At 36.7% G+C, this 60948-nt stretch overlaps 6 protein-coding genes, 2 long non-coding RNA genes and 1 pseudogene across 11 annotated transcripts; 4 read left to right on the top strand and 5 right to left on the bottom strand.

The window, feature by feature from the left end:
- Positions 1-9062: 9062 nt before the first annotated feature.
- On the top strand, positions 9063-10244 carry LOC112176756 (auxin-responsive protein SAUR36). Its single transcript, XM_024314818.2, has one exon. It carries the CDS (start codon positions 9503-9505, stop codon positions 10013-10015), a length of 513 nt encoding a protein of 170 aa, XP_024170586.1. The 5' UTR covers positions 9063-9502; the 3' UTR covers positions 10016-10244.
- A 3898-nt stretch (positions 10245-14142) lies between these two features.
- LOC112167162 (bidirectional sugar transporter SWEET6b) lies at positions 14143-14859 on the top strand. The gene has a single exon (XM_024304137.1). It carries the CDS (start codon positions 14143-14145, stop codon positions 14857-14859), a length of 717 nt encoding a protein of 238 aa, XP_024159905.1.
- A 3543-nt stretch (positions 14860-18402) lies between these two features.
- Positions 18403-18897, top strand: LOC112167171 (mavicyanin). Its single transcript, XM_024304148.1, has one exon. The coding sequence runs from the start codon at positions 18403-18405 to the stop codon at positions 18895-18897; it is 495 nt and encodes a 164-aa protein (XP_024159916.1).
- Positions 18898-20041: 1144 nt separating this feature from the next.
- Positions 20042-24299, bottom strand: LOC112176784. Of its 4 annotated transcripts, none has more exons than XM_024314878.2 (4): positions 24003-24299; positions 22445-22545; positions 20884-21452; positions 20042-20784 (listed from the first exon to the last, which is right to left on the bottom strand). In XM_024314878.2, exons 3-4 carry the CDS (start codon positions 21385-21387, stop codon positions 20308-20310), a joined length of 981 nt encoding a protein of 326 aa, XP_024170646.1. In that variant the 5' UTR covers positions 21388-21452; positions 22445-22545; positions 24003-24299; the 3' UTR covers positions 20042-20307. The 4 variants fall into 4 exon arrangements, with proteins under 4 accessions (XP_024170646.1, XP_024170634.1, XP_024170643.1 ...); XM_024314866.2 differs by having other exon boundaries at positions 22445-22595; XM_024314875.2 differs by lacking the exon at positions 22445-22545.
- A 6538-nt stretch (positions 24300-30837) lies between these two features.
- Positions 30838-32573, bottom strand: LOC112167180 (annotated as a pseudogene).
- A 1273-nt stretch (positions 32574-33846) lies between these two features.
- LOC112176798 lies at positions 33847-35408 on the bottom strand. The gene is made up of 3 exons (XR_002927113.2): positions 35338-35408; positions 35163-35216; positions 33847-34252 (listed from the first exon to the last, which is right to left on the bottom strand). It is a non-coding gene; the product is annotated as an uncharacterized LOC112176798 (long non-coding RNA).
- Positions 35409-44002: 8594 nt separating this feature from the next.
- Positions 44003-45440, bottom strand: LOC112182357. The gene is made up of 3 exons (XR_002929412.2): positions 44812-45440; positions 44343-44450; positions 44003-44252 (listed from the first exon to the last, which is right to left on the bottom strand). It is a non-coding gene; the product is annotated as an uncharacterized LOC112182357 (long non-coding RNA).
- Positions 45441-47083: 1643 nt separating this feature from the next.
- Positions 47084-49378, top strand: LOC112181631 (plasmodesmata-located protein 8). Its single transcript, XM_024320011.2, has 3 exons — positions 47084-47878; positions 48799-48906; positions 49077-49378. Exons 1-3 carry the CDS (start codon positions 47125-47127, stop codon positions 49085-49087), a joined length of 873 nt encoding a protein of 290 aa, XP_024175779.1. The 5' UTR covers positions 47084-47124; the 3' UTR covers positions 49088-49378.
- Positions 49379-55339: 5961 nt separating this feature from the next.
- LOC112176823 (pectinesterase 2) lies at positions 55340-57805 on the bottom strand. The gene is made up of 2 exons (XM_024314914.2): positions 56903-57805; positions 55340-56158 (listed from the first exon to the last, which is right to left on the bottom strand). Exons 1-2 carry the CDS (start codon positions 57750-57752, stop codon positions 55482-55484), a joined length of 1527 nt encoding a protein of 508 aa, XP_024170682.1. The 5' UTR covers positions 57753-57805; the 3' UTR covers positions 55340-55481.
- Between the last annotated feature and the right edge of the window lie 3143 nt (positions 57806-60948).

Below are 60948 nucleotides of genomic sequence, written 5' to 3' on the forward strand. Positions count from 1 at the left end.
AATTTAGTTCTTTGAATAAGTGAGCATGTCAAATTGTATTGAGTTCCATTTAGTGGGATGGTTTCTGGTCTAACCGGCTTGAGACTTCGACATTATGATGAAACTGTCTTGGTGATGTGGTTTCTCTAGCTTGACCTAGTACGGTCAATAGATTTTTCAATCAATGAATCCTTTTCCTTCCCCTAAAATAAATTTTCTTAAATCTATTTGCATATATAGGTTTATGAATTTGATTGTTCATCTATTTCTTGGAATATGGAATTAATTTTTCATGAATTTTAATTCTCAATTGATCTCTATAAACTAATTCATTTTTGGGAAAATTTTTAAGAACAATACATGAAATATCAGCCACTGCAAAGTTTGGTACATCAGGTTTCAAAGAATTAAGACCGGTACATGAAAGTTGCAATCTTGACCCAAAATTGGTACATGTCGTTACATCCTCCGTTAGTCAATGTGATTTTGGTCAAATTTGTAAGAGCAAATCCGTCTCTTCAAGGATTGACAAAAAAAAAATTACAAAAGAAGGAGGAGGAGGAGGAGAAGAAAATCGTATTTGGGTACCCAGATTTGGGTGTCCAAATCAAACCTTGATATTGGGGAGGGAGGGAGGAAGAAGAAGGAGGAGAAGGAGAAGAAAAAAAATTTGATTTGTGTGTCCAAATCAAACCTTGATATCGGGGAGGGGGGGAGAGGAAGAAGAAGAAGAATAAGGAGGAGGAGAAGAAAATCAAATTTAGGTGTCCAAATCAAACCTTGATATCGGAGAGGGAGGGAAGGAGGAAGAAAAAGGAAGAAGGGAGGGAGGAAGAAGAAGGAAGAAGAATAAGAAGAAGGAGAAGAAGGAGAATGGATACCCAGATTTGGGTGTCTGAATCAGAGAGAGAAATGAAAATCCAAAATTACCCTTTGAAAATTGAATCTCACGGGCATAATCGACTTACCTAGAATCCTCTACCCAAGCTTGTTGTAATTATTCTTATTTTTGTCATACTCTACAAATTGTTTTTATAAAGTTTGAATAATCAACAATCGTAATTTATATGATTTTTTTTCTATTCATGAGCTAAAAAGTGACATATACGTCCTAAGTCCTAACTGATCATCAAACGACATTGCATAATGATAGGACGTATCCAATGCACGTATTTCTCAAATTCACGCACCTTCTTCTAGATTTCATCCAAAGTAACAATAGTCTAAACAAGATGCCCGTACAAATCGTCTGAAAGCGAATGGGAGGAAGCTTGAATTTGAAATGTGGTATCCAAGATTTGTAATGTTTGGATTAATTTAAATTCTGTTCAGATTTGGATTAGTCGGTAGATTAACTTATATTTTAGCATAAATTGTATCATGTATGTATAGATACATGTAAGACAAACATTTCTCAGCCTATATTTACTATATGAATGTTGACCAAAGAAAAATAACAACTTGGTTAGGTTTTGTCTTCCGTAAGTCATTAACTAACCAAGTAACTACCTAGACGAAATATGAGACTGTTCAAAAAAATAAGTGGAATAAAATCTTGCTTTTAACCTAGTGGCTCATTAACAAACGATAATTCGTTGTATTTGGTTTTTAATGATTGAAGTGAATAGTATATACATCGATCAACACTTTCAATAATCAATTCTAGATAAGATTATGCATGTATGTACAGTTTGAAAAGTCTATCTTGGCAGACCACATACGATGGAGGCCTGGACTAATAAGTCGCAATTCTAGAGAGCTTGACGATTACCAAATCTGAAAATTATAAGTTATATCTTAACACTTGTTTTTTGGTAAACAAAACCATTAGTTAATTTCACTCTTAGGTTATGCATGGACCAATACAATGACGCAAACCAAACAAGTTTAGATGCATCTATTCTATGCGGAAAAATTTAATACCAAGTTGTTCATACTACAATTTGTTAGTTTGTTTACTAGGATTTCATCAACTCTTAACTAAGGTCTCTCACAGTTTCATTAAAAATTTAATTTACTTTTCATACGATCGATACATATTTACAGCGGTTAAATCATGTATTGATTCTAATACTCAAAAATTACGAACCTAAAATCTACCTCCTCCTTGTTTTGTTTGATGAGGCCAATTTGTACCTCAAGGTACGTACCATACAAGAGCATTGGTGTCTATTGTAATAGTCGTTTATTTCAAAGTTACATCCACGACAGATTCACTGATCCACCAAGAATAAAACTATGCAAAAGCCATTCAATCATCTTTCTTTAGCCAAATATTTGTTTATGCACTTCATGAAGACAAAGACACCCCTGCAAATTGTGCTTTGTTTTTTACGTACAATTTCAGATTTATCTGCTACAGACTTGTCTATTTGTCTCGTATCCAAGAGAAGCAATGGACACAAAAACCACCGTGGTCAGTACGAATCCAATTTTTTCTTACTTAAACTAATTAATTATGGTTATGAGCAGGCCAGGCCAGTCAGCATCGCAGCCCCAACCACATGCTATTCATGTAATCATACCCCTAAACATAATTAATTAATTAGTTGTTCAGTACTTATTGGGCGTGCAAGCAATCAACTAAAGTTTTGTATGAATAGGTGGCGATCAAAATCACGAGGCCGGCAGATTCATTAAACAATAGATAGTACTGTCCGTACGAACGGAGAACCAAACACGACACCGTAGTTTAGGGTTTACGTCGAGTTGATTTGCACAGATGCATGCAGCTCAGGACAGTATTGTCATACTCATCCAGAAAACAATTGCAGCAGCAAGCAACACACGTACACGAGAGTTTTCTTGTTGGCTAGTAACGAGAAAATCTCAGCAGGAAACTGCTTTGATGACTTTTTAGGTTAAGGTTGATCGCTTGGAGTTCAGGTTTTAGCAGACATGATTTTCCTCTTCTGGGGTTGTTGCCATGTTTTATGTTAGCATGATCCAAATATTGTAGGGGGTTGCTTTGGTGCTTTCCTTGCATGATCTCTCTTTGCTTATGGTGAGAGCGTCCAAATGGCTCAGAGGCTTCACGCATGTATGGTGTTACCTTGCAACCAGCTAGAGTTCTACATGCAAAGTGGGGTTTCTTGTTATGATCTTTTGGTTTGTTGCAATTTTGGTTTTAGGTTTGGATTTGGCTATTAACAGACTTCATGTAATACACTTTAGTTGCTCGTTTCGAACAGAGAACTCAGAAATGTAGTTTTAACCGTAATCACAATAAATTTTTCTGATTAACACAATAACAATCTTAATGCCACCAAAAAAAAAAAAAAGGATTGAAAGTGATATGCGTTAGCGTGGGAGAGAGGATAAGTATTCTGATCAGCACTTTGATCACCTTTAAAGTATTATCTTCAAAAATGTCCGACAATCATAACAGATAAGATGCATTGGTTTGCCAAAGATATAGAAGGGACCCCATATCGATCATGAAGCATAAGTTTTGTCGATAAGTTTTTCATTTTTTTGATCATTTTTTTAATGTAAAGTACTCTTATATATTGGAAAACAGTAAAAAGTGAAAATGATTTGGCACTAGCTATACTCATCTATGATCTTGGCTTTAGGGTCATAGGTGGTGTCCAGCTGATATATAAATTGTATTCCAATGTACCATGAGTATGGAAAATTATGTAAAGTGGGCAAAGATAACGTTGTATTTTGTTCTTTGAGTCCCATCTTAGAAAAAGTGGAAGCGAAGTGAGAATTGATTTATAATGATGCTACGCTTTATAATTGGGGATATTTAGTCACGAAATGTCAATTATGGTCATAAATAAGGATTATGACTACTTCAACTTCAATGATGTAAAGTAGTTAATTATGGCCATAAATAAGAATTATGACTTGATCAAGAGGTACATTTTTTCTAACAGAATGACATAAAATAAATTATAATGCAACAAGGATGTACAGGAGTTACGGTCTACATCAACATTAGGAATTATATAGGATGGCATCAGAAATTGTTTTTCTAATTTAATATCGATATGAACGGTGTATCAGATATACCTTATAATTACTTGATTTGTGAATAACGTGATCCTTGTGGTCTTCATTAAACAAAATACTTGGTGAGTGCTTAACTGAACAGTTTGCTAATTAATGCACAATTGTAGTGTATGTTCAAACACTTAGGACATGCTAAGAGCATCTTTAGCAATACTAGTCATTTTTGAGTCAAATTTTAACTAAAATAGCTAAAGAGTCATTTTAGCTAAAGTAGCTAAAGAGTCATTTTAGTTAAAGTAGCTAAAGAGTCATTTTAGTTAGCCACTTTAGAATTACGTCTGCATCAATGCGCTCTATTTTAACTAGAGCTGTCAATTCCGACATGACCCGATAACACGACTCGAAACCCGCACGAAAAAAAGCGGGTTGAACCCGCACGATTAAAAAGCGGATGGGTCAACCCGTCATGACCCATTTAATAAATGGGTAGGCGGTCAATCCGCCAACACCAAGTGAACCCGTTAACCCAATTGTGCTATGTTTCTTCTTGAAATTTTGGACGTTCAAGAGTATTTTATCATAGGATTAGACAATTTGAAATATTTCGTTTTTAATTATTAGATTTAATTATTTATGAATTATATATATTTATTTATATGGTTATTTATATTCTTCGTCTTGTGGAATTTTTAGTGAATTTAATCAATTTATGCATTTATTTAGTTAAATGAGTCTCATTGTTAACGCTTAAATGAGTCATTTTGTCTAACAAAACACGACCTATTTATTAAATTGGTTAAGCGGGTTGGAAACGGGTAACTCGTTTAATAAATGGGTTGGGTTTAAGTTTATATTTTGCGACACAGCAAATACCTTAACCTGACACGAACCCATTGACAGCCCTAATTTTAACTAGTTTTAAATTTATATTATTTTTTAAATGAATATTAAATAGTTTAAATGTATTTATAAATTATAAAAAATAACTTAAAAGAAATGTTTTAAATTATACAGAGCATCATCCCGCTCTGTATATTTAGGAGCGAGATAGCTAAAAGTTATAATAGAGGGCGACTTAGAAGTCTGGTGCAGCTGCTAAAATATATAAAACGCTAAACATGCTCTCCAAAATAGCTAAAGAGCCACAATAGAGAGTCTGCTAAAGATGCTCTAAGCTTCTCCTATACCAATAAGAAATCTCTTCTTATTTTTAATAACAAGAACCCTAGCTAGTGTACCTTGCTTCAAGGATGTAAACAATAAATCACTACATATATGCCGTGAAAGAAGGAATTTAGAAATGAAAGGGAGGACCCGAAGATCACCTCCAGCTGTCCGGACAATAACTTGCAACTAGATTCTCTAGAAGAAACGACCCAAAAACTCTGATTCGGCTTCTACCGAAAAGTCCAAAACCCTAGAAATTGAAAAGACAACGATGCCCCTGATTATAGAAAACCCCACGCCGCTGGCGCCCAGATTCACACACGTAGCAAGTAGGCCCCGCCCGCCGATTGATTGGACTCAGTAAGCGGCACACGCTTGTACGGTACCGACCGTACGGTCTGACAGTTGAATCTTCGTGCTTTGGGTTCGGGTTTTCACTAGAGAGTGGAACCATGCGTTGATTACTAAATTGTGTTTGAATTCGGCTCGTCATTTTTGGCCTTGGGAAAGGACACATATACAACAAACATGAGAAAAACTTCTTTCATTCCAGAGTGAAATAGCGCAAGATATTTTTTATTTTTTAATCCTCGAGGAATTAATATAATTGAATATAATCCGAATGTAGGGCTGTCTATAAGTCGTATAAGGTTGGGTTTATATAGAGTTAAGGTATTTGTCGTGTCACAAGATATAAATTTAAATCCAATCCATTTAATAATCGTGTCAGAAATTTAAACTCAAACCCAACTTATGTATTAAAGGGATTACCCATTTCCAACCCGCTTTACCCATTTAATAAATAGGTCGTGTCTTGTTAGACAAAATGACATATTTAAGCTTTAAAAATATGACCAATTGAACTAAAAAAAATACATAAATTGATTAAATTCACTAAAAACTCCACAAGAGGAAGAATATAAATAATTATATACTAGCCCCTTAACATGTGCTCCGCACATGTCAATTGGCTTTTATTTTTATTTTTTTAAATTAAAAAAACCCGCACATGTCAATTGGCTTTTATTTTTATTTTTTTAAATTAAAAAAAGTCACAGCAGTTTCTCTCCTCATTTTGAGGAAGTTTTTTTTTTTTCATGGGAGGAATTACAATCTTTTGAAATATAATATAGTCAATTGACTATCTTATCTTCATATAGAAATAATTTATAAATTTATTTATTAATATCTATATTATGTGAGGGCATACATGGTAGTTCAAAAATTTAACCATTCCCTCAAGAATTGGCTTAATTATATAAGATAATTCATGAATAATTAAATCCAATAATTAAAAAGCGAAATATTTCAAATTGTCTAATCCTATGATCAAATACGTCAAATGTCCAAATTTTCAAGAAGAAACATAGCACAATCGGGTTATACGAATTTACTTCCTGTTGGCGGGTTGACCCGTGGCCGACCCATTTATTAAATGGGTCATGGTGGGTTGACCCACTGCTGACTCGCTTTTTAATCATGCGGGTTCAACCCGCTTTATTTCTTGCCGGTTTCAAGTCATGTTATCAGGTCGTGTCGAAATTGATAGCCCTATCCAAAGGTGATGTTACAACATAGTAATTCTTAATTACTTGCTAGAATTTGAAAATAAGTCACTAAAAAAAATTAATAATTTCTCCACAGTTCTCACATAGCAAGATTTTAATGAGTTAGCACCGTGTGGTTGTCAAAAACAGGTGGCGTCACCGAAAATCAGTGGCAATGATGGTAATGTGGCAACAGATGTGGACGAGGGCAGAACTAGATTAGAGGTTTCTGTTATTGAGATATATATAAAGTCTGTTTTAGAGAGAACATCCTTGCTTTATTTTAACAATTTAAACTTTTATACTATTTTATACCAGTATATGACATAATTCAAAGATTTTAACCGTCGATCTTATAGATTTCTATGCAAGAATTATATCTACAAAAAAAAAAAAAAAATGAAAAGCATAATCATTTGGTCATTCAAAATTGTGTAAACAAAGGTAGTCTGATAGATAAAATTAAAATGAACATTGTGCTAGTCAAATGGTTAAATATTTTCTAATTTGACTAATCTTTTATAGGATTCATATCTAGCTATCTGCGTATGTAATCACATAATGAATGGTTTAAGTTATTAAACTGCATGAATATCCTCACATTTTAAGTTTAATGAGGTCATCTCTAAATTCTCCCATATATCTATACTATTATTAAGATAAGAGAACTCAATTAAAAAAAAAAAAAAAAGATAAGAGAGCTTGCTCTTCAAAACTGAATTTTTTTTATCAATTTAACCTTTATATATTAAAAAACTATGAAATATAATTAATCAATAGAGATATTATGATAAATTGTAAAATAAAATAATAAAAGAATAAAAAAAAAAACAAAAAATGTAATAGTTGTACGAATATTTAACTTCTCTCCATATATAGTGAGTGAGTCCTGCTAGTATATAGAATGACACGAATATTTATCTGTACTAAATTAGTAAGAAATTATATAAACCTTCGAGATATATAAAAACTCTTAGCCCAAACCAATTCTGATTTCTCTATATCGATTCATGCTTCGCAGTGAGAGAATCATACAAATACCTTTCCCACACACAACAACCAATATCCCATGAATAAATTCACATGAATACGTGACCAACTTCTTATAGCATTACAAACACGTTTCCGATTAGTACTCGAACTTTAAATGTTTTCCCCAGGGTAGTTATATTTCTTTTCTTTTTTCGTCCGAATATGGTAGTTATATTTCTAGAAACGTAGGTGACTAACTAAAAAAAAAAGATGGCGTAGGTAATGAGATGGCCTCTCTGACCTTATTTTAATGCCAGAAAATAAAAGAACCTGACAACATTAAAATCACATTGGTCAGTTGTGTACCCACAAGGTACGGGCAGTTGTCTCAGAAATCAAGTTTTTGTCGTTTTCCGAGGAAGGTAACATTTCCCCATGGTCGTGCGACACGTGTACACTTCAGTTCCTGCTTGGAACCTACGTGGTTCAATATCGGCAAGGCAAGTTAGGGTTTTGCTTTATTTTGTTCCAATCTGATTCAATAGTAAGAACAAACCCTTTGCCACGTTGACTATTAGAATATAGATCTTCTCCAACTCTGTTTGAATACAAAAATTGCACTTAAAGTCTTAAATGATTTTCAAGTTGGGAAATGGTTTATATGGATTTCTTGGTTTTGATTGACTTGGGGTTATGATCTAGAAGAGGGTTTAATGTATTAAGATCTAGGAAATGAATGGGAAATTTCTCTGCAAGATCGTCGAGTAAAATTAAATTCAGCGTGATGATTTTTAGGACAAAATTGAATGAGATCATTGAAAATTGATGACAAGAAAAATCGACCGACAACATAAAATATATGAACCAAATATTTTTCCAAGTTATGTAGTTATGCTTGACAATTGTCTGAAAAATAAGAAGATGAATTCTACCCCTCCCTAAGTTTTATGACATTTCTCTCTACTAGCAAATACAATATTTATCACTCTCTGATCAATTCAACTAGACAACCATCTAGGACGTGTTTTATTGGTTAAGACATCTATGTTCAACAAAAAATGGGTAAGAACTAAGAAGTTTTAAGTGGGAAACCCCCTTTTGATAAAAATAAAATAAAATAAATATTCATAATTAATAAGACCTCACCTTCTTAATAGTTGCAAGATTATGTCACACCATTGAACTTCACAATATTTTCTTCTCTATTTTAATTTTGTTTTTTATATGGTGAAGGTATTATTCCAAAAATTTAAGAGTAAATAAGGACTTTATTGCACCAGCATTGCATATACGGAATGTACCCCAACATAGCCGATCACTCAAATCAAGAACCTCCGTGTAGCTTTCCGACTATAGCCTTCTTCTCTAATCTTGACCCTTCCTTAATCTGACTTTTGACTCCCCCCATCTATTTAGACTCCCCACTCCACCGTTTTCTTCTTCCCATATTCGCGTGCCGACTCTTTCCAACTTGCCCACGCCTTTCCTTCTCTGCCCTTTCCTCCATTCTTGACCTTTAAAACCATTTCCCTTATAAACTCAACAGACACTTTCTCATTCTCATCTCTTCACCAAACCAATTCCACCACCAAAAGCCAAAACCAAAATCAAAGAGTCAAGAGCAAAGGAAATAGCAACCCATTGGGTATTTCTGATATTTTGATGAAATCCCATTTGAGTGCTATAAATCTTGATCATGTCCAACATACCTACTTCTCTCTCTGAAATCTGCTTAACTCTTTCCCGACTTACCATGTCCGAGGCAGACCCTTGGCCCTTTTCTTGAAACCTTACTTCAATCTAAGCAAAACCCATTATCTCTCACAAACCCGAAAACTCAAACACCCAATTCCTCAGTTTCCATTCTTTTGCCGAGTATGAGAAAGATCAGAGGAATCAAGCTCGGAAAACGACTCTGCCGGGTCACCCGATGGTTCTTCTTCCGAAAACCCACGACCCGACCCGGATACCACCGGCTGAGCCCGCCTTCATCTCCGCCGTGCAAGTACAAGCCGATTGCCAAGCTACTCACTTGGGGTCGCCAGCTGAGTACCGGAGCTAAATCTCTATGTTGCGGTAAACCCGGGTCGGGTTATATGCAGCTGGGTCAGAACCCGGTTGAGCAAACCAAGCCGGTGACGGTCCCCAAGGGACACCTGGCGGTCTACGTGGGTCAAAAAGACGGCGACTTTCACCGTGTTCTGGTGCCTGTGATTTACTTTAACCACCCACTCTTCGGTCAGCTTCTGAAAGAGGCCGAGCAAGAATACGGGTTCACCCACCCGGGTGGAATCACCATACCCTGTCCGATTTCGGACTTTGAGAGCGTCAAGACCCGGATCGCCGCCGGGTCGGGTCACCGCAGGCTGATCTGGAAACGCAACTCCTGAAAAATATGGTGGCTCTTATGATGATGACGAAATTATTCCCAATTGATAGTGATGTTCACGAAATTTTGTGTAGTTTTTAGTGGCCTTTAATTTTTTTTTTTTTTACTATGTAATAGCTTTTTTCTAGGTGTATATAAATATGGAAAGAATTTTTCTTTTATTGCTAGTGATTGAGTTATGTGGTTGATAATGATGAGAAGATGATAATGACATTGATTTATTTTGGGTATTTTGATGTGAAGGCATGCACAACATGATAAAAATGGTGAGGCTCGCAGGACCTTGACTTGTTCTGCGGGTCTATTCCTTTTGTTGATTCAATGGGCGGAATTTTTATCGATGTGTGACATACACTACGTTTTCTCACAGTTAAATTAGCTGGTACAAGGTGATTGGAAACGTAAGAGAGTTGGGGACTGGAGATAGTGATTGATTGTTGTGATCGGAAATGTGCTGTGGATGTAAATTGTGTGCAAGTCTTTGCAACCATTTTGAAACCTCATCAAGACGACAAGACTAGTTAAAATAGGTCTAGGTTTGGTAGCTTAAATGAAATTTGCAAATCTGAAAATTCTGGGGAAGAAGATGAAGTGAGTGCAGGCTATTTTGCAGGGTCTTGACTCTTCGTGTACGCTTGGCTTCTGCATGTTCATTTTGATTTTGGTGTAATTTTTATCTCTCTAAATTTTAGATTGTACATGACATGTATTAAACCATTAAGTTCTGATGCCTGTGGTAGTGTGCAAGTTTTCTGATTCCACTTCCACATGTCACAGATTCTATTAGAAGTGAAATTACGTACGTCTCTCCCCGTGGCCTGTGCTTTTATTTCATGGTTCAGCCCAACTGGGAGGTTGTTACTCAACCTCTTCCCTTCAAGGTTTTAACTTCCTTAGGTCAGTACAAGAGAACTTTTCTAAATTCATGTTGTTCTTCATTGGGCTTGTTATTTGTGTTATTTTCAGTATTTCATAGAAATATACTTCCTATGTGTGAGATATAAACCATACTTCATGAATGAATTAAGTTTTGGAAGGTTTGTAATAACTGGCAATGAATTCACAACATGCATAACTCGATAATCAAATCATAATGTTCATCATGTTTTGGTTAAAAACATTTTCTGAGCCTAATTAACGATAGTTTGCAACTTCACACGCTAATAATGCTATTCTTTGTACATTTGAAATGGTGTGAATGTCATTTGAGCATTCTTTCAAATATTTTTCCCATTCTACTCTTTGTATGTATGCCTATATTAGACTATATTAAAATATCGGAAGCTCTGTCACATCAACTTGTCCTTCATACAATTCAATACCAACACAAATATTGTATTCTCCACAGTTCCAAAGTTTCTGGCCAACTGACTTATGAGATTCCCATTTGATATATAGAATTTTAGTGAGAGATTTCAATACAATCAAAGTGTCAAGTACGAATTTGGTACCTCCATTTAGGTTGATTGGGAAAACAAGGTATAGAATCTAATTTTGCCTAAATATTTTCTTGTCCAGTTGCCCCTGCTTTTCTTAAGAAAAAGGATCTTGATCGATCTGGCACCATATAAGTGTCCTAGCTTTTGTTGTGGAGAATCTCATGTTAGAATCAATTGATTATTGATGTAACCAGATCTCCACCAGCTCCACCAGAAATTGGCCCTTTATTCCTTAGTGATAGTTAATGCGCTTATACTTTGCTTGACTTAAAAACTTATATGTCACATAAGATGGAAGGAACAGTACAGGTCAATTAATTACTTGAATGACCAGTCTTAGTCTTGCGCTTAATATGGTGTATTTTGCTTGAGGAAATGGTATTGATGCATGGTCTGTGGTGACGGTGTGATTGAGTTTGAGTTTGATTATGGCGTTGACAGATTTATAAAAAACCATGTTTGGGCAAATCGAGAACTTATCAAACTACACCGGAGGAGATGTTTGTCCCGGATTGCACACTCTGTGTGCCTTGTCTGGCCTAGCGAGGCGGCGAGCTGTTTGCTTGATCAAATGGACGCAACCTCCTAGTGGCAGGATGAAACGTAGTGTCGCCGGATTTATCTCCGTTGTGCGGCAACATAGTGGGAAAGCTGTGTTATTTGTAATGATGCATATTCATGATAGAGTTATCTTTCCGTTATGTCACCGCTGTGTCAAAGCAAATAGAGTAGCAATTCGTGCACTCTTTGCTAATGGTGCTTGTTAGAAACTTAGAATACATAGACTTTATGGAGACTCCTGATATTATTTCGGGATGTTCTCTTAATGCTTATTGTAATATGGAGTTTAGACTCTACATCCTCCCCATGCATACTGCAGTTTCATTAATCAAGGGAGGGCAGCTGCACCAGCCTCTTTCAAAAAAAAAAAAAAAAAAAGCGCTTAAACGGTATGGATATGAGTTTATACAACGTAAATTTGAAACTTTCATCTTAATAGCTTGAATAGGCAAAAATGAAGAGAAGCATATTGTTGTAGTCCCCGCGGCCCCGGGACAAAATTCAGAATTAGAAATATGTACATCTCATTTTTTGAAGTACATTAGTTATACCATGTCTCAATGTTTTGGGTTTAAACATGAAAACTGTTTTATCATTATGATTTAGAGAAGGGACAAGAATATTTAGTAAATCACGGTCCGTTAGTAAACATTACTTTGCACATGCCATAGAAGTCAAGACAGAAACATTATACGATTCACCTAAAGAAATTGAAATTATCTAGTCGAAAAAAAAAATTTGAAATTACAAAAATACAAACATTATTTGCTTAACCTACATAAATTGAATCACAAAAGAAACAACGCTGAAATAAGAGGGACGAATCCAAGCAGCAAGAGTATAGAGAGTTGGAGCAGTAAGCCAGTAACATTGCTTGGAGTCTTGGAGTTGACCTGGTGCAGGGCTGGGACTCGCAACCAAATGATGATCAGGTATCGGCAGTGACTTTGACGTGAAGTTTTTGTTCGGCTTGGCAGTGACCAGGTTCCTTAAGAGTCATAGCACACCACTCTGGTTCGAAATTCTTACCGCCGATAAAGTAATAGTCTAGGTTGATTCTTAACAGTGAACACTGATAGCATCAGATCCAGTATCGTAAGCAGCGATAGGGGGCCTAGTGTTGAATTATACTTCATCTGTGACTTGCATCAAATCGGAATATCTTATCATAAGCAAAAACTAATGTATCTCCAACATGAAACTTTTGTGGAAGTCCAATTATTATTTGTAATCAGCAAAGATACTCCACCCATTGGAGTAGCCTACATTGTAAATTAACAACCACAGCTCGATCTGTAAATGACCCTAGATGTAAAGGATCCGGAACAAGTGCCCAAAAGCGCCACTTTAACTAATAAGATCAGGATGGTATTTCTCATAGCCATGACCAAATACAAAGATAGAACGAGAAAAGAAGTGCGTAAGGAATCACAAATCGACTCTGAACATTACAATTGAAAGTTTGAGTGAAAGATATTATTTTATCCTAGTTGGGGACTGGAAAGGTTTCCAATTCTGAACTAATTAATGATGAAGTTCAAATTTGTAAATCCTACATTGTATAGGAGTTGCGCGCAGGAGTTTTTGGTCAAAGGACCTTGTAGGGTCGGAAGAGGAAGACTCGTGAGATTGCTTCGCAAATTATCGCAGTAAAATGTAAATTCCTCGTGAGGAATTATCGAACTACAGGAGGATGTGTTAAACAATTATGGCATCTCAAAAGCTTGAACCGTAAGAAAATGGAGTTAACAATGCAATTTGGATTACATATTTCTAACATCTAACGTGCTACATAATTGGAAACATTTTCAGTCCCCAACTAGGCCAACACACTAAAAAGAGAGAAAAAAATAAAATAAAATAAAATAAAAAATTTAAAAGTCCCTCCTACACAGGTCGTAGGATTTGCAAGTTTGGACTCAATCTGGTTTTACAAATCCTTCTAGGAAGAAATCTACTTCTCTAACATGGTAAAGAATTGGAAACCTTTTCAGTGCTCAACTAGGTTAACAAACACTTTATATAAATAGGGGAAGGGTGGCTACATTATCTTCATTCATTCAATACTCGATATCTTTCTCATATTTTCAGTCACATATATATTTTCTTTGTCATTTTCCTCGCAAAGATGGTGCACACAGATGCTAGGTTCGTTGTCGGTGTGGTTGGAAACGTGATCTCTGGTGGCCTTTTCCTCTCCCCAATTCCTACTTTCATACAAATATGGAGAAAAAAAGATGTGGAAGCTTTCGATCCAAAACCTTACCTTACAACAGTGTTGAACTGTTTGTTCTGGTGTTACTACGGATTGCCATTCGTTAATCCAAACAGCATTTTAGTTGTCACTATTAATGGAATTGGGCTATTTATAGAGCTCATATATCTGATCATATTCTTCTATTATGCCGCAGCAAAAGGACGAAAGAGGGTTGTTACATACTTTATATGCGAACTTACTTTATTTGGGGCTCTAGTGGCTGCAACTATGTTGGCAATACCTGAGCATAAGATGGTGATGAATCGACATTTGAGGGCTGTCATAGTTGGTGTGATCTGCGATTTTTTCAATGTTCTTATGTATGGCTCTCCTTTGTTCAACTTGAGAGATGTCATTAAAACTAAGAGTGTGAAATATATGCCATTCACTCTCTTAGTGGCGAACTTCCTGAATGGTTGTTGCTGGACATCCTATGCTCTTATTGGAAAAGTGGACTACTTCATTTTGATTAGCAACGGTCTCGGTGCAATTTTTGGAGCACTTCAATTGATAGTTTATGCAAGATACTACAGAACTACACCAAAAGATGAGACTACAAATGAAGTGCAACTTTGTACTAATGTCTAATTATGACTTATCCATCTAATCATAATCGCTTCAAAATTATAGGTTCTTAGTTTAATTTTCATATTTTATAAGTACTATTGATCTTTTTCCGATAAATTTGTAGTTTTGATCAAGTATGTATAAAATTTGCTTCTGCATTCAAGTAATTGAGTTGTATTGATATTGAGAATTTCATACTATTTAATGATGTTTAAAAAACAAAAAACGCGGCATCATATTAGAAAAGAGAATAAATTCAAGTACATTTATTTTAGACATTTTTGATATTGAGTATCTACAATAAATCAAATAGAACACTTAAAATTAGATGGAAAAATTCCAATTGTACAACCAAATTGATGACACAATATAATCTCAATTCCACAATTAATCCGTGCCATTGAGGTGAAAACCTATTCAAGCCAAGCAGAGCTTGATCTCAGAAAAAACTTATCTGAGCTTGAGCAGGCCTTGAGCTCGATAAAAAACCACCATTGTGTTGCTTGAGCATTATGATAAATGCCTCAATTGGGACAGAACTATTTAATGATTCGATAATATATAAGATAAGTGTTTCATAAAATTGTGCTACACCAAAGTACTTGCAAGATGTCTTATTTTAGGGGAGAATATCATTTATATCTATTACAAGCCTCCGAAACTTATGGAAAATTTGTTCCAGAACCATCCGAAACGAAGGAAAGGATCCGAAACTCTAGGGATAACATTTCTAACTATCATATTGTTGCTATTTTTATGGCAGGTATGACTAAAATTAACTGTCGCTCTCCAACAAAATTGTGGTGTTGATGAGGAGCTCCATAAAAAAATGGCAGAAGTAATCTAAAAACGAAAGGGTTATGTCTGTTAAAACGAAAAGGCTTTTAACATATCGTCCTCAGGAGAGTGAGAAACAGAGAAGACAACGTCACAAAAAATTTGATGAATCATGACTTCGTTACGAAGATCATCCATGTCCTTCAGGAGGCAAGGCTCTTCAGGCCGCATTTGGGAAGATAGGCTTCAAATAGTAGAACATAAGTCCGGCCACGCTCAGGCCATCTTTTCCGGTGACAAAAGCAACGACGAGGATCTCCGAAATCTTGATGGAAGATTCCAAGACAGACGGCATGTTGATTTAGGTTCTCCATCGAGTCCGTCTACGTCTACGCCTAATTCAAAGCAAGAACAAAAGGCAGCTCAAAGATGTGCTCTTTCTTCCATTTTTGGGCGATGTATGGGGTCTCCTACGGCAGCCTAGCTAAGGATCTTAGGTTTGTATGTGATGATGAACGTACATCGTAAAACTCCATAGCTTTAATCTCTTAAGTTCATCTTCCTATTACATTAATCGTCTTTAATATTATGCAGATATGCCGTGTTGTTTGTTATAAAGATAGAGTTTTCAAATCCCAACTCTTATATGTATATGAATCATCGAACTTTTACTTACATTATTGGAAACCAGTAATTGAGGCCAAATCATCTTAACTCTTTAGAGATGGGCGGGGATCTGACACCCTCAACCACTACGTAAATGATCGACATAATTCATCATAGCGTCTAGAGGTTCAATCATCGGGTCACTTATCTAAGGGTCTTGCCGGATGGTCGGATATGCCGGTTAGTTGGCATCTTGACGCAGACGGATTGATAACTAGGTTTACCAGCAATAAACCTAAAATAAAGATTTTGGAGTCCACCAGAGATAAAAGAGAAAATTCTCAATTTTGATTGATAATATGATAAAAGATAGTTCTGCAGCCGTTTAAGGTTGCTTATATATGAGAAAAGAAACCCTAGGGTGACTAACAATGAAACCCTAAAGCCCACGGATTAAAACAAAACAAATCCAAAATAAACTAGAAAACCTAAAATAAAAAGAATGTAAAACTAACATAAAAATATTAAATCACGAATCGGATAATTAAGACGATACATTTTGGCTTAAATCTGATAGGGCTCACAAAAGTGAGTCTTGAAGATCTCGTCGTTCCCATTCTGGAAAGGTATCATGCGTTTCAAACGGACATTCTGACCAAAAGTTAGTCAAATCTGATTCAAAATCAAAACCTGACTTTTTGTACGAGTAACTCGAAAGGTCCAAAACCAAATCTTCTTGAATATTCCAGCGGCTAATAATCTCATTACGCGTGAGTTACCTATTTTCCAATCACTCTTCTTAATTCTACGCTGCTTCTTTGCTTTTATAGTTTTCTGGCTAAACTGGGCACATTCTCGTCCTACATCACATTTATGCTCAAGTTTATCTCAAACAATTACTGTATAATCTTCTTGGGGAATCAACAATGTCTTTGTTGCTGCCGATAGATGAGGACACTAACATTAACTTCTATTTTTCACTGAACTATCAAAATCCTTTATGACTGAACTATTATAATCCATTTGATACAAAATTTATAAATTCTTTCTTGGGCTCTGTGTCGAAGAACTTACAAATGTCTCTAACAATTTTTTTTCTTTTTCTAAGTGCATGTACAACACGCAGGCGTCGTTAAACAGAACTGCCTTGCAGTATTGAACCATATTCCACTTTTTGAACACAAAGAATTGAACCAAACCAAACTATCAATCATTGTTGGCCTGTTTGGTTAAGCAGAATAGCGCGCTATTAATTGTTTATGTGAGTTGTTGGGTGGGTAAAGTAAATCAAATAAAATGAAAAGAAAATAAAACGCTTCAACCATTCAACGTATGATCAATTAATAAATAACCTATTTAATCAAGCACATAGGCAACAAATTGGGGGACACCTATAGGGAGGTACAAAGGAACAAATTGAAGCATGTTAGTAACTGACAGAAAAAAATAGCTAGCAAGGTAGCTAGGTGATTGACATTGATCTCACCTAATTTCTACTATCTCTTTTGTTCATGCAAACTAAGCCACCTCATTGTTTGAGCAGTGCAGTGCTGCTTAGTTTCCGTATTGATGAAGACGTCTGCTCAGGTCTCTGTATAGAGAGAGATGGATCGAGTAGCAATCAAGAATGGACAAATATATTGCCAAGACATTCAAAAGATATTAGGAAAAATGTTCTGGTGCCAGGAGTTGAACCTGGAATCTCAAATCTTTAGAGAAATTTCATGAGCTACACCGGAGGTTGTATTAAGTTAGAATTCCTAATGCCTTTATAGATATTAGACAAGGAACATAGATCATTAATTTACTACTTGTATATCGCCCATGCACAATGCGTTTGTGGTTTGTCTTCTTAGCTAGGTCATGTGGTCTTTGATGCTTCTGTCACTTGTGTTTGGGGTCTACAACTCCTACCCAAAGTAGGCTTAGGGTTTCTTTCTTTTGGACCGTAATCCTTTCTTTGTTTGGCTTTACAAATCCTTATTCCTCCAGGAGAAGTCTGTGTTTCCAACATCCAATAGAATTGGAAACTTTATCTAGAAAGAGACCTATATATAAATGCGGAGGGTGGCTACAATATCATTCATTCACATTTTCAGTCCCATATCTGTATCTTTGATCTTTGTGATTTCCTGCACACCCCTTTGTCTTGTTCTCACCAACTCTCGTGTTTGTTTCGTAATGGCTTTGAGAAATACAATCCTGATTTTCTGTGTTGCAACGGCTTTTCTGAGCACTTGTTCTGGTGCAACTGCATCGGGGGCTGTATACAGAGCAGGGGTTGTTTACCATGTTGGTGACTCCAGTGGGTGGAGTATCTTTCCTGACTACAATAATTGGACTTCCACAAAAAACTTTCATGTGGGAGATACTTTACTTTTTACCTACGATAAGATGTTCCATAATTTGATGCAAGTCCATGGGAAAGATTACCAATCGTGCAACACTAAGTCGCCCATGGTCGTCTATGATACTGGATCTGATGCTATAAATCTTAAGAAACCTGGCGACTATTATTTCATCTGTGGTAGAAACTTCGAACCTGAGTGGTATGCTATGACTCTCAAGGAACCCGGCCACTGCCAAGCCGGGCAAAAACTTCACATCAAGGTCACTCTACCGATACCAAATCATCATATGGTTGCAAGTCCCATCCCAGCACCAGCACCCAAGTGATGGTACGAGTTCAAATCCAAGCAATGATGCTGCTCCAAACTCTACTATTTAACTGCCGTTTCTTTCATAGTTTTAGTTTCTTTAAGTTGGGCAAACAATGTTATTTTAAGTTCAATTCCAATTCCAATTCCAAAGTGAGAAAAAACTGATTGATGAATTGCAGTAGGTAGTGTGCTAGTCATTGAGATCTGTACGAGTTTGTCGCTTTTTTGTGTGTTCAGTGAACTATGTAACTTGACAAGTGATAAATGAAGAGTAATGCTTTAATAAAGAATAGATTGTGTTATTCAGTTGCATTTATAATTGAAATAAAGAATAAATATGCTTTAATTTAGAAATTTAGATAGTGCTATCTGGTTTTCTTGGTACTGCCATTTGATTTATTGTAAGTTAGAAAAATGCAACGATCAACAAAGGCCATTGATCACTATGAACAAAGGCCACAGAGCTCACTAATATGCCCAAGAAATGCAGAGTGGACATTTTGTGAAGACTTTGCAGAATCTCCCTGAAAACTACCAGTAAGCCAGCCTAGGTTCAATAACTTGTTCTTGACCCAGATTAGCTGAAAACCCTTCAATCTTTATCAATTCTTAATAAGTTCTATCAGAAAGGGGGTGTAGGCATGGATTCGATCACAGTTAACCTCAAAAATAAATAATGATCAGTAATTTCCAAATCATACAAACATGCAACTAGAGCCAAGTAGTAGTAGGGGACATATCTCTATTGGAGTATTGGTTAGGAGCCCATGACCAAATTACCTTGGCAATTCATTGTATTCTACTCTCTTTTCTGTTTGTTCCATTACCAAGATAGCAAAATGTCTACTGTAGGCTTGCCAAGTAATCAAATTTACATATTTCCAATCACAGTTTTGTAATTTTGTATAGCATTATAAAAAAATCTGTCACGACATGATAATCTGAACAAATAAGTTTCTAACACATAATACACGCCTAGCCACTCAAGAACACAATAAACATTATACAAAATATAGAACATAACTAAAAATTAAAAAAATAAATTTTGCATAATGTTAGAAACTCCTAATCATCGCGGAGAGTTGTACAATATTAAGAACTTTATCCTGTGATGTACAATTTAACTTGGAACACCACAACATTACACAGCAGTGAGCAAGGATGAAAAAGGAAAGCTAACAATATCATCACTTCAACCATCTAGTTTAGTTCTGAGCATTGAATTCAAAAGTTATGGTTCAGGTGGATGAATAAACAAATTTACAGAACTACTCTTAGTTATCGACTATCAAATCCTACAGACATGAACTGAAGTAAACTTCAAAATCAACTAATTGAAATAAAAGAAGACAAGAAGAATTAAAGAGGTAGATGGTGCTCAAATACTCTGGCTAGAAATGTATCAATCATGCCATGGCAATAGCATTCATTGTTTGCCATTTGCTGATTCCATTTCTTTTCTGACTTCATGAAAATTGGAAAGCATCAACGATCGCATGTTAGCAATCTCTACAAGCGCTTCAAGTGCAGTTTCGAATGAGAGCTGAGCCGCCCGTAGCTTGGGGGAAACCAAAGCGCCAAACACCGAAAGTGATTTAAACCGCTCCTTCTGAAGTTGATGTTGATAATCATCTTCAGCTGTAACTGGAGCTGAATCTCCATCCTTGTCCTTTCTTTGTCTTAGCTGCGGACTCGCATCTCTATGTGGAGCTCCATTTCCATTATCAGAGGAGGCCCATTTCAGCAATGTAAAATGATGAATTTCCCCTAACCCTGCTCCTGGATTGGATTGTTTGCTGACTTGCAAAAAAGTAGCAGCCGAGTGGGGCTTCATATCCAACACAGCACTGCTCACCCGTGACCCACCCATTGAATGGCGCGCACTTGCTAGTTGCAGCCATCCCTGTTTGTGTCGGAGTGAGATTCCAATTTCATGTTACTCTTACAATATAAGTCAAAGAAATGCATTGAAATATACCGATAAATTTTAGTAAAATTATACCTGCCGAAGTGTCCAAGACAATGAATCCAATAGTGTTAAATACCCATCCATTGAATCTAGGAATTGCAATGCATTTTCATTGAATCTAGGGTCTCCCAAGCTATCTAGTCCTTCTTCTTTCAAGCTCTGTGATTTAGGCTCTTCCTCTTCCAAGCTCTGTAATTTAGGGTTCTCTTCTTTCAAGCTCTGCGATTTAGGGTCTTCTTCCAAGCTGTTTAACGTAAGGTCTTCTTCTAAGCTGTGCGACTTACATTCCTCTTCTTTCAATCTCTGTGATTTATGGTCTTCTTCTTTCAAGCTCTGTGATTTAGGATCTTCTAGTGATTTAGAACTGTCTTCTTTCAAGCTCTGTAATTTAGTATCTTCTTCTTCCAAGCCCTTTGGTTTAGGGTCTTCTTTCAAGCTCTGTAATTTAGTATCTTCTTCTTCCAAGCCCTTTGGTTTAGGGTCTTCTTCCAAGCTCTGCAATTTAGGATTGTCCTCTTTCAAGCTCTGTGCTTCCATTGAGAATATTCAGTAGCACAACCTCTTACTTATAGATTCCTAAGCCATTGAATAATTTGGGTTTTCTGCACATTTGAATTTTCTTAGTTAGCAACTTTTTGCCATCTAATAAATTCAATCATCAATTCAGTTTGCTTCAATGTTTTCTTTGGGGGATCAAAGATACTTCCCATCGAACCATTAGCAAGTCCGATAATGCTTACAGCTAAGTTAAAAAAATCTAGCACCTCAGTGAGGAATACCTGAAGAAACTAAACATAGAACGAGGGGAAAATAGCAACAAGAACTAAGTTGTTCCTCTAAGAAGAAGACTCTTGCTAATTGAATAAATCATCTACACCAGTTCAGTTCATTCAGGGGATCTATAATCACCTTTTCTTTTTTCTTAAACAACAGCAGAATGGGAAGCAAGAAAGAGCTAACTTTTATAACCGTTGTCATGCAAAAGAGCTTAGCCAAACACACAACCTCAGACCCACCAAGAGAATCATACAACATGAACCCCAACCAGAAATTTGCAGCTAAATATCAGCTCCACAATTTCAAACTAACAATCATAAATGTTCAGACAAAACAGACTATTGCCACCAACAAATACCCCAACTGTTCCTTCAGATGATTCTCCATGCAACCCAATGACCAAGTATAGTTTAAAGAATGATAATAGAAATAGAAACACAAACAAAAAAATGGAAAATCTCACAACACTAACCATTGTTAAGTCTGTTTCCTACCCAAAACTAAGCAATTTGTTGCAATACGATAAAAAATAAAAAAAAATCAATACGCTCAAGCATGCAAACCCAATAACAGAAAAATCTACAAATTGCACTTAAAAATCAAATCAACAAACACATCCACTACAGATCCAGTACATGCCTACATGATCTCTCATCAATGTCTATAAGCTAAGAAGAAATACCCAGCAAACCAACCCAGCCATCCCCAATCTCAGGGAGTTGTGCATCGGCGACGAATAACCAAAAGAAATTAAAATAAAAAATAAAAAAAATCCGAACCAAATCATATAATGTGAAAAACAAAAAGGGTGGCTGACCTGAGGAGAGAGGTGGCGTCACAAAAGAAAGTTGATGGGAGTGGGGGGAGGAGAGGTTTCTAATTTTGTTGGGGAGACAAAGATCCAGTCTTTTCCCTTCTCTGAGGAGGAGGTGGGAGAGAATGAGCACACTGGACAGACTGGTATAGGCCTATTTTCCGAGTACAATTATTAGAAAACCAGTCATTCATAAATACTAGGCATTGACCCCCGCGCGATGCTGCGGGTGTGTTATATTTCAAACTACAGCAATTACAAATGTTCAAAATATTATATAAGTAACTAAAGTATCTTTTACAGATTCCAGAATTTGGTATGTTAACCAGATATGCACATATTTCAAAAAATTAGATATGCTAACCAAAGTAGGTTTTATATACATATTGCAAAAATGGTTAGATTTAGGAAAAATGTTCTATGTTTGTAGTTAGAACCAACTATTTTACATTAACTCCTCTGACGTGTCTTCAGTTGGTTATGTCATGTCTGCTGCATCTCTCTTATTTGAAAGTCATTAATAATCATATTAACATGAAAGTAGAGTGAAAGATTGAATGCATATGCAAATTGCTGATTTGAAATCTCAGATTGATATGTATGAATGAATGAGGTGAAAGCTTATGAAAGACGGACAGAAGGACAACCATATTTAAACCAGCCTAGCATAAACACAAATAATGTATGTCTGTAAGAGAGGTTGGGCCTCTATATTTCTTCTTAGCTAGCTAGAGCTAATCATCGAAGTTTCGTGATGCAACAACTCTCCACCTTTCCCTTCCTACAATGATCACTATGACAACCAACTACCACCCCACAAAAAGCTGGATATTATCTTATCTGAAGATTTCCAATATCCCATTTAACTTCTTTGACAGCCGCAAACTCCCTCTTTCCAACTCCTTTCCAGTGCCTAACCACTCACCTCAATGTATAACAACAAAAATCCCTCCCTGTAATGCCGCCTTATTTACTCAGAATGAGAATCACTTACCTCCTATAGGCTATGCAGATAACCATATGCGAAGAAAAAACTCGTAATTGGATCCTCATGGACCCTGCAAATCAGTAAAACCAGAACAGGGCTTTGCCAAAGATACCACCTTCCTTCACAAAGGTAGCACCTTTACGGCTTTACCATCCTACAACATTCATTGTCTCCTATATCATCTCTAGTATTCACCTACGCGATTCAATCGACCAACAAACAAACAAACACAATTCCTTCATATATAATTAATCACTAATCGATACGAAAACCAAATCGATGCAAACCTAATTAGGCCTATTTCAGCGTCACAAACTTTTTTGTTTTCACAGCAGGGGCTCTTAATCTTAACAATTTTTAGGTTATGAAAGAATATGAAAATAAATCTTGTTTTTTTATTTGAAATATAGCGAAACAAAAAACAGAATTAGGCATCAACGGAAGCTCGAATCAGAGCCAAAATCTCCAAAACACCTAGCAAGATACAAACTTTGACATCAAATTAGAGATTCTTTTCAATATGTTCAAAATCCTGTACCGGACATTAGAGAAGATGATGAGGAAAAGGAAGACCTGGAAAATCCAAATTCGAAAGCACCAAACACCGATCAGTCTGTGATTCTAGCTTCGATCAACAACCAATGGCAGAAACTCTGAACTCTCTCTCAACTCCTTCGTCTTCTAAGCAGAACTGTCTCTCCCAATTGAAATTTGAAAGATCCGTACGGTTTAAAGCGAGGGGAGTAGGAGAGCGAGAGAAAGGAGAAAACAATTCGGTTTTGGAGGAAGGAGAGAGAAAAAAAACATTCCGGTCTGGGAGGCAGAAGGGAGGTAGAGAGAGTGAATGGCAGAGCCGTGTAAAAAAAAAAAAAGACCGTGAGTAACAGTTAACTCATCTTTTATATATAGTATAAGGGTGCGGTTATTGTCATCGTACAATTTTCTTTGTTACCTTACTTGCTCATTACACCCTATATTTTAGTTACAATAATTAAATTAGCCCCTTAACATGTGCTTCGCACATATCAAGTGACTTTTATTTTAGTTTTTTAAATTAAAAAAGTTATCTCTCCTGATTTTAGGGAAGTTTCTCATTTTTTTCGTGGAAGGTATTGCAATTTTTTGAAATATGATATAGTCAATTAACTATTCTATCCTCATCTAGAAATAATTTGTTGAATTTTTCTATTGGAACCTCCAAATTTACTCACTTGACCTCTATACTTTTTACACCTCTTATCAAATTTTCAAATACTAAATTTACTCACTAAACCTCACTAAAACTTCCTAAAATAACCTCACTCATATAATTTGCAAACAAATTATTATCTTTAAAATAAAAAATTTAGTCATTTCAATGATTTAATCACTTTATAAATATTAACTAAATATACATTTCTTAATCAAACTTGAGTTTCAAGAATTAATGTCTAATCAATAAGAAAATGCCAATGAACGATCATGTTTTTTTTTTTTTCTATTTTAGCTGTGCAAAAAAAAAATCATTCGTTTTTTAATGTTTATTTATTTTTTTCTGTATTTTTTGTACCACATGATTAATTATTTAAATATTTTTAGTTTTTTTTTTTCCAAATATAATGGATTGACTTAGATTTAGGTCATAAATCATAAGAGGATTTATTTTGTTTTCCCTCACCAATATGCGTTCAACATATATATCATACATTTTTATGTCACATGATCTTAACCATATTTTAAATTCTTATTAAATATATATGAATGCTTTAATGAGTATGTAGTGAAATTGGAAAATAAAAATAGATAAGGAAAATAATAAGGAATACAATCTAATATTATTGAATTGGAAAGTCTACATAAAATAAATATAATATTTTTTTGGTATAATTCTTGTCCTTAATAGTCATTTTATAGTAGGTTATATATGTCATTTAATAATTCATAATAGAGTGAGGTTAAGTGAGCAGATTTGGAGGTCCCAATAGAAACTCTCTAATTTGTTTATTAATACTGTTCAAGTAAAACCTTAATTTGTGTTTGGCCCAAACTCTAGGTTACTTGACCTAGTTGTAATAGGGTTACATTAGAAGGATTTAGATTCCTATTCAATGTACGATTACTTTCCTTGTATGATTGAGATTCTATGCCTTGTAATCCTCTATATAAAGAGGCTCTTATTATCAATGGGAATACACAGCGATTTCCTCACAATTTCTGATTCCCTAAAACACTTTGTTAGCACGATTTTTCCAAATACTTTTCTTTTCGCTAGAGAATCAAGTTCTGCTTGGATCGCATCTTTCCATTTGGCCAGTCAGCTCTACGTTCGCATTCATCAAAGGAGCGTGGTTCGATGTCATCGATCTCAATAATTTCACGCGCCACTGAATACGCGAATACATCGTCAATGATGATGGAGCTTCTTTCCCACGTCTCATGTACACTAGTGTAATTTACAGAGATATCTACGTTCTCAGGGATAAGTTCTGACATTGAGGCGTCCCCCAATGATGTCTCTTGGACATATCCATAATCTGGAACATTCTCATGGGACGAATTTTGAGTATCGATGATCAAAAGATTTGTTTGTGCCTCATTCGCTTTCTTTCTAGGGCAAGTATCATTCCAACCAATCGGTCTACCGCGCTTCCTTGCGGGACCTGCGGCCATAGACGCCACATCATTGTCATGCTGGGCAATGGCGCCATCTCTTGGTGTCACAGGAGTGGAGTAATGTCCAGTATTTGAGACATCGATCCTTGCAGGCACGTTTGCAGCAGGTATGTGTGATCTCGTCACTTTGGCAACATCTGAAAATGCATCAGGCAGAGTGTCTGCTACGTTCTAGAGCTCGATTATTCTTCGCACTTCAAGTTCGGACTGTGCGGTACGGGGATCGAGATGAGACATAGTGGGGACAGACCACGACAATTCATGTCGTTCCTGTTGAACATTTGTGTTCTTATTTCCCCCTAACGATGGGAAGACTGTCTCATCAAAGTGACAATCCGCAAATCTAGCGGTAAAGAGATCGCCTGTCAAGGGTTCAAGATAGCGGACAATAGTTGGAGATTCATATATAACATAAATGCCCATTCGTCGTAGTGGACCCATCTTAGTACATTGTGGCGGCATAATAGGCACATAAATGGCACACCCAAAAATGCATAAGTGCGAGATATCAAGCTCGTACCCAGTCACTAGTTGTAACGCAGAGTAAGATTGGGTTGCAGTGGGTCGTAGACGAATTAGCGTCGCTGCATGCAATATTGCATATCCCCAAGCAGAAACAGGGAGATTGGTGCGCAGAACCAATATCCGTGCTATCATCTGTAGTCGTTTGATAGCGGTCAAGTTTTGTTTCACCGCCCTATAATGATGAGCACCACTAGTATTCTTAAGAAAACCCTTCTCCTCCAAGCCATCCCAACAACTCCTATAGGTGGCAAGCACACCACTGAACCATGTCCGAGCATCTTCTTTGGTATAATTACCCTCACCGGAGATCAACTCAGTGAGCCTCGGCACACTCTCTCATATAGTCTTTCACAGTGCATCAGAGCCACATCATGGCCAGCAGAATCCGAAAATGTTTAGGAGTATTTTGGGATCCTTTGCGTAGGACGGTCTCGGTCCTAATTTCCTGAAAGAACAGGTTTTGCAAAAGGAGCGAGGGGCCTTAGAAGCAACCAATGAGGATTTTGGTTGGGCCTGAGCGTCTGTAGCACTATTAGAAGCAAAATATGTGACTACATCTCCCATCATGGCGTTGGAGCCATGAGAATTAGTATGTATGGCGTCATGGCCATTAGGAGGAACAACCATTGGGTATTCGTTAGAAAACGTAATGAGAAAAATGAGATTGTGAGGTACAAAGCTCTCCTTGTGGCGCAAAGCTTCTCACAACGCCCTGGAATTGACTACGAGGAGACCTATTCTCCTGTAATGGATGTCATAACGTTCCGCTACCTTGTCAGTTTGGTAGTTTCCGAAAAATTGAACATACAGCTTATGGATGTGGTTACAGCATATCTATATAGGGATCTAGATACGGAAATATACATGAAAGTTCCATATGGAATTCAGCTACCCAAATCAAGTGGCTTTAAACCACGGAGCGCGTTTGCGATTAGATTGAAATGCTCACTATATGGATTAAAACAATCCGGACGGATGTGGTATAACCGTCTAAGTAACTACTTGATTGGAAAGGAATATGTCAACAATGAACTATGCCCATGTGTGTTCATAAAAAGGACAACTTCCGGATTTGCAATAGTAGTGGTTTATCTCGATGACATGAATATAATTGGCACCCTTAAAGAGTTAAGGGAAACCGCTGAACACTTGAAATCCGAGTTTGAGATGAAAGATTTTGGGAAAACACTGTTTTGCCTCAGTTTGGAACTTGAGCACCGTAGAGATGGTATCCTGATTCATCAATGAGTTTATACCCAAAAGATGCTTAGGCATTTCAACACTGATAAGATTAAGCCTTCAAGCCCCCCAATGGTCATCCGTAGTCTTGATCCAAAGAAGGATCTATTTCATCCAAAAGATGACGAAGAAGAAGTGCTAGAGGCAGAAGTGCCCTACCTAAGTGCAATAGGCGCATTATTGTACTTAGTACAATGCATAAGACCGGATATCTCATTCTTTGTGAACTTGCTAGCTAGATATAGCTCTGCGCCAACATGACGCCATTGGACTGGTGTTAAAGATATCTTTCGATACCTAAGTGGTACGATCGATATGGGCTTGTTCTATCCCTACAGAGAGAAGATGGATTCGGACCCATCAAGTGTCAGGGATGCCATACATGGTGGACTGCGTCCCCTTTCCCCATCCCAAAACGATATAAGTGTTTTGAAAGGTTTTGCTGATGCTGGGTACCTCTCTGACCCACACAAAGGTCGCTCCCAAACTGGCTATGTATTCACCATGGGAAAGACCGCGATATCTTGGAGGTCTACAAAGCAGACCTTAGTCGCTACCTCTTCGAATCATGCATAGATTATTGCTCTTCACGAAACAGTTCGTGAATGTATATGGCTTCGATCCATAGTTACGTATGTTTGAAGCAATTGTGGTCTGAAGTCTACCACGAATGAGCCAACAAGCATTTATGAGGATAATGCTGCTTGCATTGAACAAATGAAGCAAGGTTACATCAAAGGCGACAACACCAAGCATATATCGCCCAAATTCTTCTACAATCAGCAACAATAGAAGCTCCTTAAGATCAAAGTGAACCAGGTTCATCTGAGGACAATGTGGCAGACTTATTTACTAAGTCATTGCCTAAATCCACGTTCGAGAAACATGTGGCAAGAATTGGCTTACGGAAATTATCTGAACTCCCATGATCATAGTCATCAAGGGGAGGCGCAAACATCAGGGGGAGATGTCTACATGTTCGTCTCGATATCTTGCTATGTATTCACCATGAACTCCCAAACTGGCTATGTATTCACCATGGGAAAGACCGCGATATCTTGGAGGTCTACAAAGTAGACCTTAGTCACTACCTCTTCGAATCATGCAGAGATTATTGCTCTTCACGAAGCAGTTCATGAATGTATATGGCTTCGATCCATAGTTACACATGTTCGAAGCAATTGTGGTCTGAAGTCTACCACGGATGAGCCAACGAGCATTTAAGAGGATAATGCTGCTTGCATTGAACAAATGAAGCAAGGTTACATCAACGACGACAACACCAAGCATATATCACCCAAATTCTTCTACAATCAGCAACAATATATAGAAGCTCCTAAAGATCAAAGTGAATCAGGTTCGATCTGAGGACAATGTGGCAGACTTATTTACTAAGTCATTGCCCAAATCCACGTTCGAGAAACATGTGGCAAGAATTGGCTTGCGGAAATTATCTGAACTCCTATTATCATAGTCATCAGGGGGAGGCGTAGACATCAGGGGAAGATATCTACATGTTCGTCTCGAAGCGTGAAGGGTGTGTTGTGCTCTTTTTCCCCTTCGACCGAGGTTATTTTTGTCCCACTGGGTTTTTGTTACTCGGCAAAGTTTTTAGTGAGGCAACGAGAGAAGCACTGCATTTGGGCAACATAAAGGGGATTGTTCAAGTAAAATCCTAATTTGTGTTTGGCCCAAACTTTAGGTTACTTGACCTAGTTGTAATAGGGTTACATTAGAAGGATCTAAATTCTTATTCAATGTAAGATTACTTTCCTTGTATGATTGAGATTATATGTCTTGTAATCCTCTATATAAAGAGGCCCCTATTATCAATGAGAATACACAGCAATTTTCTCTCAATTTCTGATTCCCTAAAACAAATACCTATATTATGTGGGGGCATATATGGTAGTTCAAAAATATAACCATTCCCTCAAGAATTGGCTTAATTATATAAGATATAAGATTTATATAAGATATAAGATTTACTTATCTAACCCTTTTAAAAAAAAAAAAAAAAAAGACTTATCTAACCCATTTATCTTTTCAAAAATACCCTTATATTACATATCCAATTAAAAAGAAATTTTTTTTAACAAAAATCTTTCATTTAATTTATATTAATAAAAAACTAAAATATATTAAAGTCTTCTAATAAAATCATAATTTGATTTGCTTTCATTTTTTTATTTTTTATTTTAGTTTCAATGTTCGTCTATTTCAATCCATGTCAAAAGATTAGTTAATTAACAACTATGAGTAATGAAGATGAGATTGTTTTTTTTTTTTTGTGCTTTAAATTTTTACTTTCGGTGTTCACAAACGGTGTTGCAAAGATTTTGGTGAAGTTAACACTAATGATTTTATGAATTGAATAACGAATTAACGTGAGGAGGCAACAAAAAGACATAAAATTTTTTTTAATTAATTTGGGTGGAGAAGGTGAAGATTAATGTTATCTAATGAGCTGTGACCTGTTAATAAGTTATAATTCAAATATTGTAAAACTCATGGTTTGATTATCACTGATATATGCAAAGGTGGGGTGGACTAAGGATTTTTTTTTTATAAAATTAAGTAGTCTTTGTATTTAATTAATTGGTTATGTATTTAGTTTTCATTACATATACTAGCCTTCCTGCACGCGCATCGCGCGTGCAGGAAGGGCCGCGCTCGCGCGTGCGTATTGTCCTTCCTCTCTTCCTACGCATGTTTGAAATGTTACTCATGAGTGCAATATAATTTCTAGGTTGCATATTACCTAACTCCTATCTTTCAGGTACAGATTTTTTAAAATATTGTATATGTCTTTAGCAATTCATTAGTAACAAACATAGATATTATAAAATATTGCATATGTCTTTAGCAATCCATTGGTAACAAACATAAAACATGCATCGATATATACAAATCTTTACAATCGAAACGTACTTTTTAAAAAGAAACTTCCACAAAGTGCCTATATACATATTTGTTCGATAAAGTAAAGTCCACATGCTCCAATCAACTCCATCTCAGCCACCCATTTGTCATCAGTCGTTGCCCAAACTACAAATTGAGAGTACGAATAACAGAAGATTATTAAAAAAAAAAATAGAAAAAAAAATAACAAAACATAAGTTAGTGTGTTTGGTTTTTTACTACAAAGTGAAATGGATCTACTAAGTGAAGTACTTACCATGTAGTTAGATAATTCCTTTGCTGCAACACATTTGCTCCAATTATTGGATGACGTTAACTTGCTGGAAGCAAAATCTCTTTATAAACAACATTTGTTGTGAACACCCCTTCCTCGCCTTCAAATGAGCCTTTCTTGACTAACACTTTGGTGGTAGCCTCTGAAATTCCTCGTGATAAAGCGACATATAACTGCCCATGACTGAATACATGATCTGGAAGGTAGATGCCAACATTCGGTATCGTTTGCCCTTGTGATTTATTTATAGTAAGTGCAAAACTCAACTTTACAGGGAATTGTTTTCTTGTCATCTCAAAAGGGAGTCCAGAACTCTCGGCACTCTTTAGAGATATTCTTGGTAAGAATACTCTAGTTCCAGCAAATTGACCAGTTAAAATCTCTACGTCAATAAGGTTGTTATATGATCCACGGCAAGTCAATCGTGTACCATTGCACAATCCCATCGTAGGGTCAATATTTCTCAAAAGCATAATGGGAGCACCTTTTTTTATAGTTAATTGATGTGGGGGCATACCAGAAGGTGAAATTGAATTTAAGAATTCTTGTTGGTACATATTTCTGGTGTCATCCTCAACTGAGTCGAAAGAGTACAGGATCCGTTCAGGCCCTGGAAATTGCTTTATAATCATCTCATTAAGCACGTCAACATCATCATTCTTTGGAGTGATTATTGCCCTTTCAACCATGTACGCTGCATCATTTACATGAGATTCCAAATTAGGAAAAACTTCATTAACTAATCGGTTGATTGACTCTTCACCCTCCCATGGTATGGCCATACACGATGGTAATCGTATCATATCTTCAACCACAGATGGTTGTTCTCCATTACCAACATTAAGTAAAAACTCTGAGAACTCTGGATCATTGATAGATCTCATATTTTGCCGCAAACGAAGAATCCTCACATCTTTCCAAAATGAAGAGTTAACCAGACTGGCTTGGACCATCTGAGACCTTGTACCCTTATGGACAACGGGCAGAACTTGTCGGAAATCTCCCCCAAAAATAATCACTTTGCCCCCAAATGGCAAATCAACATCTATTATGTTTTTAAAAGTCCTATCAAGAGCTTCAAATGCAAATCTATGCATCATTGGTGCCTCATCACAAATAATCGCTGATGATCTTCATATCAACTCTGCTAAATTAGATTGTTTACTAATAGAGCATGTAGAAGATGCATCAAGATTGAGTGGAATTTTAAACCTGGAGTGTGCCGTTCTCCCACCAGGTATTATTGTTGCTGCAATTCCAGAAGTTGCTGTTGCCAATACAATATGATCATTGCTTCTCAAGGTTGCTAAAAGTGCACGATATAAGTATGTTTTTCCAGTCCCTCCTGGACCATCAACGAAAAATATGGCATTGTCATTGCACTCAATAGCTGATATTATTGCGTTGTATGCAAATGTCTGATCTTCATTCAAGAGATGAACTGCATCGCAGTCTTCTTGAGGAATGATAATTGAAACTTCATCCTGTATTAGCCTAGGCATTGACGAATCTTCACCATAATCTTCAGCCATTTCAGGCAAATCATAATCACAAACAGATTTACTATGTTGCACCAGCAATCCGTTTAAGTCTCGTAAAAGTCTGTTTGTGATACGTGCACTGACTGCAGTGCTTGAAGAAGCATAATCTTCTATCATAAATTGGTAAAATTCATCCCATAAACTTCGTACCCCATGAGGCTCGCAATAAACCAAGATAGTGACAAACAATCTCCTTAAAGATGAAGGCATATGTATGCTTGAAGCCTCATGTAAACATTGTCGGATACTATCATCGTCTTCTAACAGACCTCGTTGTTCAGCCGCTTTCTTAAATGTTGGTTGCAAGATGCCATCTACTGTCCTTAAATCCTCGTTGTTCAGCCGCTTTCACAAAATATGATTGTCATATCAATGTCGAAGTCTGTTGCAGCATTAAGAGTGTTAAGTATTTGTACAAATATGTCTACAAAGGTCCAGATAGAGTAACATTTGAAGTTCGACCCGAAGCTAATGAAACAATAGTGAAGAATACATTGAAGTTTGCCATTTGTACCTTCATTGACTGCTATATGATCACCATTGTTGATATCGTCTTGATTCGCTCCAATATCAGGCACTTGTGACCTATTCGACCGTGCTAATTGTCTTATATGGCTTAAGCGGATTCTAGTCGGAACTTGGATATTATGCTCATGATTTAATGTTAGCCCGCGATGATAATGATAATTAGCTCGTCGTCGTGCTAAATACTCATCACGTTGTTCTGAACTCATTGAAGCCTGCCAAGTGCTTTGATTTGTTCGCCATCGTGCTCTTTGACTCTCTCTTTCAGAATGTGTTGTATTTTGGTGATAAGCCAGATCTTGTTGTTCAACACCTATGATTATCATGTATTAAATTATTTAAACATTGAAGAAACAGGCTACATAAAAATTTTATGAGAAATATTTAGTACTTAAAGTAATGGATGCATTATTCTCAAATTTCCCTTCCGTTTCAATATGGCATTGATGCAGCCCCCTTTAACTGAATTGGAGTCCATTTTTTGCTCATCTAATTTTCTCTTTAAGTCGTTACGGAAGAATTCTTTGGGGAAGTTTGGTGACAAATTCTCAATGTTCTGAAATTCTTCCTTTAAAAATAAAACTATATTACTATCAAAACTCTTAATTCTACATATGCAAAAGAATATTTTTGTTGATCAAATTAGAAAGAAAATTGTGAAAAAAAATATATATACAATACATTGAAGATGTTTGTGTTTCGGAACATCCACTCAGTAAGTTACCGTCCATTGCTTCCACTTGATTTGTTACACTTGTGTTCTCCATTTGTCGTTGTATCTGATAGTTGGCACGTCTTTGGGCTAAAATTTCCGCTCCTTGTGAAGAACTCAATAACTGTCGCCTCTCTCTTTGATGATTATTTCTACACTGCCTTTCAGCCTCTAATGCATGAAGATGGGTGTAACCCTGCACCATAGATGCAATAATATAAAAAAGAGAACAAATTCTATTTAAAAGGTTTTCCCATCAATTGTTTTACTTCTAACGAAATGAATTCAAATGTACCTGGTCTTCATTGGGTGGGTAATAGTGTGATGAAAGAGATTGCGAAGGACTCATTGATTGTCTCGTCTCTCCATGGGGAATATTTATACTTTGCCTTTCTGCCTCTTGTGCTTGAAGACGGTTAGGTGACTTAGGTCCCTATATAGTGTTAGAACCAATTGGTATAGCTATTGGAATAGCTAGTGCTCCCTTATCCCACATAGGAGATAAGGCCATACTTTGATCTCTTTATATATGTTTCCACAAGAAACATATTAAATGGACAAAGTAAAGGTGGAGGCCCATTGAATGGGTAACAAGACCTTTGCAATGAAAATATTTGATATATATATATATATATATATATATATATATATATATATCAAAGAGGGCCTTGGGCCTTGGGCCGAAATTAAAATTCTAATAAAACTATTTCTTTTTATAAATTCGGATAAAGATAATATTTTTGGAAAATCTGATCCAAAAACGGTTGTAACTGTTCAAATCAAATTCAAATTGATTGAACAGTTACGTCTTCTTCTCCTTGTCCGCTCTTTATAAAAGACGAATGAAGGTTCATTGCAGAATAAGAAAAAATCGTTCTCTGACATCTCTTCTCATAAACACTCGAGAGAAACACAAGTGAAGTTCGCTAGGTTTCAAGGCAACGGTGCCACGCCTTGGAACGAGAGTTGTATCCTGCAGGGCAGTCGTCTACGATCAACCACAGCACCTGTGTGGGGACGAAATTCTGTCTTAGGACATTGCGTTGCATACGCAAGCCTCTCTCAACCAACCAAGTCAGTGATTGCATTTTTGTTAATTCAATTTGCTTTAGTATTGTGATCTTCAGATATATATTATAGTATATTATAGTTGCGATTTTCATATTTAGTTCTTAAATATATATTGTGTATTTGCGACAAACGATTGATCAGGAGGGTACTCATACCCCATTTGGTATAACATATAGTAAACCACATTAAGTAACAAAAATTACATAAAAAAATGATTCCTATGAATTATTAAACTTTATTTATCAAAGGAAGCAAGTATAAAGGTAAGCTACCTGGTCTTCAGCAGGTGTGTGAAAGCGTGATGAAGGAACCTGGCCCATAATAATCTGTAAAAGATGAAAGCCAACTAAATCAACCTGATTACTAACCATGACAAAAGACAATCAGCCAAAAAAAAAAAAAAAAAGAGGTAAACCTCAAATAAGAAAAGAATAAAAAAGATTGTACCTTGATCTTCTACTGCTTGGGAAGCTCAGGAATTATTCTGTACAATCTGTTTACAGAACAGAGAGATTATAATATGTCACTAACCAGATCACAGCTTCAGTTTCTGAATTTTGAAAGGTGCATGCTATATTCTTTTCTTCGATGCTATCAAATATGATGCGCTATATCAAACCATCCAAGGTCACTTCTCCGGTATGAAGATATCCTTCGTGGTTTGATGTGCCCTGAGTCAACCCTGCTAATTTCAGTAGAGGTACTATACCATCAGTAATATAATAAACAGAGAACACTCAACTTAATTGAGCAATTGAAAGATTGTACGGAAAGATTTTGGGACTAAGGGAAGACAGGGAAGACGTTATCATCAGGTTGTACAAAAACCACATACTTGGGCAATATCCTGGGAGGTGGATCAGGAAGTCATTGTGAGAATAATGTTATGATATCTATACTCAACACAAACACCTGCATTACCACAGAAAATATAAGTTTTGAGGATCATTATGACTCACAACTTATAGGTGATATACGTGGACAGATAATATCAAATCAAGGATGCAAGCAGAAGATGACTGACAAATTAAAATATCTAAAGTTACATATAACAGATTACCTGCCACCTTAAATACGGGTACTACTACATCAGTAATGTAATAACACTTGCACATTGCCCATAGGAATGTATATTGCAAAACGCTAGCTTTTCCAACAAAACAAAACAATGACCACATTCTCATGGAATGTGAAGTACATACGATATCCAATTTAGAATTGAAAATTAAATTAAAGTGCCCTTGTCTCAATGTCGAAAGGAACAATAAAAGATCGAAGAGAAAAGGGGAAATAATAATGAAAATCATACATCTGATTTCCATATATGAAAAAAGCAACATATTTGCATAGTTGTCTCCTTTAAACGAAGACCCTAATGTTATCAAATATAATCAAATCTAAGAAGAACACCGAAGATACCTGCAGATTCAACCTCTAGAGAAGATATCTGCACCGGCAGACATAGTTGCAACCTTAGTTCTGTATGTAGGAAACATAGTTAGCCTAAAACCTAATTAAGAAAATAAAGAAGCTGAAAAGCGTAAAAGAGAAGAGAACCTGAGGGTTTAGTGAAGCCCTAGAGAAAGAGATAAACACTCGATATCAATGTACAATGTGTCAAATCAAAGTACCAGCTCCGTAAATCAAAGTACCTATCCAGATCGATAAAATCTTAGTCAAAAACAAAACTGATTCCCTACGTCTTGATACAAATAATCCAATTATTCTAGAAGTCCTAATTCACCAAAACATAGGGCATTTACCCGGAAACAAAGTTTCTGTTACCAACCAACTCTTCTAGTGAACCAACTGAACTGAAACTGCAAAAGAGGGAACTCATCATAAGGAAGGAAAATAAAAAACTTCTTTGCTAGCTTCTGTATGATATTAGACTTTTTCCCCAAGAAATAATAAAAGTATAGTGCGTATTTGCATAACTACAAACGATGATTCCAAGCCATGAAAACTCCAAATAGAAACTGAACCAAAATTAACAAAGAAAAAGTATCAAGGCTTAAAGTATTGAAGGGTGTGGCAGCTTATAATGAAATGTAAAGAAAGGCAGTACATATCTAACTTCATATCATGTTCAAATGGAAACCTCTTGAAGTCAATGTTAATCTGCAATGAAAACAGAAACTCAGAAAATATCTCATTCTTCTCAAAATCGTAATATACCATTTATTAAGCTCTGCCTTATTACTTTTTGTATTGCCTAAACATAGAACAACACCAATACTAAAATCTTAAAAAATTAAATAGCTTACCAACTGATTATTCTAGAAGTCCTAATTCACCAAAACACACGGCATTACCCGGAAACAAAGTTTCTGTTACCAACCAACTGTTCTAGTGAACCAACTGAACTGAAGCTGCAAAAGAGAGAACTCATCAGAAGGAAAAAAAAAAAAAAAAGACTTCTTTGCTAGCTAGTGTATCACATTAGACTTTTTCCCCAAGAAATAATAAAAGTATAGTGCATTAGTGCGTATTTGCATAACTACAAACGATGACTCCAAGCCATGAAAACTCCAAACAGAAACTGAACCAAAATTAACAAAGAAAAAGTACCGAAGCAAAGCAAATAAATACAAACGTAAAATTTAGAAAATCATTCGAAATCCAGAAACAATTATCAAGTCTGACCTCAAGTGAATCTGCAACACTGTCGGCCGACTTGATAATCCGCTCAGCAAACAATACCTGACAGCTCCAATTCCATTGAGTAACAAAGAAAACCATATAGAACAAAAATAATATACCCAAATCAATGAAAAACGAAATCTGAAAATTACCCAATAACAATTGGCTAGTCTCACCTTCGGTGAATCCCAAGTCACTGATTTTGATACTAATTTTTTTCCTCTTTCTGGGTTTTATTTTGCTCTGTTCGTCTTTCCCTTCTCTCCTTTTATATGAACCGTAAATTAAGATTGGGGTGAATAGCGATGAAGCCATATCCACTCCAATCATCTCCCACGTCCTTCTTCGGTCTCCAATCGTGTGCCCTGGGAGTCGTTCTTCAAGGAGATCGTGCTAACTGCCTGCGTTTTCTGTTTTCCTCAATGATTCGGTCCTTATATTTTTCTCTCTTTTTTTTTGGTATTTTACGTTGTTACCCCTCCTTGATATTTCACCTAACTTGAACTGTCCTCAATCTCATGGGTAATATGGAGAGTTCAATTTTTCGTGAAGCTGTTGACACCATAACAGGCGCTTGGCTTTCTAATAGTAAAGATGAATTTAAGAAAATTAGTGTACTTATTAGTCATTTTGCATTTGGGTAATATAGTTTTTCAATAATTCAAAAATTTGTAGGGTGAATTAAGAAAATTGTAGGGTGGCAATAGCCGCACCCTAGTATAATTGTTTTCTTCTTCTTTTTTGAGTAAATTTGTATGGATTAAATATTTTTAAAATTTTCAGTATTTTTTTTTTTGAAGAGAATAATCACTTCTGTTGATAGTTCAATAAGATTACACATAACAACTCACCTCAAAGAGGTTGTCAGAAAGAGTCATTACCTAAGTAAGTCCACATTTTTAAACTTTAAACTCGACCAGAAACACCCTAACAACTATCAAAGAAACTGCAAATAGACATAAGAGTTGAGGGAGAATCCGCAACATCTCCCTTGAGAGGTCGTAGACCCCTCATCCATTTTTGTAGTTGATTTCTTATGCTCTTTAACCTTCGAACGTTCAGCTATCAACGTCGCATTCTTCTCATTCTGTGATGCCCCAGAAATTTGTATTTATTTTCCGAGGATTTTCCGGAATCTAAATTCTGATTACTGGACGATTTCGTGGCTCGTGGATGGAGCGGAAGTATTTCGGGAGAATAATTATTTGAAGAATATGGTTTTAGGGGGGGTTGCAAAGGTTGACTTTTTATTCGTTGGGATTCTCTAAAAACTTCCTTCACAAAAGTTGTAGAGCACGTCGATACAAGTTCGTGGACATGTGGAACGCAAGAATCTGAGTTCGTATGAGAAAGTTATGGCCATTGGAAGAAATTTCCATTTTGGTATAAATAGAAGTTTCCCAAGTTGGAAACTTACTATTTTCATTATTTCCATTTCCGGAAAACTCACTTCCTCTCTCTTCTCTCTCGGCTGCACCTTCAGAAACAAAATAATCTGACTGACCCGACTCGGACCTGGCTTTTCCGGCGAGAAATTTTCCAGATGGGATCGTCTCCTCTGTCTGGTCGTCCCTCTGGTGTCCTCTAGCGCCGATTCTCCTCCACGGCGGCGCTGCAAGGCGGCGCAGTTGAGTGTTTTCAGGCCCAATCGGTTCTCCGATCTCCAACGTCGGCGGGGCTTCAAGTTGAGCTTGGGGAGCTCAGAGCAGCCTCCTTGATCAATCATTGGTGGTTGTTTGGATCGATTCACGTGAAACTTGGTTCAACTCAGATTGGATTACTGTTCATGGCTTGTGAGGTAGTTTTCGACCATTTATGCTTGTTTTCTGACTTAGAGCTAGTTATGAAAATTCTCAAGCATGCTTAGATGAATAACTTTGATGTTGGGAGTTTTGTGAAATATTGAGTTTTGGCCGGCGGCGGTGCGCCACCTCTTATTGCAGCGTTCTGGCTGTGTTCTGGCCATGTAAGGGACTGTTTCTGGTATTATATATGTTCTACTCTTTAATACGAGCGTTTCGATATATAATATGCAAATTTTGGAGTTCGAATGGATTTGTTATGATTTTTACCGTTTCATATCGGTGAATTTATTTGATCCGTGAGGATTCAAGCTTCCGATCGACTTGTGGTTTGGATACCTCGATCGTGGAAGTACTCTGGAGACTTAGGGAGGTCTCGGATGAGGTTTTTCCTCGATTGGCATTACTCATGGGGATTTAGTTCAAAACGAGAGTTTCAAACTTTAATCATTTTGTGATTCGTGCACTGAATCAAAACCCTATGTGTTCAGGTGCTTGTTGGACTTGTTGAACGGATTGAGGCGATTATGCTTGTTTTGGTTCTCGTGTGAAGACGCAGCGGGATTCAAAGGTGAGTAATCTCACAAGGTTCATTAATGAACAGATTACCTTTATCGTTTGGTGAGTAAATCTCACGATATTTGTTATGAGCAGGATCGATATTTGTTATGAGCGAGATTACCCTATTGTCTTAGAGTTACGGGATTAACTATGACTATAGTTGGTATTAGTGGCATTTATGAGTGGATGACTATGTGTGTGTGTGTGTGTGTATATATATATTATGGGATATATACACACACACACATATATATTCATGTATTAGTGGCTTCATGGTGAATCTTTGTGATGATTGTCATGTAAAGCTTGTGTAGGAATATCTATGTAGCTTGTGTAGGTATATCTGTGTAATGAATTGATGACATCAGTATGATGAATCTTTGTGATGATTGTCATGTAAAGCTTGTGTAGAAATATCTATATAGCTTGTGTAGGAATATCTGTGTAATGAATTGATGACATCAGTATGATGAATCTTTGTGATGATAATTGTCATGTAAAGCTTGTGTAGAAATATATATGTAGCTTGTGTAGGAATATCTGTGTAATGAATTGATGACATCAATATGATGAATCTTTGTGATGATTATCATGTAAAGCTTGTGTAGAAATATCTATGTAGTTTGTGTAGGAATATTTGTGTAATGAATCGATGACATCAGTATGATGAATCTTTGTGATGATTGTCATGTAAAGCTTGTGTAGAAATATCTATGTAGCTTGTGTAGGAATATTTGTATAATGAATCGATGACATTAGTATGATGAATCTTTGTGATGATTGTCATGTAAAGCTTGTGTAGGAATATTAGTAGGATGATCGCTATCTGTGTGATGACTGGCGATATCTGCGTGAATCTATGTGATGATCGCTATCTATGTGATGACCAGCGATATGTATGTGATGATTAGTAGGATGATTGTTATCTGCGTGATGACCGGTAAAATCTATGTGATGATCCTTGAGATCTATGTGATGATCAGTAGGATGATGAATATCTGCGTGATGATTGGTGAAATTTGTACGATGATCAGTGTGATGACTGCTTGGTAACGGAGCTGAATTGTTATTAAGATCGAGAGGACTGCTGTGATGGTTGGGGCTACCTACAGACGTCAGGGTGTGGGACTTCGATTACTACTTTGACTTGAATTGCTTGACTTAATGTGACCTCCTGAACTAAATTATATGTAGGGGTTACTATGAATTGTTTTGCTTGTTTTGATATGTGATTGCCTTGTTTCTCCTTGATTGTATTGATTGATGGTTTGATTTACATTAAGAGCCATAGTGGTGATGAATTGTACTCTGTGGTGAGGATAGGAAGGTGATTCATTGTTTTTCACCTTGATGTCATGTTGATAACAAAAAGGCTCCTAGTGGGGAGGGAATGAGCGTGGTTTGGGATTCGCCTTAGGGCATTAGAATGGCATCAAACATTGCTTGAGGAAGTCTTGTTTGATTGAATTTGTGTAATGGAGCGCTAGTTGAGAATCTAAACATGAGGCTGTAGTCACCAGTTGACTTATGTAGACACGTTATGAAAGATTATGGAATTGATGGCCGTAGGTGTGAGCTGTGTGTATATCGTGTTTAGGTTGAGGTGACTTAAGAAATGTGTTTTGCTTTGTGGTTTTGAGTTACTCATACGAGCTTCATAAGCTTACCGGGTTTGTTGTGTGGCAACCCGGTGCACTATTCAATGGAATGATATAGGGGTTAATCCTGCAGGTCAGGGAAATCGTGGCTGAAGCTGAGGTGGCGCCTTTGCAGCTTTACGGTAGGAAGCTATCTTTGTGACTTTACCATTGATAAGGACTTCCGTTGTATAGTTACTCTGAGCTGCATTTACGTTTTATTTTGTTGTTGACAATTTAATTCGTAAGCATTGTAATATATGACTCTGTGGAGCGGGTCAATATTGACATAGTAGGTTCAGGGCATCAATAAGTACTTGGGTTAAAAAGGGAAAAAGTTTCTAGGTATTTTGTGTTGATGGCTGAACGTTCACGCATATGTAATTATGGAATTATATATATCGATTTTCATGTGTGTAAAATCAGGGGCGTGACACCTTCTTAGCAGAATTTCCGCCTTAGACTAGATTTTATTCTTAGCTCCACGAGGTCTTCCTCCAGAGGCGGAGCCACAAAGGGGCATAGTGGGTCCCGTGACCCGCTGACTTTTTAACATACAAATAAAAATTAGTTACCTAAGGTTAGTAAGTGCTAGGTTAATGCAGTGGTTGGGCTTGATATTAGGCTCTATACATTCTACTTAGATGGCTTTAAGAGTTGAAGATTAATGACTACTGAACTGCACATGCTGATTTTTTTACTCTAATTTAATCAAACTAAAGATTAAACAACAGTCTCTGTTTTAAACAAACATTGAATCCCAAGCCAAGACAATTGTACTATCACACACTACACAATGCAAATTTTCTCAAAGCATTACCCAAATTCTAGCTCCCACAAACTACAATCGCCTAAAAGCCAAAAATTCCCATCACCCGAGCAAAGACTCAAAGAGATCAAGTTTCCTCGTTCACTTTATCATGAATATCCTAATATTACAAGATTTAAAATAAAGGGAAAATGATCATTTACCCAATTTCAGCTTTAAAATTGCCCACTTGCTCCACCAACTGTTTTTTAACTCCATTTACCCAAAACACTCTAAGGGATTATTTCCCTAATACCCAATTATTTCTTTTTTATTTTTTTTTGGACTTTTTTGCCCTCTCCTTCTTTTTCACTTAGAGGGAGAAGTCATCCTCCACTTTGCCGGCCTCCAGTGGCCCGGCGCCGACTCAGGTGAACGGAATCAGGCGACCGGTGACCAGAATCCGGCGATCGATGACCGGAATCCGGCGACCGATGACCAGAATCAAGAATCCGGCTACCGGACTGGTGTCCGGATTCCGGCGTTTGAATTTATTGCCCCCTAATAATACCTAGTAATCATATTATTGCCTCCCAAATTCATATTATTTTCGTCCAGTGAATTGTATAAACTCCCAAAACCAAAATGAATACACTACAGGGCACAATTGATCATATCATTGCCCCCCAGTAATCATATTATTGCCCCCCAATACTCATATTATTGCCTCCTAATAATCCTATTATTGCCTCAATAATCATATTATTACCCTCCAATAATCATATTATTGCTCTCAAGTGAGCCAAAATGAATACATTATAGATACAAAAAAAAAATTAAAAAAATCTCAGGATACAGAAAAAAAGAAAAAAAAAAGTGCTCTGGGCACCCACGTCTAAAGATGACGACGGACTGGCGATTGGTGACCATTACAGAGATTGCAACCAATGTGAAGGCAACAACTAAGATTCTGAGACCCGCTTGAGCCATCAAGAAACTCGTTTTCCGCCGTTGACTACTCGAATCAACAAAAGAGGACAAGTTCTTCTCGTCTTTAGCCACCGTCGAAGACTCTGAAGCCATTTTGATCCTCTTCTTCTTCTTCTTCTAGCGGTTTTGGAATGGGAAAGTTAATAAGCCGGAGGGGATCCTAAATATATATAAGAGAAGGAAAGATCGAGCAGTAGTAAATGCAAATCTGAGAAACCAAAGGAAATGGCCACTTGTCAAAAAAATCAGGAGAGCGAAATCCAGTCTAGCCTCGGAATTTAAGGGATAGAAGGTTTTAGTGGTAATGGTGATGATGGGGTAATAAGTAAGCGCAACCTAACTTTAGGACGAGAAAGGAAATGCATTCATAAATGAATACCCAAATCAGATTCCGATCCTCACAAATGAGAGAGAGAGAGAGAGAGAGAGAGAGAGATAGTGGAGGTGGAGATCGGGAGGAGAGAGAGAGACACTACTAGCAAAAAGAGTTATACATACTGATTGAAATCAGTGTGTATAAGACCTAGTAGCTACTGAAATCAGTATGGGAAGCTCAATGGCTACCCTACACTCACAGATGCTATGTCTGTTCCATTTGGTGGGGTGGTCTTTGGTCTTCCCCCACTGATATAAAAATCAGTGTGAGGCTTTTAATGGGACCCACACTTATCTCATGAGATGAATTGATAAAATTAAAATTTAATAAAAAATTTAACTTCAAAACATCAGTGTGAACGATGACAATAATCACACGGATAAATCAAAATCTGTGTAAAGCCTCACAATACAATAAAAAAAAAATTATAGTATTGGAATCATCAAATTTACAGCAAATTACTCAAGCAAAACTAAATCAAACCCATCAAATTGAAACATTAAATACAATGAATTGTTCATACAATATAAAAAATATACTTGTTCACTCCAGAATCAGTCTTCATTTCTCCATCTTCGCCTTCTCTTCATCTTCCCATTCGTCTGCTGCATCTCCAGGAGACCAAAAGAGAGTAAAGGGCAGCGAAGAAAGCATAATTAACAAGTAATAAATGTCAGGGGAGAAGAGAAGAGAACCTGTTCAATGTGGCCCTGAGGGAAGTAGTAAACTTCGTCTCCAGCGCGCGGGACATAGATGAAGACCCATTTCACCCACGGGACTTCTTAGTACAAACCACAACGATTCTGCAGATTATTAACTTATCGTTCATATAACCCACTACCCAGAAAAATCACAAGGTGCAGCCTAATAAAGGTTCAGACTTCAGGCATGGTATAATCCCATTACCCAGAAATAAAATAATTTTACAACACAAAAATTTTGATAATAAGGATTTTGAGTTCATTTTCTCTAATAATTGATTCAAAACCACCGCAAACCCGAGTACCCAATTTATAAAAATCTCAAAGTTTTCATCTGAGCTCTCTCACCTCTGAAAAGAACCACAAAAAAGACAAACTGTAATTCAATAGCAATCAACACATGTAATAAGCTTCAAAGTTTCACCATAAACTAAATCTCAAAACACCCAATTCAAAAACGTACCAAATGCTTATCCGTATCGAGCCCAGTACAATTGGACAGAAAGAAATACGACCCTGGCTCCCTCGAAATGGCAGGTTGGATCCTCCCAGTTGGCTCTGCCACCGACCTAAACTCCACAGTCCCCACACATGTGGATCCAGCAGCGGCGTGAACACCATGTGATTCCTCGGCGAGACGCAAACGACGTCGTATAGCTTCGTGTCCAACCCCTTCATGAGCCGACACCCAGCCCACCCCGTCCCCAGCACCAGCACCCTCGGCTTCTCGCCGGCCTTAGTAGGCCCCAAGCCAGAGTACAACGCCGGCGGTCGGGCCTCGGTGGTGAAGCATAAGAGGAGAGAGTAAGAGCAAAATAATTCAAGATCCAATAACAAATTGAATATAAAGAATTGGGATAAGGGATCAAAGAACAGACCTGGAATAAGAAGTAGATCTACTTCTTAAATCAAGATCAGATCTGGGTTCAAAGATGTGTGTGTGTGAGAGAGAGAGAGAGAGAGAGAGAGAGAACGAGCCGATCTGTCAATCTGAATAACCACCTAGGCATAGTGATCGAGGTTGCAAAGTGGAAGAAGAGCTTCTCATCTAACAGATGGAGGAAACGGCGAGCAGTATGAATGGGTTTTGCGTATATTAGGGTAAAACTTATGTCCCAAATCTTACATTTTAGAAAAGAAAGAGGAAAAAAAATTATTCAGACAGATGACCGTGTGAAGTATGATTAGGCCTGTAAATGGACCGGGTTCGGATCGGATCGACCTAAATCTAAATCCGTTTACTAAAAAAAAAATTTGATCCAAACCCGCTCCGTTAACCCGGCGGATCATTGATACCTCGATCCAAATCCGTATCCGTCGGATTAACGGATACCCGATCTGCTAATCCGATCCGTTTATAATTTCAAATATTTTTAAATTTTAAATAGTAATATTAAATTTATATCATAATATCTCATAAGATATTAATAAAATATTAAAATAACATGATCTACATGAAGAGTATCACCAAAAATAAAATTACATTGTCAAAAATAAAATTACAAAGACTGCCTCTTAGATTTATGCAAAAAAGTAATATTAGAAATCTTTAATATTTTATATTTTATATTTTTAAAAAATAATAATATATTAATAAAAAATAATATTTTTTTATTACTAAAACGGGTCGGATCATTAACGGATTGGATCGACCTAAATCCAAATCCGATCCGTTTATTAAACGGGTTAACGGATTCGGATCATTAACGGATCAACGGATCAAAATGTTCGATCCAAACCCGTTTAATAGCTACGGATCTGGAGCGAGTCCGGATCAAAATCCGGTCCATTTACAGGTCTAAGTATGATTGTTACAGATATCTATAGGTATGAAATTATTTAATTTATTTTTTAAATTATGGTTTTGTTATTACTCACAGATATCTGTGTGTAAAATCATAGTTACAGATATCTATGAGTTTAAAATTAGTAAATAATTATATTTTTATTATCACTCACAAATATCCGTGTGTAAAACTTTTATCACGGATGTCTGTAAGTATAAAATTATTTAATAAATAATATTTTTATTTTTACCCACAGATATCAGTGTGTAAAACATTTCTCACAGATGTCAGTATCTACTAAATACGTGAGACATACGGACATCTGTGAGAAACTTTATCTCACACTGATTTCAGTAGGAAATAGTGTGAACATGTGCTTAGGTAGGGTCCAATTGATCAATTCACACTAATGTCTGTATCTAGAAATCAAATCCCACTGATGTTGTATCAGTGTGAAAGTCAGTGTGTGTAAAATCAGTATGGATTGCTCTTTTTGCTAGTAGTGAGAGTTTGGGAAGGAGAGAGAGAGACTGAGAGGAGAGGAGAGGGATGGGTTTTAATTTAATTAATAGGGGCTAAAATGTCAATAGATGTTAGATTGGGTAAATGAGGTTAAAAAACTCTTGCTGAAGTAAGTGGACAATTTTTAGTCTAAAATTGGGTAAGTGGTCACGGCCCCTAAAATAAAAGTGGGATTTAGTTTTACAATACCATCCGATGTTTGTACTAATTGTTAGTATGGAACCTCATTTTTAAACACTCGCATTCTCCGACCAAATGTTAAAATTGATTTCATTATATGCACTTTTTTAGGTATTACCGTCAAAATGGGGGCTTTTTCTTAACAAGGGTCACCATCAGAATTCAACACCAAAAAGCATCCAGTACTCTCTGTCTCACACCATCACGGCATCACCACCCACCCAACCCAAAGCCACAATACAAAAACAATAGAAATCCACCAAGTGATAGCCATATTGGTACTCATCATGAGCAACCTTCACTTACACTCTTCCATTTCCAAAACAATCTTAGCCCTGCGAATCTCTTCCCTTTTCTTTCTCTTTTCTTCACTCAATACCACCCATGGCTCCCCAATCAAAGCTAACATCTTCATCTATGCAGGCTGCTCACAAGAAAAGTACCAACCAAACTCACCCTTTGAAGCTAACCTCAACTCTTTCCTAACCTCAGTTGTTAGCTCATCCTCTCAAGCCTCTTACAACGCCTTTTCTGTCGGAAACGGAACCTCAACATCACCAGAAGGTGCCATTTATGGCTTGTACCAGTGCAGAGGTGACTTAAAGATTTTTGACTGTTCGAAATGCATCGAAAGCGCGGTGAATCAAGTCACTCTAGTCTGTCCCTACTCTTATGGCGCCTCTTTGCAGTTACAAGGTTGTTATGTTAGATACGAGCATGCTGAGTTTTTGGGCAAGCTTGATACAAGTTTGAGGTACAAGAAATGTAGTAAGACTGTACATGAAGATGTTGAGTTCTTTCGGAGAAGAGATGACGTGCTAGCTGACTTGCAAGGGACTAGTGGATTTAGGGTTAGTAGTTCAGGCTTGGTTGAGGGTTTTGCGCAGTGTTTGGGGGATTTGAGCCAAAACGACTGCTCTTCTTGCGTCGCAGATGCTGTGGGAAAGCTGAAGAGTTTGTGTGGGTCAGCAGCTGCGGTAGATGTGTTCTTGGCTCAGTGTTATGCTAGGTACTGGGCTTCTGGCTACTACGATATCTCAGGTACGCACTGTGCAATTCACAAATCCCTTCTTTGTTTATTTTTTCATTTACTCAAGCAATCAATTATGAACCATACTCTCATAATTTTCATTAACGCAAGATTTGTTTCTTAGTGATCGAGGAGAATTATTCATCTTGTTATTTTGAAGACCTAATCAAAACATAACTTTCGCTAGTTGTATGAACTTGTAAAAGTAAATAGTTGTAGGGCATAGGGCAAAAGCTCTATTCCCTTAAAAGAACATATTGACTACTTTAGTTATTGGAAGAGAATACGAGTAATTAAACTCATCAGAACAGGGTCAATAAAGTAAAGATCAAAGCATTACGGGTTGCAGTACTTTAGCTACTTACTTTCGGAAACCCTTCACTGTTTGAGCAAATTTACACTTTCATATCTTTAAATAAGTTTGTTCGTTCCTTTTGTTAGCCAGCTAGCCATGTATAGTTCATAGTTGGTTAGTGTTCGATGGATTGATCAAAAGGTGTTCATCTATTCCTTTTATAGTCAAGTGGGTCAAGTCCACCGATTCTACACTCAATTATGTCAAATTGTTAGCGCCATCTCTCTTTCGTTCGAATCAGTGCACTAATGATTCCCCTTAAAGCTACAATTTGTTCGGGGGAAGGAGATAAGCTTTAATATGAAGATGCAAACTAGCTTTCTCTGCAAACATACATATCCAATGATATCTGTAAACTCTGATGAGGATACTTGTTAATTATAACTTTGCAAATTTCTGTCATTATTTATTAGCAAGGAGAAACGATAACAATCAGAAAAGTTTTAAGAACCATTCTTTATTTTTAGGAGGTGGTGGCAATTGGTTGCCATCCATTCAAATCTTTGTGTATTAGATATGCAGATTTATAGTACTAATTCTTGTCACTTTAATTTTCTTTTTGCTGTGGTTGTATAGATTCCTCTAACGAAGACCAAGTGGGAAAGACTGTGGCCATTATCGTGGGGGTGGTAGCAAGTCTAGCTATTCTCATTGTTCTTCTATCAGTTTGCCGGAAAACCATGGGTAAATTTCTCACTCCTCGTGTCAAATATCAACATAAACACTGTTTGATTTATATTAATAAGTGAACAACATGACATATATGCTAATTAACGAGATTGCTAGTCATGTTCCATATCATGCATCAATTACATATTGTTGAAATAATCAGTAATTGATAATGCATGCTGCAGGTCGTTATTGAATGGGTGGAGAGATCTCTGGTTCCTTTCAAGATATGAGGAGAATCATGGTGAAAATGAGGTCACACATTGTTGGTCTTAATATTCTTATCAAAAGCTATTTGTCTTGTACTTTTTGGGTATTTTAATACCAAATAGATGGTTTCCACAAAAGAAGTGGGGTAATTCTCTAGCACAAAGTGGCTGGCTAAGTAGCTAGCACTCTAATCTTTATCTACTTCAAAAGGGCTGTCGATTCCTCTAACTTCTTAATGTCCTGCAAAAAATCAATCTCTTTTTCCATTTTCTACGCTTTATGCCGGTTAAGCAACTTTCATATATCAAACGCCAGCCCATCTCTCTTCTTTTTCTTTGGTCGATCTATCAGTCTCTACATATGTCTATTCATGTGTTCTTTTTCTTTCTTTCTTTTTATTTATTTTTATTGTTTTTCGACATCATCTTTTTCAGTTGTTTGCGGTATCTCAAAGGCTTCCTAAGCTCAGAAATTAATCTATTCGGTCCTGATAGCCAACAGAGCATTGCAGGCTCTCCCATAACGACATTTATATAATTAAGTTGTTGATACCCAAAAAATCAATATTCATGCACAATAAAAATTTAAGGTCCAATACAAAGTGGATGACATTAATACGCAAAGCTACATATTATGGGCTTTAATAGCTTAAAGCCCATTATGATAGAAAGAATTCCCGTTCGTGTATTTAACTTTCGGTTCTTCTTACCAAGCGTAATATCATGCTCGTGGACTCAAGTCACAATCATACTTTTGGGGCTTACAAGATTGGATGTGGTGTGGAAGGTTACAGAAATACATGAGGCCCATTATCGATTTCGATTGTTAGAGGTTTTGGACTTGGGACCAAAATCCATGTCCGACAATCTAAATCCTTACATGGACATAAAAGATGAGAGAATCCAAACTCATAAGTTTAAACACAATTATCTGCCCTAACCACAAAACTAATAGCTTTTCCAGCCACATAAAGAATGGTACTTGCTTTTCAAAAAAAAAAGAAAAAGAATAGTACTTGCTTTTACCCTGCAGTAACTCATCTTCTTCTACTCCAAATACAAAGCCTTAATCAAATCTCTTCTTTTATTTATTCTCAGTTCTAGCTTGCTACAAGCTATTCCAAGGGTAACGTGCAACTCTTCCCAATGAGATATATCACCTATTCTGACTTCTCCTTTGTCAATCCAACTTAGACTATAACCACAACAACTTTTTCCTAGAAGTTTGCAACTCAAATTCCTTACTTCACTCAAAATAGTACAACATATACCTCATCTAATTCATTTGGTTATTGCCTTGTTCTCTAGATTTGGTTTTTAACATTGTAGTTCTCTTTTAGGTCCAATAGTTTCATCCTATGAACCTATGTTTTGGCCTCACCTCCTCCAACCTATAAATTAAAGCTTCCGTTTGCTGCAAAGGCATAACATGACCTCCAAGCAACAGATTATACAAGCTCTAAACAATACATATTTCAAGCAAGCCTCAAGCAATAAGCCAAGCATTCCCAGGCTCCAATCCAAAACCATTTTCAAGCTCTGAACGGCCTTAAACCCATCAACCACCACCAAAATCCATTCTTTCCTCACTGCAGTAGATTACGACGTAGCAAACCTTTAGCCATAGCTTGCCCTCATCTTCTGCAACTCATGTATTTTTAGCTCCCATGCCACATGCCTTCTTGCAAGTCTTTTCATGTAATTTTGTTCATCTATCAATGCTATATAAAGAGTCTGCCTACATATCACCAGAAGGATGCCACTGCAGCAGGCCAACATTACTACGGGGAACTTTAGGGAAGATGCTACAAAGCTTCTTGAAGCTTTGGGCCCAGTTCTTGAACTCAGAAGGAGTAAATAGAGGAGATCAAGCCAATCAAGTAATGCTAGTAGCCTATGTACAAATCCACCCCAACATCAGTAAATAACACTAAACCAATCCAGCGTTCGAACATAGGACGCAGGTTCCACATCTTGAACATTCCCGTAGGGGGACCCAATATATTCATTGAACCACTTGTCGTGGGTTTTTTTTTTGGTGTGGCTATTGCTACCCTACCATTTTCTTAGTTCACTCTACAAACATTTGAATTATCGAAAGACTATATTACCCAAGTGCAAAATGACTAATAAGTACACTAATTTTCTAAAATCTAAATTTGTAAAGAAAACTAAATACATAACCAATTAATTAAATACAAAACTACTTAATTTCTCATTAGATAACAGAAGGAGGCCTCCATGCAATTCAGAGCGACCTCGAGAAGCGAAACCTAGGTTTCGTTTGCAGGCGGCGGCGACCTTACGGTCCCCAGATCAGGTTACAGAGGAAAGGTGACGGTAAGGGGATAGCAGGCTTCCTGTTCGGCGACGTCGTTTTTCTGGTGGACTGCTTGACGGTACAGTTTGAGGCAATGAGGGCTCCATTCGCGGTGGTTGAGGGTGTTTTCTAGGAGTGGTTCGGCTGTTGGGTCGGCGTCAGAGGGTCACACCAACAGCGTCGCCGGTCATCGCTTTTTGTCTACTTTTGAGGAGGCCAGTGTCTTGCATCGTGGGGGTGGCGATCTAATGGTTTGTCCAGATTAGGGTTTAGGAGCTTCTCTCTAAATCAAGATGATGGTGGAGGATCGTGGTCGACCGCCGGATCGGTGATGGTTCTTTGCTTTTTCGATGGTTCGCAGTAGGCCGCTCTAGAGGTGTAGGAAGGATGTTGGGCACGACGTTGACCGGATTGGAGCCTTCAAGGAGGTCAGGGTTGGTGGCGGCGACGGCATCGACTCAAGCGTTGAAGGAGGAGAACCGGACTGGTCTGGGGTCTGCTCCCCGGGTTTCTCGGCGGAAAACCCTAGTTTCAAACTAGAGTTTGGGCTGGGCTTGGGGCAGTGGGCTAATGGTTGTCCTTTGCCCTTTCTTCACTTATAGATTGGGCCTGGTATGGGCTGTTGGAAGGAGCTGAATTTTCCTTGCTTTCAATAAGTACTCACACCTTGTTCTGCCCTCGGTTGTAGCTATTTTGCTGTTTGATGAGTGGCGATGTACACCAGAAAGGTCATAGGCGTCAACGCTTGTCAAGTTAGTGGCTATGATTTAGGGTTGGATAGGTGTAGGAGTTTTCACATTTTGTTTTTTTATTTTTTAGTTTGGTTTGTTTGTTTTTGGTAGCTCTGCTAGATGCAGGCTGATTTGGTCATCGAGATGTAATGTGAGAGATTTTCGAATTCCTCTAGCTTGACCCAGTGAGGTCGTTATATTAATGGAACCTGATTCCGTTCCCCTAAAAAAAAAAAAATTCTCATTAGATAACATTAATCTTCTTCTTCTCCACCCAAATTTGAATTTATTACTCTCTTTTTTTGTCTTTTTATTCTCTCCTCATGGTTAATTTGTTATTCAATTTACAAAACCATTAGTGTTAACTTCATCAAAATCTTTGCAATATTCTTTGTGAACACTGAAAGTAAAAAATTTAAACATGAAAAAAAAAAAATATTTTCTTCATTGCTTATAACTGTTAACTTACAATCTTTTGATATGGATTGAAATAGAAGAACATTGATATTGAAAGGAAAAAAAAGGAAGTAAATCAGATAATGATTTTATAGAAAACTTTAATTTATTTTAGTTTTGTTATTGGTATAAATTAAACTAGTATTCTTCATACATGCTCTGCATGTGTGATACAGTGAAAGGTTTTTTTATATTTTATTTTATTAAGAAAATAGAAAAATAAATGAAATAAAATAGTTATTGCAGAGAAAAAATAGTGGGAAAGAAAAGTGAGGTTGTTGGCTCATTTCTTTTTAATTTCTTAATAAAAAATATATTTTATAGTTGTCATATTTACCCTTGTGATTTAATTTACTTTTAAAGTTTTTTAATCTTTCATGGTTAAATTTGTCAAAATTTTCAATTTTGGCTAACAAAGCCTCTTCTTTTAATAATAGTATAGATGAGGGATTTTCATTATAAAAAAATTCTTTTTTAATTGGATATGTCGTTTAAGGATATTTCTGGAAAGAGAAATGGGTTAGATAAGTAAATTTAAAAATTGAAATTAAAATGTAGGGTGTAATGAGCAAGTAGGGTAAACAAAGTAAATGATAGGGTGGCAATAGCCACACCTTCTCTCTCTCTCTCTCTCTCTCTCTCTCTCTCTCTCTCTCTCTCTCTCTCTCTCTCTCTCTCTCGTTAAGTTCTACTCGATTAGACTCATTTTTAAACGGCATATATCAACCAGATTAATTGATTCCTTGTGACCTAGCTGCTCTGCTAGGGTTTACTCATTAGCCTCCCTTCTTCGAGAAATTTGCCAAAACTATGGCTCTTGCCACAATCGATCCTTCCTTTGGTGTGTTCTGTGTTGTCCTGGGCGCGCTGCTGAATGCTTTTCTTTGCTTTTCCTCTTCCTTATGCTCGATGTTTATGGCTTTGGCGGAGGACTATTAGATCCGGGTTTGGATCTAATTCTGGTCCATTATGTGTTGGGTGAAGGAGGCACTGCGAAAAGCAGAATCGATCCTTGGAGGTGGAGAGGGTTTCTGCCCTCTGATGGTAGCATTAGTCGTGGCGCACAAACCTGGTTGTCGAGCCCAAAATCCTGTATTCGGCCAGGACCGGTGATGATGAATCTGATGTGCCTTGATGGATCCCATTTGTGGCGTTTTGGTCTGGTTAATTTTGGAGATGAGGGCAGCGATCGACGGATGGTAAAGGATGGGGATTTGGCTTGATCTGCTCTCTTAGGCGACGCCGATTGTTGGGGTAGGAATCGGCCTGATCATGATGGTCTAGCAGTGACTCTATGCCGGAGCTTTGCAGCGGTGAGGCAAGTCAGAGGTGGTGGTGGGGTGCCCTTAGCAGTTCTTAGGGTGTCCTTCGTAAGTGCCATGTGGGCTGGGCTTTTGTGGGCTAGCTGGTGGGCCTACTGGGCTTATTTAATTTTGGAGGGGATGAAAGGTGACTTGTCATCTTCTATTCCTAGCATTTAGTTTTTTACCAGGTCGCAAAGATCAAATTCTCTGAGGATCATTTTACTTATTTAACTTTGGAGGATTTTGATATTTGTTTGGAATAATGGTGTGTGGATTTCCTAAAAGGTGGGTGTACTGGGGGTTTTCTGAGTCTTATTCTTGCTTTAGAATAGGTTTTAGGGTTCCCTAAGGAACGATTCTTTCTGTCGACCTCATAGAGATGTTTCGTTTTTACACTGCTAGCTTGCTGAATATATATAATAAGCTGACCACTTCTCGTGAAAAAAAAAAAAAAAAAAAAAAACAGATTCGTTTTATTGTTCATTTAATATCTTTTCCTTATTAATTTTTTTCTTTATTTTTTTAATTTCATTTCCTTGATGATAATTGTGTATAAGTTCTAAGAAGTCAACCCAAAGTTTATTTGTTAATAAGTGGAAAGACTATATAACATTATGTAAGGCTGTGAGATTCTATTCGTGCGACCACACATCAAGCTACACATGCAAGCAGTTCCAACAACGGTTATAGGTCAGGTTAATTACATGCGGGTCATACAAACACGCATCACACAAGCTAACGCACAAGAGGACCTGTAGGATGAATTTCCCATGGTAGACTTTGAGACAACGTATAAAGCTATCCAGCCAAAATCAATTGACAATATTTAATATAGTTGGTCTTTGATAATATATATATATATATATATATATATATATATATATATATATATATATATATAAAGAAACGTCTCTGCAATGGTACTGTATACAAATATTAATCCTCCTGTAGTTGTGTTTATATATATCCTGCTACGCATAGTGCTAGTGAATCAACAGCAATCTGAGCGAACTATATATACTTGCATCTCAGTTTGCACTTATACAATGCAAACTTGCAAGTGCTTCTAGCTATTAAATTAGACTTTCATTTTCCCAAAGTTAACTGTTGTTTAAATCTGTGTATGTTTGTCAATGAAACCTATACAAATAATTATGAAAGACACACAGCTTTGAATAAAAGTCGAGTTAGGCCAAAGAAAAAAAAAAAGACTCAAATTTTAGTGTACAATTTTAATAGGTCGGTGATGTTGATATTTTTTTTTTTATGGTAATGTGAGAGATTTTTACTAAACTAATTAAGGTCAAACCTTCCCAACCATATTGATGATAAAATAACAAGTGAATCGGAGGAAAACAACAGTGAACAAGGCTATCAAAAATCAGCATAAAACATGAAGATAAAAACATTATTATTAATGAATATTGATTTCTTATGAACAAATTCATAAAGGTATAACAATTTTACAATTCTTATAAAGACAAAGTATACTACCTGCAGGGATTCAATATTTGAATGCCTAGATTTTTTTTTTCTAGGCTTTATTTTGTTCTAAAGAAAACCAAAAAAATTATAAACCAGCCGTAAAAGGCACATTGGTGGCTGGCAACCAAGAACTACCAGCAATGAAGTTATTAACAGTGAACTTGGAAGCCTCCGAAGAACTAGTTATGACATGGTAACCTGCCCACTTAACCCTACCTGAAGTAGATGAACCAGGGCCAGTATTCATATACTCACCATAGTACAGAGTCTTTAGGGCAAAAGTACCACTCCATTCCAACCAACCAGCCGAGTTAATCAAACTATCAAGGTAGGTCTTCATGAAAACCGTTCGAGAATACTCCCTCCATGGTCTTCCTAGGTACGTTTTGGTTGAACTTAGGACTAAATCCGAAGCAGCCATAACCTTACAGTTATGAATGGATATCCCTGTGTTCTGGTTAGGGTCGCTCCGACCTTGAGCAGTAATGGTGTTGGTTTTGTGGTTGCGTACATAAATATTACAATTTTGTAAAACCACAGCAGCATTGCCAAAAATGAAGTCTACAGTTCCATAAATGTTGCACTCTTTGTAGAATTGCCTGTCGGAGTAGACATAGAGGGTGTCTTGGTACCCCTCAAAGCTGCATTTGTAGAACACTGAAAGATCTGAACCGGACCGGAGTGCCACTGCTTGGTTGTTTGATACACCGGCAGTGTTTTGGAATGTAATGTCACGAGCAATAAACCCATCTCCGGTTACAGCTGGAATTAATCAGAACAAATCTATATTAATACTCATAATTCATAAAATTCATCCGTCTACAAGTTTAAAAGAACATGCATAGTTGTAATTATATGACAACACTAAAATGATCAACCGAGTAATAAATTCCGACTCAAATTATAGTTGATTAGTGTTATAAGTTGACAATCAACTACGAATAGTAACTTGCATATTGAGGCACTGATTTTCCAAATCTTTGACTAGCTTGCAAACTAAAATGAAGTTCGAATCAATGGGCGTACATGCACCAGCCCTTTTTTAGTTGGACTAATAATTTGGGATCATATGAATTGTCCATTTGGTTAATTAATAGCAAAAGGCTTTTTATTTATGTATATAAACATTAACTAATTAAAACATATAGACTTTCATAGTATAAAATTCCACATACGTCATCTGATTACTATCTACAGTACTTTATATATATATATAAATTATATGCACACACACACAGTTTCCACGTATCAACTTGGTTGATAAAGTCAGTTCGTACTCAGTCCCATATACCACGTTCAAACTTCAAACTAGACATAGTCACTTTCTTTTCCCGTGAGAATCAACAGGTTTATTATATATCTAACTATTCCATGATTATAATAGAGATAGCTTATTAGCTTAACCATACTTTTAAATTAGAGATTTGTAGTATAATTAAATGTTGCACACTATTGTACTAAGATTTTCAGACAAAAGAAATAAACTGAAGAGGTCGCTTCACTTACCTACTGTAGCTGAATTGAAAGTTGTAGAACCTCCTCCCACACTTTTGCTTCCTGTGATAATAGTCTTCCCTATGCCATCTCCCATCAACATAATATTCTCTGACTTTATCACAACGTTCTCCTTGTATGTTCCTGCCTTCACATATATCACATACCTTGCGGTACCTGATCGCTTCGACGCGGCAGTTATTGCCTCGGCCACCGTCTTGTAATTCCCCGACCCGTCTTTGGCCACCACGAGATTCGCCTTCGGAGAAGTTGACTGCAAGAGCTTCCGGTTCCCGGGGTTAACCCAAGTTGGAAACCCGTCTTTGTAAGCGGGCTGAGGGTTGTACGGTACGTAGTTAATGGAAAGGGTGTTGCTGATCAAATTAGAAACGTTATTTGACATCGCAGGCAGAAAGAAATCCGACACCCCGAGCTCGGAAAACCCTTCTCGGCATGTCTGGAGGTTTGTGAGAGCGGTGCTGAGCCATGTCTGAGCATCCTCCTGGGTGCACTTAGTGCTAGGGTTTATGGTTGTGTTGAGCTTGTGGATTGTGTGGTCATAGAGCTCTAGACAATCGTCCCATGCAGCTTTTGCACGTGGATTTTCAAACTTTGAGCCCAACAAAAGGAAGTTGGTTTGAGCATGCATGGCCCGGTCTAGGGCTAGCTGGGTAGATATCTGGAAGAACTGGGATTTTTGTTTAATGGGGATTTGATTTTTGTTATGGCTCAGAAGATCCTCACATGGTTGTGGGTTTGGGGTTTGGCTGCACCATGTTTTGAGATCATTGACAGAGTAACCAAGTACGAATGGAGAAAGATAAAGCATGAAAGAAAGTGTTAAGAAAAACCGAGATGCCATTTTGAAGGGTTTTGTGTTTGCAAACTTAATTGGAATGGTGTTTCATGGCCTAACTTGGGCTCTTTATATAGAAGTGAGAAACTACGGGGTTGGCAGAGTTGTTGATGCATGTAAGCGTGTGCTAGCTGAGCTCTTGATATGGCGTACAGCTATTTTAATAGTATTTTTCACTATTTAGCCCTAATTCATTTACATGTTGATTTGTTTATCAATTTGGAATATCTGAATGACTGATATTATAATGATTATGTAACAAATTGGTAGGCGATGGATGATCTTGAGATAAACTATGACACTATAATTTTAAGGATAGTTGACAGAGTCTGACATCCCGTAGATTTTAATATCAATTAATTTTGAGTCGAATGTTTTAACTGTGACGTAACTTTTTTATATATATTAGGCTTTAAGCTTTTTGTAATGAATAATGAATCTAGTATGTAAGCCTTTTCATAAAGTTAAATTGACGGTAATAGAAAAATAATATTCATCACAACGACTAGTTTCTATGTTTTACTTTGGTTGACCCCATTTCAGCAAAAAGACTATACTCTGTGTGTTAGAATTTTTCTTAGGAAACAGGGAGACGCGTTATTGATTTACATTCTTGAAATATTTATGCATGGCTAAGTTTAAAATATAATCGAGAATGATCAACGGGAAAAAAAAACCTGTCTATTCTTATTAGGCAACTTGTTTCTAAGACTTTTGATTAAGAATCGTCCGGAATGTACATCCAAGTCGTTATGGAATAGATATAGGCCGGCAACGTGATTAATTTGCTCACGACGTTGATTGCATGGCTTCATAATCTGTGGGTCGCATAAAGATACTCTGCATGTTCAAATTCTATCCACTTTTCAGACAGCTGAAAAAGTAATTAATATATTAGAAATAAATTTACTTAATGTGGAAAGAATACCTCTTATTGCTCCTAAAATGATAGTTGTTGATTTTAACTGTTGTAAAAATATGAGTACGTAATACTTGGATCAGATACTATCTAGCTACTAATTGATTATTTTTCTATTTAATTTTTTATCTGAAATCCTAAACTGTTAATTCTTAAAACTCAGAGTTCCAAGGCTTATTTTACTAACTCAAAGAAAAAGATCAGTTGAAAATTTTATCCCAACTTCTAACCCAGAAATTTAATCCAAAAAAAAAAAAAATTCTATCCCAGATAACCGTAAGGGATTAAAAAAAAATCAACGCAAGAGATAATGTTCGTGGCGATATGAATAATAGGCCAAGTCTTAACTAAAAGGCTCGTACGTATTACTATAGGATTCAACTAGCTATTTAAGCGCATGCATGAACAAGTTTATTTGGCTTTAGATTATTATCGCTACTTCCTTGACCGGGTGATTCAAGTTGAAGATGAAAAAGAATGTCAGCATTGATGGTTTGGTAAGTCAAAAACCACTTTACGTTTGGTTGATTGCATTCCAAGTACAATAAGGTTATTGGCTGCAAACTCATATTTCAATCAGTCTGACCATTTCAATCTTGATAACCCTAGCTAATAAGAATACTGTTAGGGCTCTTATGTTGGGGTCTCCCTCTAATTTTTCTTCTTCCTCTGGTCCTGCCTGCCATACTTTATAATCTAGGGGTATTTTTTCTTTTTTTTGTTATCAAATAACAATCTCGGGGTATTTGCACACGCAACTGTCTAAGTCTATATATCTACAACTCTAGAAGGCATACACACACAAATATAGTTTTAAGTACCAGTGTTTATAATGTGCATAGATATATTACATATTTACACACACACACATATATATGGACCAGGTACTTAATTAGGCTCGTCTTGTTGGAAATAGTATGGTCATTTGATAATATAAAGTGGAAAGATATTCAAGACTCCTGCATGATACATGAGGTTTTGCCATATATTTCTAACTAAAATAATTGTTGAGATATATAATAAGCTAGAAGTAAAATATGAAATAATCTTCAAACCAAGTTTTGGTGTTTGGCAAATAAAAAATGGGTGCGGCTATTTCCACCCTACTAAACACTTTGTTCACCCGGCTTATAGCCAAATTTTTTTTAAAAAAATTCAAAATTGTCCTTAACTACAATTACTAATAGAAAAAGAATCAAAATATCGATAAATACAACTTTACCCAACAGACATCCCAATTATCATCTCAGTTTTCTATACCAAAAACAAAAAAAAAGATTATCAACTCAGCTTTTTCATCGCTAGCCCACCAAATAACAATTAGTTAGACAAAATTTTCAGGCTATAGCAACAGGTGAAAAGAATTGTTGGTTAGTATTATTTTGTTCTACTTTATGTGACTTGTGTTTGATTCTATGTAACAGTGGCTAATGAACGCAGAAGATAGTAGAGAGGGGAAAAAATGAAAGAGTAAAAAAAAACTAGAATGCATGGGGTTGCAGCACGATGGTGTGCTTAATTTCTTTTTCTTTTTTCTTTTCCAAATTCACATTTTCAACAATGATATCTTTTTTCTTTTCTAAATTATTTGAGGGTGAAATTGAAAATTTTAGGTTTAAAATTCAATTGTAGGGTGAACAAAGTATTTGGTAGGGTGGAAATAGCCTCACCCATAAAAAATATACACACACAGTCAATGGATAAACTTGATTTCTTTTTGTCAAAAAAAAAATCATTGATTTCTTAATTGGAAATTAATATTAAAATGATTGATTTTGTACCAGGACGGCAGGATTTCTAAGCAAATGGCAATAAACATTATGGTACTCATGACCTAGTTGCCAATAGAACTGTTGCTCGATCAGTTGAATATGAAGGCTTAACCAACACAATCGACAATATGGTGATCGAATTTGAAGAGGACAGAAGAGGACATTCAATTTCTAAAAGGAATGATTGTATTGCAAGCTACAATTCTCTAATACCAATTATATTCGTGTCTATCCGGTTAGTGTAACTTGGTCACAACTGTTTGCTGGTAGCTGTTGTCGCAATGATATGAAAATATTCCATATTTGATCTTCAATTATTTTTAGTGATCGAGTCCTCAAATGCTAACCTTAGATCTTGTTACACCCAAAAAATTAAGTTAACGTACCGTTTTAAAAATTGATGGCATTTAGTCATTTGCCTATTGTCAAACAAATGAAAAGATGAATGCTTCTTTTTAATGCGTGCAGGCTGGGGGGGGGGGGGGGGGGGGGGAGGGAATGGGGCGGGTTC

This window comes from Rosa chinensis, chromosome 1, assembly GCF_002994745.2.
Source record: "Rosa chinensis cultivar Old Blush chromosome 1, RchiOBHm-V2, whole genome shotgun sequence".
Taxonomy (NCBI): domain Eukaryota; kingdom Viridiplantae; phylum Streptophyta; class Magnoliopsida; order Rosales; family Rosaceae; genus Rosa; species Rosa chinensis.

Coding starts and splice junctions, on each gene's coding strand:
- LOC112176823 (XM_024314914.2), bottom strand. CDS start 57,752: ATGGCATCTCGGTTTTTCTTAACACTTTCTTTCATGCTTTATCTTTCT. Junction 56,159..56,902: donor TTTCAATTCAGCTACAGTAG/GTAAGTGAAGCG, acceptor GATTAATTCCAG/CTGTAACCGGAGATGGGTTT.
- LOC112167162 (XM_024304137.1), top strand. CDS start 14,143: ATGGTGCACACAGATGCTAGGTTCGTTGTCGGTGTGGTTGGAAACGTG.
- LOC112176784 (XM_024314875.2), bottom strand. CDS start 21,387: ATGGAAGCACAGAGCTTGAAAGAGGACAATCCTAAATTGCAGAGCTTG. Junction 20,785..20,883: donor TGTCTTGGACACTTCGGCAG/GTATAATTTTAC, acceptor CGACACAAACAG/GGATGGCTGCAACTAGCAAG.
- LOC112176756 (XM_024314818.2), top strand. CDS start 9,503: ATGAGAAAGATCAGAGGAATCAAGCTCGGAAAACGACTCTGCCGGGTC.
- LOC112167171 (XM_024304148.1), top strand. CDS start 18,403: ATGGCTTTGAGAAATACAATCCTGATTTTCTGTGTTGCAACGGCTTTT.
- LOC112181631 (XM_024320011.2), top strand. CDS start 47,125: ATGAGCAACCTTCACTTACACTCTTCCATTTCCAAAACAATCTTAGCC. Junction 47,879..48,798: donor TGGCTACTACGATATCTCAG/GTACGCACTGTG, acceptor GTGGTTGTATAG/ATTCCTCTAACGAAGACCAA.